This window comes from Prunus persica, chromosome G1 (assembly GCF_000346465.2).
Source record: "Prunus persica cultivar Lovell chromosome G1, Prunus_persica_NCBIv2, whole genome shotgun sequence".
NCBI lineage: Eukaryota > Viridiplantae > Streptophyta > Magnoliopsida > Rosales > Rosaceae > Prunus > Prunus persica.
The window spans coordinates 44,087,370-44,157,667 of record NC_034009.1 but is presented as its reverse complement, the minus strand read 5'-3'; the positions used below and the strand labels follow the sequence as shown (position 1 = coordinate 44,157,667).

The 70,298-nt window shown below is 35.8% G+C and overlaps 6 protein-coding genes, 1 long non-coding RNA gene and 3 pseudogenes across 11 annotated transcripts in view; 4 read left to right on the top strand and 6 right to left on the bottom strand.

Moving 5' to 3' along the window:
- On the top strand, positions 13,262 to 19,947 carry LOC18793239 (phosphoglycerate mutase-like protein 1). The gene is made up of 10 exons (XM_007222505.2): positions 13,262 to 13,553; positions 14,108 to 14,169; positions 14,258 to 14,365; positions 15,528 to 15,607; positions 16,852 to 17,014; positions 17,600 to 17,674; positions 17,811 to 17,899; positions 18,662 to 18,781; positions 19,411 to 19,455; positions 19,534 to 19,947. The coding sequence occupies exons 1-10, from the start codon at positions 13,409 to 13,411 to the stop codon at positions 19,646 to 19,648; spliced, it is 1,002 nt and encodes a 333-aa protein (XP_007222567.1). The 5' UTR covers positions 13,262 to 13,408; the 3' UTR covers positions 19,649 to 19,947.
- On the bottom strand, positions 21,898 to 27,667 carry LOC18789986 (protein odr-4 homolog). Its single transcript, XM_007222064.2, has 11 exons — positions 27,437 to 27,667; positions 27,130 to 27,345; positions 26,887 to 26,982; positions 26,198 to 26,286; positions 25,972 to 26,100; positions 25,333 to 25,453; positions 24,300 to 24,378; positions 24,076 to 24,185; positions 23,646 to 23,824; positions 22,694 to 22,790; positions 21,898 to 22,467 (listed from the first exon to the last, which is right to left on the bottom strand). Exons 1-11 carry the CDS (start codon positions 27,515 to 27,517, stop codon positions 22,171 to 22,173), a joined length of 1,494 nt encoding a protein of 497 aa, XP_007222126.1. The 5' UTR covers positions 27,518 to 27,667; the 3' UTR covers positions 21,898 to 22,170.
- Positions 30,763 to 33,319, top strand: LOC18788640. The gene is made up of 2 exons (XM_020570636.1): positions 30,763 to 32,585; positions 32,925 to 33,319. The coding sequence occupies exons 1-2, from the start codon at positions 31,109 to 31,111 to the stop codon at positions 32,930 to 32,932; spliced, it is 1,485 nt and encodes a 494-aa protein (XP_020426225.1). The 5' UTR covers positions 30,763 to 31,108; the 3' UTR covers positions 32,933 to 33,319.
- LOC18788976 lies at positions 36,596 to 42,181 on the bottom strand (annotated as a pseudogene).
- On the bottom strand, positions 43,528 to 45,028 carry LOC109950731. Its single transcript, XR_002273033.1, has 3 exons — positions 44,928 to 45,028; positions 43,931 to 44,090; positions 43,528 to 43,839 (listed from the first exon to the last, which is right to left on the bottom strand). It is a non-coding gene; the product is annotated as an uncharacterized LOC109950731 (long non-coding RNA).
- Positions 45,349 to 47,926, bottom strand: LOC18791143 (annotated as a pseudogene).
- On the bottom strand, positions 47,417 to 54,256 carry LOC18788114 (annotated as a pseudogene). Its single transcript, XR_002273031.1, has 6 exons — positions 52,538 to 54,256; positions 51,900 to 52,434; positions 50,414 to 51,500; positions 49,950 to 50,227; positions 48,835 to 49,821; positions 47,417 to 48,458 (listed from the first exon to the last, which is right to left on the bottom strand). The product of XR_002273031.1 is annotated as a TMV resistance protein N (transcript).
- Positions 58,591 to 63,434, top strand: LOC18788409 (CBL-interacting serine/threonine-protein kinase 8). Of its 2 annotated transcripts, none has more exons than XM_020566683.1 (14): positions 58,591 to 59,256; positions 59,477 to 59,539; positions 59,628 to 59,699; positions 59,798 to 59,905; positions 59,987 to 60,061; positions 60,148 to 60,201; positions 60,327 to 60,452; positions 60,917 to 61,006; positions 61,648 to 61,776; positions 61,857 to 61,979; positions 62,314 to 62,430; positions 62,620 to 62,676; positions 62,770 to 62,844; positions 62,995 to 63,434. In XM_020566683.1, the coding sequence occupies exons 1-14, from the start codon at positions 59,098 to 59,100 to the stop codon at positions 63,094 to 63,096; spliced, it is 1,350 nt and encodes a 449-aa protein (XP_020422272.1). In that variant the 5' UTR covers positions 58,591 to 59,097; the 3' UTR covers positions 63,097 to 63,434. The 2 variants fall into 2 exon arrangements, with proteins under 2 accessions (XP_020422272.1, XP_020422275.1); XM_020566686.1 differs by having other exon boundaries at positions 58,598 to 59,256; positions 61,860 to 61,979.
- LOC18794042 (pentatricopeptide repeat-containing protein At4g21065) lies at positions 63,868 to 67,167 on the bottom strand. The gene is made up of 2 exons (XM_007225047.2): positions 66,857 to 67,167; positions 63,868 to 66,560 (listed from the first exon to the last, which is right to left on the bottom strand). The coding sequence occupies exons 1-2, from the start codon at positions 66,947 to 66,949 to the stop codon at positions 64,368 to 64,370; spliced, it is 2,286 nt and encodes a 761-aa protein (XP_007225109.2). The 5' UTR covers positions 66,950 to 67,167; the 3' UTR covers positions 63,868 to 64,367.
- The window catches only part of LOC18791514 (serine hydroxymethyltransferase, mitochondrial), a 6,656-nt gene continuing 5,075 nt past the window's right edge, over positions 68,718 to 70,298 (top strand). For all 3 annotated transcript variants that reach the window (XM_020555318.1, XM_020555319.1, XM_007225657.2), the window contains exons 1-5: positions 68,718 to 69,131; positions 69,238 to 69,288; positions 69,378 to 69,464; positions 69,797 to 69,918; positions 70,170 to 70,246. In XM_020555318.1, coding sequence (XP_020410907.1) covers positions 69,045 to 69,131; positions 69,238 to 69,288; positions 69,378 to 69,464; positions 69,797 to 69,918; positions 70,170 to 70,246 — 424 coding nt within the window. In that variant the 5' untranslated portion in view covers positions 68,718 to 69,044. The remainder of the gene's footprint in view (positions 69,132 to 69,237; positions 69,289 to 69,377; positions 69,465 to 69,796; positions 69,919 to 70,169; positions 70,247 to 70,298) is intronic.

The window sequence follows — 70,298 nt, the reverse complement described above, 5'->3', positions numbered from 1 at the left end:
CTACTCCATCAATCGATTCAATGATCTAAATTCACAGTTTAACACGTTACGATGAAAATCAATCAAATTATTTGTCTAAATTCACAATCTAAATATTTTATGTTGTGAGGCACTCAATCCGGTAATAGAATCCTTCCCTATTTCATAAGGAAACTAGTCTTTTTAGCTATATGATTTTCATGCATTCATACATAAGAGTTGTCCATCATTTCTTAGCAGACTTATGATGTGGGACAAAATTTTATATTATCGAATTGTGAATCTAAACAACACATTTAGACAAATGATATCGCGACGATGGAAATCTAGATTAGGCTCTAGCTCATTACCATGTTTAATCCAAACCATGTGTGGCTATTTCTCAGTGGAGTGCTAGTAATTTTGCATATAGCTAGTACTGCGTAGAGTAGGCCATGCAGGGGTACATCTTGATCTTGTTGTTTTTATGGCATTATAAAAATATATAGCGTGCAAGTGGTTTGGAGTATTTATTCTCTCAGGCGAAGTCCTGAATTCGAATCCTAGCATTTGTGAAGTGTGTGTGAGTTTAGTATACTATCGCCGTCTAAGTATTTTGAAAGGAATTAGTTATATAAACAAGGGATAAGCCTATAAATCTAGTTGAACCCGCCCACTGCTGAGTTGTATGGAAATGAGAGCTAGCTAGCTAGCAACTAGAATTTATTCTGGTTTCTCTACCAAGGGCAGACAAATTCTTGTACCAGTGTTCCTAAACTAATTATGTTTGGAAAAAAGAAAGTTGATTAAACCAGCTCTCTATCTAATCAGACCATTTTGGTCTTTTAATGAAGTGATTATATATGAACCCAAAAAGCTATTAGGAACCTCAGTCACATGCTATTCATGAAACAAAACAAGCAATTGAACAGATCAATTCTAGACACGTGGGGAGGAGCCTAGGCTACCTATTTTCCTAGTGATTATGCACCTGGTGCATTAATTATGATTAGTTATGAAATTAAGAAGAAAAATGGGGAAGTAATTATCTTTGGAACCCTCTGGATTATATATAAAAATATTCAGGTGGACACGGTTTGTTTGTGATAGAAAAGGACAATAGAGAAAGAGGTTTTTTTTAAAATGTGTGTGTGGTAGTGTTGACTCTCCTGAATTCAATTTTCTAAGCAGCCTCGCGGCTATTCTATGTACCAAATGATGAAACATGCAACAAATGATGAAACTTGTTAGAAATTATGAACCATTTTCATCATGGTGAAAGGCAATTTATGCTTTAATATACGTTTTTGCACTCCATGTTTGCGAAATTCTGATCCTGGGTTCTTCTATTATATAATTGGATTGAAATGGTCAAAAGTAAAATGATGAAAATAAATTACTGTGTAAGGGCAACTGATCAAGGGTAATATGATGTGCAAAATGGAAGTTTCACTCTTAATGATAAATGTTGTAAAATTCAACAGTATTGGGCGTTTTTAAGTGTGATTTTATCTCAAAAGATCATAGTAAATTTATATTTAAGATTGGACAATCCTTTATCATATATGAGATAATTGTATTTGATTCATACAATTTCAAATCATTTCAACTGTTAAACAAGCGCTAAATCTCTAAAGTTTAAGATACTAAAACATGAGTGAAAATTAACGTATAATAATAAGTTAATACTTCTCTTCTTACGTCGCCAAATTACGTACATAAAGAGAAATACTATATATAAACAAGTGTGTGTAACCTAAATTAAAACATTAATAAGGAAGGAAAATAGAGATTTCGATTCACGACCTCTACACATTATGTTGGAAAACTAGTGAACTCCAAAAGAAATAAATTGTTATAGGAACTAAGCCTGAATTTTTTACCTATGATGAATTTTGTAAAAAAGTAAATATAAGTTAGATTAGTTGGCCAAATCAATGTACCTGTCCCCTTGCACTAAAGTTTAATCCTCATCCTCACACATTAAAGTAAGTTCCCGCGTTCAAGCACCGCGCCGCATAAGCATAAGCAAGTTACTTAAACACATGGTAATCTAGTTAGTGATAGATGGCATCTGAGCAGGTTCCCACGTGTCATGTGCATGGCAGCTCCTTAGAAATCGCGAGGTTGGAATATACTTTATGGTCCGTGTGCATTGGTTGATTTTCGGGCAAAACCAACAAATTTGATGTGCGGCTTTCAAAAACCGACCCAAATACCAACCCAACAAGAGCTGACTATTCACGCACCCCAACATAACACATGCATTAGAATTCAGATCTAGCTAATTTGTCTTATTTATGCTAATTATTAATTAACTAATTTGTTTTTTCTTGTTTTATGATAACTCGTGTACGGTTTGTTTGTTCAATAATATGTGTACCTTATATATATTTTGGTCGGGTCGGGCCTTTTATCTTCAAAAGCAAACAACTAGGGTTTGTACTAAACATTATTATATTCATGGGAGCTCTCAAAAAACTTAGTTACAAAAGAGATAGCAGCAGTGCTATCTCTAGTCAATTATACCATATTATGTGAAAGTATTATCACGTATATCATAAGGTTATTTATTAGGGATGACAAAATAGTGATATATCCCGTTTCATGAAAGTCTTTCTCTTTGAAATCAGGCTTGAAGTAAGCTATTTTTATAGCTAAAATAATAAACCCAATCATCTTTGTTTTTGTTTTTGTAGATAAATTAGTAATGAAGCTAAACCTCCCTAAATCTTCCACATTTTTTTTTCTCATCCAGAACTAAACGAGAATATTTTGACTTGCTGTTTCTTTCCCATAAGAAAACAAGAGTAAGGAAGGACCATGCAATCTGGGAAAGAGGAAAATTATATCTGTGAGACTGTACGTTTTGATGCAACCTTACATGTGTAAATTCTTGTCAGTCTTTCTGAACTTTTGGATGGTCCATATTTTATAGCACATGATTCATAATGTTCTAATTTAGTTTACCCATCGATCTCATCTGGCTAGGTACATATATTTGTTTTGTTTCGCTACACAACTTCTTTGTTCTTGATTATTTTTAAACTAATGGGATGTAACTTGATCAGTTGTGCTATAGTTCTATTTGATTCATGTTTAAAATAAAACAATTTTCTTTTTTTCCAATTTGGAGAAGAGTATACAAAAATAACATCTACGGAGATAAAATCCTTATGATGACATGTACACATCACCTATTTCGTATCAGGTGACACAAAAATATAATTACCTAATATACGTAATATCTATCACCAAAACTTTATCTTTTTTTCGAAGGACAACTTTTTCCTTACTTAAAGAGAAGATATTAATTACATCACCTTCAAGAGTCTTCAAGAAAATCAGTTGAAATATTCCAAAGAAGAAGAAAGAAAGAAACACTACCATTGCAACAGTAAAGATTTGATAAGGATGGACTTGTTGTAGTTTTACAGGCTGTTGTAATCACTTGACGCCATCTAGAAGAATATCTAATTGTATGTATTAGTTGTTGTCATTAGATATCGAAAAACTTTGGATGCGTATTGGACAAATAAAATAAAAAAAAGTTAAAAATCAAGGGAAGGGAATAGAAGGAAAGATTTGAGAGATTAATTAACAACAACTAGAGATCAAATTATAAGCTAATCAAACTATAAATGACAAGACTAGGGCGACCACGAGAGGTACAGGGCACCAAAGTTATCAAATTTTTGTGTCCCTATTGGATGGTGTGAGAGAAAACCGCGGCTTCTTCTCCCTACCACCCCGACACTAAGCGGTTTCTGAAAAGCTGTTTCATCTCTCTCAGTCTCTCTCTTAAGTCATATGCATAATGCATGCACACACAGAATGCAATAATACAGCTTTTGACAGCCCACAATATGGTGAGGGGGTTTTGAGGCGTCTCCAAAAACCACTTTTGACTCTCTCTCTCTCTCTCTCTCTATGAATCTAAGTTTGTCCTTTTATGGCTTGTTTGTTAATGGGTAGGGGTCCAAAGGAACAGAGACCAAAGCTCTACAGTGTTAGCTACTGCATAAAGCCTTTTCCTATAGAAGAGTAGTAAGTCGTCATTTTTTGCCTTTTTAAGACAGAAGCTGCTTCCTTGTGTTCATGTGTATGGCTGTATGTATATTTTTTTTTTCTTATTCGGATGTTGGTATGATATTATTATGCGGATGTTGTTGTAAACATAAAAAAAAAAGTAGAGAAAAATAGTAGAAAATATATAGCATTTGCACGATAATAACTGCCAACCATCAACATAAGGAGAATTTGTATATATAGGTAGTAGCACGTTAATACAAACTTTTACAATTATATGTATGTGTGTGTTAAAGTGAGGAAATCGTGTGGAAATGAGAGACTAAAATTATTGATGTTATTAGGGAAAAGAGTGTACTAGCTAGTACATGTGAGTTACAAACTTTTACAATTACATATAGACCCATGTGAAAGTGAGAGACTAGTGTTATCGATGTTACTAGGGAAAAGAGTGTTTGGTATGGGCTACCAATATATTTGCAACACTTAACACATTGTTGTTATTTGGTTGTAGCATGATAATATTTTATTAGTGTTTTCTCATACGATCAACAAAATTAACACTGATAATACATATTTATTGCAGATTGATATTCATTATCGGTCAATCATTACATCTATTATTATTGGTGAAATGATTGTTTGGTACTGTATATCAATTTTCAATTTCCGGTATTTGATATATCTACATTCGATCTCAACCAATCAGATTAGTATCATTATTTTTCTTTCAAAACATTATTACCATCATTGTTATAACATTGCAAAAGTTGCTGCACTGCAAAATAAAGCTTCTAATAGATATTTGGTTGGCCCTATAAAATTTTGTGTACGTCCATGGATAGCAAATCTATATCAAAAGGAGCCAGTCAGTCCCTCACGAGTCCTTTCCTGGCAAGAAAACTAGATGCATGGCAACCCCACCACACATATTCATGTTTGTAAAGATCCTTCACAGATTCACTCTTCATCATCAAAAGACGTGTCCATTCTCTCTCTCTCTCTCTCTCTCTCTCTCTCTCTCTCTCTCTCTCTCTCTCTCTCTCTCTCCCCGCTTATGTAATGTTAAGTTACATGCAATTTAATTCGATGGCCATAACCCAAAAAAAAAAAAAGGAAAAAGAAAACCATTAGTGATGCTTCTAAGCCCTCCCATATGTTAATTCTTCATTTGCTTGTGTGTAAAGTTCGTTTCTCGCAGCCCTAGTTTTAATTTATAGTGACATTCTCTTATGCCTCCTCTTTTGTTTTCTTTTTCCAACTTTTTTTTTGGTTGGTTAGAAAAGTATGTAAGTAGATAAAAAGGCAGTTTATTTTACACGATCCTTATGACCCACCACAACTGCGACTTTAAAAGTATACCTAGGTTTCAAAACACATGTTAACATTCTTGTTTGTCACCTAGTAAAAATTATTGACCCTGGTGTAGTAAAAGTTCGCAAATTTCACACCAGTCAAGGAAAAGATAGAGTAATATTGGGGTAAAATTGAACACTGTTTAAAGAACTTTTCAGTGCCCTGGCAAGAAAAAGAAAAAAACTTTTTCTGCAAATTTTCTTAGCAAACAAACAAAAACAAAACTTTATGCAATTTTAGTTTTGCCACCAGATCAATCTGAAGAGAAAAAAATGCTTCAACTTCGAATTTGGTAGAATCATGTGCATAATCGTTTGTTTCAGAAATGTGAAATTAAATAAACAAAATGAAGTCATGAAGAGCTGTTAAATTTACAGCAATAATGTCGTCTTTATCTATAATATTCAGTTTCCTCCCCTCTTTGTTAGATGCGGTTGGTATGATTGAATACAAAAATAAAGCATGCACAGTGCTAATATAAAATAATATGATCAGTAGAAAATATGCAATATGGTAAGATCAAACAATTTCCATGAAAATATCAGGAATATATATATATAACGCTACCGTGAACTTTTCGATACTCAAAAGAGAATGCTTGTAGGAACAAAAGCCATGGAATTTTAAGGATCAACTCATGAAAGATTAACAAAACCTATCTAGAAGTTGAAGGAAAAGAATTGAGCCCACAGACAGAAGAACAAATTCTGTGTGCCAAATTTTTGGTTTATATGATCATAATTTCTCACTCGCTGTCAACTCGGATATTGAATTGATCGAGTTTTTATTACATGTGACATTTTATTTTGTCAGATTGCTTCTTGAAAATTACTTGAAAACGATTACTACTCTTTCCAAACCACTCATTTCTCATGCACGAAATTGACTGATGCATTGTATGAGATGCGTTTTTAGTCTGCAAAGTTTACTCCATTGGAAATTATATAAATATATAATGGTCAATAATTTGAGATATGGGTATTGTTTAATATAATCCTACTAGTGAAAGACAGAAATAACATATAGATTTTGAATTGTGGGCTTGACATTTGAGTGATATACATGTCCTAGCTAGAGCTAGCTAGCTAGGTTAAGGAATATAAAAGATTGTGGGCAAAGATTTAGTTGTTGAAGCCCTTGAACTGAAATAGAATGCATGGTGTTGATTTAAGATAATCAAATCCCCCACTTGTGGCAACAAATTGAAAAATCATAAAGCTTTTGTTGAGGAATTCTTTAAGTAAGTTTATTTAAAAAATACTTTTATAGGGTCAATTTTACATTGTATTTCACTAATTCAAGTCGTCTATTTTGTATATATTCATTCAAATATTATCTCTAAAAAAAATCATTTAAATCCGATATCATTTGACAACTCATTTAAATTATTAAAATTTAAGTACTTTCTTAAAGCACCGTGTTCATTGATTTTTTTGTTGTTGTCTCAATTAGATACCTTAATAATTTTTAATTTGCATGAATTTTTACAAGGATGATCTCTAAATGAAGATGTGAAAAATAAATACTTTGGATCGTTTTAAAAAATTTCGTAAGGGACCTTAACGGGTGTCTCTCAAATAAAATTATTTGAAAAGTTATTCTCTCCCATTCGGATGTGCGCACGTTATTACCATGCGGATACCGTTGTAAATAGAGAGGAAAGTAGAGAGAGATAATAAAAAATACATAACATCCACACGATAATAACGTTCAAACGTCATAGAAGAAAATATCTATATATGTATATATTGCTTAGTTAACAACAGTGCTTATATATGCTCAGAACTCAGGTGTCTAGCTAGGTGTAAAAAAAAATCTGGGTCCAACAGATTAGTTGGCCAAATTATTAAACATAAACATCGGATGCGGAAGGAATTGTCAATGGCGGGGGCAGTCCTAAAGAAAATTAAAGTCCCGACATTTTTGGACTTAAATCCAACTGTCTTCTCTCAACATATCGATCTAACATGTACACCAAGTTCACGGAAGTTAAACGTAGACATATCGACAACAAGATCTCTCATCCTTCCTTAGTGGATCCAATTCAGCAGAGTATCCAGGTTGATCATTTAATGAAAATGTATATTTTTCTAAATAATGATTGGAGAAAACATATCCACATTTTCCTTATCGAGTTAACGTCATGTGTTTATCCATGAGGGTTCAAACTTGAAGTGCTTAATTTTATCCCACACTTACTCTTTTGCAATAGGACCACCAGATGATAATTGAAACTTACATTTCTTTTTCATTTGACAACTATAGCCGTAGGATTTAAACTTGGAAGATGTGCGTCATTAAGGGCTCGTTTGGTGCCTATGGTGATTGGATTGGATTGGATTGGAAAACTCACTACATTAATTTAAGGTATGTTGAAGGAGGAACTCAAGGAAGAGGTGGATGATTTTTCATTTTGAGTGGATTAGAAGAGATAAGTTATAAGGTGTTGATATCCTACCATTTTATGAGGATTAGATGAGATAAGTTTTCGTCATGAGTAATTCATTCTACCTTCAACTTGGACATAATTTCTTCGTTTCTTACGTGCCTTAAATTTAATGAGTTATCCAATGCAATTCCAATTCTAAACACCAAACTGTGAAACTAATTATGTATTTGAAGCAGTAAACATGAACTAATCCTTAATTAAGATCGATCATATATATATCTGTATGCTAATTAAAAACCTACCCAATCCTTGTTTTATTATCAAAAGGGTTTAGGTAACAACTGTTTGTGGGCTGCGGAAGGTTTGACAATGCCAGTCAAATGCTTGCCAACTCGAGTTTTGCTAATTACGCCTTGTGTACAGTGCAGGACATATATTAATTAGGTCATTTGGAATATATGTGGGTTTAAGACTTGTACATGTTTTTCTTTTCTTATTATTACTATTTTCCTCTTCTTTTTTTTTTGTTGTTGGTGAGAAGAAGACTTGTATATGTTCTTATTTTACTTGACGACTCTTTCATGTATTTTTTAAAAAACATATATAATATGTTAATTGGTTTTAACTCAATGGAAAATGGCCTTGACTTGCACACAAGAAGTCTCAAATTCGTATCTCTATGATATCTTGGCTGTGTGTGTGCGGACATCCGAACGTTATTATTGTATAGATGCCATGTATTTTCTACTATCATTCTCTGCTTTCCTTTATGTTTACAATGACATCTGCATAATAATAATGTGCACACATCTAAATAAGAGAATAGCTATATATATATATGGATGATATCCAGATGGATCCTCATTGAAAGTGATTAAAAACGATAATGGTTGGTTATTAAGATCATTCCACCATTGACTGCTGACCATAAAATCTTCCATTAGGCCAAAACTTGGTGGGTCCTAAGCTTAACATGCGTATTGCGTGATTGTGCATTGTCCAGCGGCCACCTCCATCTTGCTCCAATATTGAACTCCATTAATGTTCCACTTTGCTAGCTTCGTGGGTGGCGATAGTATATTTTATTAGTTTACACCCAAATGCACATAGATTATTATGACTCACATAACTTGGGAAACAATCATTAATAATTATAAACATGGATTAATTTCCTCCAGGTTCTTAAGCAATTAACAAAGAATGTTTTCTCATCTTAGCACCCCACAATTTGCATAATCTTAAATAGTCTTTCTTTCATGAGCTAAGATTCTCAGAAAGACTAGTACTAATATATATTGTGTTCTCCCAAAGATCAGAGAGAGAGAGAGAGAGAGAGAGAGAGAGAGCACCAACCAATTCAGGCCACCATATATATAAATGAACAACAATCTACGTCGCTATAAATCTTAATTTCCAAATCAAAAGGGTCTTCTCTCCATGAACAATCCTCCCAAATTGAGCGGTTGTCTGCTGGGTGGTCACACTACATTGTAATCTAACATTTTCTTTCAAAGATTGAGATGCATGTTATGTTATAAGATCAACTTACAAGAATAAAACCCTTTTTATTTATTTATTTCAAAGATGTACTATTATATCTATATACTGTACAGAAATAAAATAACGTATGCATTATACAGGTATAGAATTTTCTTTTTATGGTTCTCTTGTGAAACAGATTTTCTAAGAGATCTATCTGGAACTAGGACTGTTATCACCTTAAAAGCCTCTAAGTCACTAGCACAACTTCGGAATGTATGACAACAGTTGACAGGGTCAGAACAACTAGGGACAGCAACTCATCGATATCAGTGTTAGAACTGGCAGAGCTATTATCAAATCCCAAGTATCTTGGCCACAGAAGGCTCAGAACCTGAGAGAGCAAGCTAGGAAAAGAAGCAAGAGCTTTGAGTTCCTTGAAAAACCTGTATGCCTTGAAGAAGGGTTTAGGGTTGTATTGAGTTTATCGTTAACAAGTTGTGCGTATGATCCAGTGAACAATTGCCCTCTTATATAACCTTTGCCCTAGCTCATAAGTCCAAAATTAATTATGGCACGACGTACGTTAGGATCAAATCAGATCAATCAAGATCATTTACCCAACTACTCTGCCTTTGCCACTAAGCAATTTAGGATTTATCCTTGATTTTGGGTAATTACCAATTAATGAATAATTCCCTATTTAGAGTTACATTTGAAATATGGGCCGATAATTAAGAATGTCAATGGGTCGAATAGGTGGTGGGTATGCCATTCCCATCCCCATCCCTGCCTTCATATCCGCAATAATTCATATCAGGGATTCCTCACCCCCACCTTCATTGGGGAATGGGTTCCCCGACCTGCCCCATTAAGGAAGAAAATGGCATTTCTTGCATTAATTCATTCTAAGTGATATGATCCATCCTTTTCACACTCAACCATAATTTTGTCTCTTTTATGCCTTTAAAGCATCTTTGAGCTAGTATTAAGCAAACTGGTTTTCATCAGTCAAATTAATAGGTGGGGCCTTCTAAAAAATAAAACAAGAAAAATCCTTAATTATTAAGATTATTGGTTGATTAGGATCCACTTTGATGCTTAATAATATTACAAAAGTGTATATATATAATCCAACTTGGTCAGTTTTCCAAATAAACTTGTCGAAAAATTGCTACGCGTTTAATTACAAGGCTGACTATAATGGTGTATTTGTTGTTTGTTCAACATACATTGCCAGAAAACTACAACTTTATATACTTAATTAACTTATTAGCTGTCTAAACCCAATTACTTGGGAAATGTTAAATCATAGTAGTAGACTTAGCTGAAATACGTTGACCCATGACCCATTTTTGAGTAATGTGGTGGTTTTTGTTTTTCATTTGAAGACTAATAATATATAATTGGCCAAACTGTATAGCTGCATAGCATTTCAAAGGATCATCACAACTAAAAAAGTTTCCAAAAGACACGGTTTGGTTGTCAAGATAGAGAAAATTTGGCAAATTAATCAAATTGTTGAGACCCTAATCTTCTAAACCTATATGTATATATTAATCTCCTTACCATACGTGGAGTTATTAGTGACTGCCCATGAGTTTTTTTTTTCTCTCCTTCTTATGAATAATTGGATCAATTTGAACCAGTAGATCATAAAGCCCATAAATAATTATTACGTTATATTTGATAGACGTGACATGATTATGTCATATATTCAATATAAATTATACCACGTATTGCGTTTGACATCACAATTTAAAGTATAGATATTAATTTTATACATGTGTTCTAGTCAAGTAATTTTGATACAACACATAATCATCATGCCTCATGTTGTATCAAATACACATAATAATTTCTTATCGACATTTTTGTGTTAATATGTTACACATGCACAACTAAGTTGGTCATATAGAAGGTGACATAAGAACTGAAGCTTTATGAATGAGAAGCAGTAGCAACATCAGATGTGAGGCCGCCCTTTTTCTTCTAACCAAGTGGGGAATGGTGATCCTGTTTGCGTTGCCACCTTCGTTCTCTACTTGGTTAGAATAAGAATTATCCCAAAATGACCTAGATTTGGGTATGGGCTGGGTAGCCTACCAAAACTGTTTGGATTCAAACTTTTAGGAACCACAATATTCCACATACAGCCCAATAAATTCTACTCATATTGGGCTTCTATTTAAAATAAAAAAAGCCCACCTTCCAGCATAAATCTTTGTTCCCAAAAAACGTATGCATTGAATCATCCTCATATCCATGCATCAGTTGATGGTTCTATGTCTACTTCAGCGAGGGAAAAATTGAACTTGAGACATATACACTCATGTTTTCTAGATTTTTCTAGTTTTTACACAATATGTATTAATTTTTAACACTGCTCTTTAATGCACATTTATGTTACTCCGAACATGCTTTGTAACATTTCAAATCTACCGAAAGCTCTTGGTACTTGTCTGATCATTTACACTGGCCTAAGTGCTAATATGTGTAAGAACATGTATAGTCGCCAGTAAGAAAAACTGCCCTTCTCAGGGATGTGCTTTGGACGCCGTTGAGCAAGTTTAGCTATCTAAGGTATCTATTGAACCGTTGGAAGGAAGACATGTGTAACAAAAATAAATAAATGTCGATTCGGTTATAATGACTCTTGGAATTAGAACATCGTGAGCTGAACCAGTTCTCCTTGATTTGGTTCAAAACATCTATTTTTAATAATAAATAAAATTTTCTGGACAATTTGACCTAATTCAGTCGGTTTGATTGGTTGACCTATGTAAAGTCAAATAGGGGCTTAGCCCTTTTTTTTTCTTTTTTTTTTTTGGGGACGAATACTTTTGTAAAGTTTAGCCAGTTTAAATTAAAATAGTTTTGTAAAGTTTTGCTTTTAGAAGATGGCGTACTTACAAAAGAGATAGGCCTCAATAGGGTGGGCATCGAGACTGAAAAACCAAAACACATACCATATTGGATGAAAAAGACCGAAGAAAATCATGTTGATTAAAAAGTCAATAAATCGACACCAAATCAGACCAGTTCAAACTAGTTTCAATATCGATTTCGCACCTTACAAAATCTAACCGGACCAAATTCGATAAGATGTGTAATTTTTTTATTTTAAAAAAATTTATTTAAGCCAAATGCTAAATTTCTAATCCCGTAACTAATATTTTTCCTTAGTCTAACTTCAAAGCATCTCTCTTTTCTACCGAGAGGTGGGTGGGTGGTCAATGCCTTGTACTCTGAGCTAGGGCGAGTGCCTGTCCGATTCAGTGGTTGGTTGTGAAGGTCTACCCTAGTCGGCATATTTATGAGTGGGGTCATTATCCACGTGGTGTGATACTATTGGTTAATTTGGCTTGATTAGTCCCCTATGTGACTATGTCAACATGATTCATACATGATTATTGTTTTAATTGAGTTAAGTTAGGCCATCTCCAGGTGGGGAGGGCTATATTTAGTTATGGACTATATTTATCCCTCTAAAAAATAATTTTATAAGAAATAGTGTCAAGCTACATTTTAACTGTCTCCAAGAGCAAACGGTAAAATTTAATATTTTAATAGTTTTTAATATTTGATGTAAATTTATTAGTTAATTTAATTAAACTACTATTTATATTCTATTTAAAATATATTTTAAAAGAGAAAAAAATATTTTGGAATAGCTTATCTTTTTTTTGTAGTCCTTTATAGTCCACTCTTGAAGATGAATTTTGAGTATATAGCCTCACTTGGAGAAAAGCTTATAACTCAATCTAGACCGTTAAATGGAGAGATCACACGGTCTTCGTCTATATTGATTAGCTGGAAGCAAAAGCTGCAAGAGACGACGCAAGCAGAAGCCGTTGCATCATAACAAGCCAAGTATGGCTTGCTTCTGTCTCTGTCTCTGTCTCTGTCTCTCCCTCCGTGCTCTATTACTCAATAGGGTCCAAAAACAACGACCCTCCTCCATCCAACTTCCAAGTTCCAAGTTTTTGGTTTTTTTTTTTTTTTTTTTGGGGGATCAGAAAAATAAAATAACATAAATAAAACAAATCCGTGTACAATTACAACAAGACCTGGAACCTGAGACAGGCTTCAAATGCGCCATGTGCAATGGAAGATCGGACAATCGGCCTTCACGTATCTCTAGGCAGTCACAAGTTGACACATACGTACGTGTAGCTCTCACCCAAGCCATCAACCATGACCATTTCCATCTCTGCTATATATACCCCTCCCCTCTCTCAAAATCCCCTCCTTGTCCCCTCTCCCATTTCCAAGCTCCCAAGATTCTCACCACCGCGCTCTGCCATTCTTTGTTTCTCTTCCTCTCCTCCACCACCACCAGGTAGGGAACACCTATTTGCAGTTCTCTTCTTCATCTCTTATCTTCTGTAAATTCAATTATGCTTTGTTTTTTTTTCTTTTGCAAGTTTGCTTAATCTCTTTTACTTCTCGACCAAAAAAAAAAAAAAGATCTCTTTTACTTCATGCCTGCCTCTGCTCTGATCTGCCATCCATCTCTCTAATCAATCAATCAAACTGGGTTTTAAGTTTTGTATGATTTTGTTGTTGGTTATATATTTATTTATTTATTTATTGATGATTGAGTGGTGAACACAATTGGTTATCCGTTTATTCCTCCATAAGATCCTTTTACAGTCAAAAAAGGTGAAATCTTTTTAGCTGTAAAGCCAAATAATTGTATTTTATTCTGGTGTTGGGCCCTTTATTCTAGATTTCTGAACACGAATGTTAATTGTTAGGCCATATTCTTCTGAAGATGTGAAGGTCTCTTTCATCGTACTGTATTGATATATGCTTGCGTGCTCTACCCTGTTTAGGGTTTTTTTTTCTTCTTATTTATTTTTCTGTTTTTGGGGTGGGGGTTCATTGGTGCAGATATGGATGCCACTACAGGTCCAAGTCTCTACCCTCTGCACCGTTCTAAAACTCTTCACCTGGTTTGTTGCAAACTCTGGCCCTTCATTTTACTTAATACTGGTCGTAGAGTGCATTTGGGTATTTTTGACCAAGTGATGATATATACAGGTAAGGCATGCACAAGGGATTCACAATGTGGAAGGCGAAAAGGATCATAGTGCATACATGTCTTATGATCTTTTTGATGCACATCTGACCCCTCTTGGCTGGAATCAGGTAATCACTAATGAGAATGTTCAGTTGAACTTATGTTTGGTATGAGAGAATCAGAATATGTTAATTTTTTTTTGGAACTTTCTACACGTTCGTTTGGTATATGTCAAGCGGATTGTACCGATATACTACTCTATTGTTTTTTATATTGTTGTGAGTTTGTTGTTGAACTGAACCAAGAATCTGGTTATGTTGTACTGGGTTTGGTTTTGTACCCAATAGGAGGCCAAACTGAACTACAAATTTAATATTTTTACTGATTAATAAATTTTTTGGGATGAAAATTGATTGTTGGATGAGAAAAAATTATTGTACATTATGCAACCATGAATGAAAGTTAAGACAAGTACAAAACTTAGGTTCATATTCAGAAATCCATAATCATCTAATCAACATTAGCGAAAATACAAAATAGCTTGGTTAGTGGATAAAGTTTTTCTGAAATTTTGACAGCATCTGAAAAGAGAAAGCCAATATTAGATAGCCATCCCATCAAAAGTAACTATGAGTGTACAAATTGGATTATTGAAATTGTACTTATTATCAAACTGGATCCACTATCTTAATGTAAAGCCACCAGCATTACTTTGTCATGTCATTCCGTTTATGCACTGATAGGAACCCATGCAATAGTAGGTACATGTCCTGGAAAAACATCCATTTGTCCAATTGTTGCTGGTACAATGACCATTTCAACCTGAAACCCATCATTAAAGTTCATAATAAGTATTTATAATAATAAACAATAAACAATATGCTATTGGAAATACATTTTTTGTTAATGTGATGTTGAGATATATCAAAATGCATAGTCATTCTCACCAAGGAAAGGGTGCTGCGAGAAAAAAGGGAGCTTATGTGTTTCTTGTGCAACTTAGTCCTATGTGGAGTTTACTGATCTTAAGTTACCTGATTGTTTTAATCCGGTTGCTTAAGAGCCTGGAGTTCTACAAAACACTGAATTCAGACTGTTTAGTTTAATGGTGTTCCAAACATGGCATCAAAGAACTCTCTTTGTTTTTCACTGTAAGAACAATTTTACAAGGAGGATTTGCATTGGATTTCTCTCTCCTTTAAGTTCCTTATGTCGGGTGCTGTATGTCCTTTTTATTTTTTCCCAATAAATCAACAAATTCCATATAGTGATTTTGTGCCCTCATAACAGGTTGATAATCTACACAAGCATGTTCAAGCATGTGGACTTTCTAAGAGAGTTGAGTTAGTGATCACATCTCCTTTGTTAAGGTATCTCCTTCTCAGATACCATTTTTTTCTGAGTTTCTATGATCAACTGCTGCATGGATCCTAATCATAACTGTGAAATTATGTATTTCTCGGTGAATCATTTCCCCTTTATTTTGTTTTGTTTAGGTTTTTTCTTTTTTATTGTGAACTTGGATGATCCTTGGTATTTAGGATAGATGTTTTTAGATAAAATATATGCACTGATTATCTCATACACAAACTCAGACAAATACATTAGTTTTGTGAAATATGTAACTGATAGCAATATATGACTTATTTTATGAGAACTAGGGGACATTATCCATTAGTCTAATTTAAGAGGGAACAAACTACGCACCTTTATTCCTTTACTACTTGATTCTAAATGTCATCTTTGCTTCTACCTCAGATTCATAAAGGATTACTTCCTTTTCAGTTGATTGGAGGGCTGTTCCTTTAATATGCCAATAAGAGCTTTTTAATTTGTACTTGACAGTTATACGTTTTCCTTTATAATTTTTATTTTTTATATTATATATTATTTATATTTATTTTTAAGTGGGGTTCCATTAATTTTTATTTATTTTTGTGGGGAGGGGTGATAGGGTGGGGAGTGATTTGTCAAGGTGGTATTTAGTTTTGTTATGAACATTTGAAATCAGATATACCTTAAGATGATGAGGTGCTGTTGAAATAATTCAGAAACTTGAGGAGGTGAAGAACATGCATCCAAAGGAAATATACAAACAGTTAATTCTATCATATATGTCAGTTTTAACAATCTAGAATTGTGAGTTGGGACTTTTATAATAACTTCAGATGGGTAGGATGTGAGATCTGCTTCACTGCATACAGACTCAAGTCAATGCTATCCTTAATACAACTTTTCTTATGTAGGTGATTTGCATATGCCTGAATTTTGTGGCTGCTGAATATATGGTCCTGATTTTAGATGTATCTCTTTTCAAAAAGTGATAATTGCTAAGATAACTAGTCCCTTTCTAGAGAAATTAAATTTATTTGGTTCATGTAATAGAGTAAACTTTTATTTTTGCTTTAGGAGTTTTTATTTTAGTTATGTACATGAATAAGTGGATGTATGATTGCTTGGGTCTATGTTCCTTGAAAACATTTTCCGTTTTACAAGGCACTTTTATTTCTGGGAGACTGCACATTACATACCAGACAAAAAAGAGTGGATGTTTCACTTGGTGGAAATTGAAAAAAGAAAAAGCAACCTGTTTTGACCAATGATTGCCATGTAGGACCATGCAAACAGCAGTGGGTGTCTTCGGGGGTGGAGCATACTCAGACGGGATAGATGTACCTCCTCTAATGGTTGCAAATGCAGGGAACAGTAACCATCCTGCAATTTCAAGTCTAAACTGCCCACCATTTATAGCAGTTGAGCTTTGCCGTGAACATTTGGTACGTCATGTTCAAAGTTAAAACTAGTAACAGCTATGTAAATTTTGTGTAGAAGGTACACAAAAGCACACAGAGAGATAGAGCCTGGTTTGGGTATTGTTTCTCCCTCTGTGCGAAAAAACAAGGCTAAGGGGAAGGAAAATTGATAATCCTGATTTCAGTAGTTATTTTTTCTTTGCAAATGGTATAACTTTTTAACTGGGTGAAGGTCAAATATTTTGGATTGCCTTCAATCTATACCATGCCAATAAGGCTTCACTAACATGTACATATATTTTTCCTTTAGCAGTAAGTTATAAAACGAAATCCTTTTTGGTGTTATCTACATGTAGTCTATTTTATTTGGACCAGTCAGACGCTTGTCCTTCCTACTTTTAGATTTTATACAATTTTGATACCCAGATCAACACTACTATGTGTCTAAAGCCTCAGAGAAGGCCTCCCTTTTGCTCCTAAAATTACAAACCTCTTCTGAGTGTTTATTTTGAACATATTTTATTTATCTAGTTTCACATTAATCATTGAGTAAGAGGGGTTTTAACTGGACGTTGCACTCAAATGTGTGTGTTTTCTCTTGTGCTGCAGGGGGTTCATCCATGTGACAAGAGAAGAAGTGTTAGCGAGTACCGGCCTCTCTTTCCTGCAATTGATTTTTCACTGGCAAGTGATTTATTGTAACTTTTAAAAGTGGAGAAAAGCTATGCCTGCCATTTTTCTTGTCACTATTGTTTTTCGTTGCTGGTCAAATCTTCAACTTAGATTGATTGGAATATATTCTTGTTTATCGTTTGTTTAGATAGAGAATGAGGATGACATTCTGTGGACACCTGACATTAGAGAGAAGAATGAAGAAGTGGCATCTAGGGGACTGAAGTTTTTGAACTGGTGATTACCCTAATTCATTTCACTAAATTTCTGGTAACTGCATTCTTTATTATTCACGATCAGTATAAGAATCTTTGAGGAAAAGAAAAGGTGAAAAGAAGGCTATGTCACAGAGCACACTAGAATGATTTACAAGCTAACTCAAAATTGGGGTGAACAACATGAGCTCTTTTGTCCAAAGCCATAATATCTATATATTAGTATTACAGCATAATCTCTTCATGTCCCTTGTGCTGTGGGTATGCCACATGGATTTTAAGGAGGTGCTATCTGGCTGTAACTGTTGTTTTCTTACAAGTTCAGTTATAAGTATTATGATATTCTCATCACGCTGTTTTTTCACCTGAAGCACCTTGAATTGTTACACAAATTTATTTATAGTTGTTGGGAAATGTCCATTAGTTCATGTCTGCAGATGTTGAACCAAGTATTATTGCAACAAATTTTCTTAGCATGCCCTGCTTACTGTGGTTTCCTCTTGTAGATGAAATCATTTGGTTCTATCTTGCATAGCTTCTGAACATATAGCATACATTTTTTTCATTATCATTTTCAGAGTTCACCACTTTCTGGAATTGAAAAGGGAGATGATGGATTGTTTAGTTTTACAATGAATCAAATAGATCATACTATCTTGTGACCTTACATGTCAATGATTTGAATTATAGATTTCAGCCATCGACTCTTTTGACATTGGTTCTTATATTGGCATTATGGAAAGGTGTTCACTGAATTTTCTTTTCCCACTTTCAATTTGTCCAGGTTGTGGACACGTAAAGAGAAGGAGATTGCAATTGTTACCCACAGTGGATTCTTGTTTCATACCTTGAGTGCTTTTGGAAGTGATTGCCATCCATCGGTAAAGAGTGAAATATGCACACAGTAAGTGTTATGGTGGCTCTTTTATCCCTACTTTTAAGTCAACAGCATGAAATCTTTTATGATAATAATACACTACGAGAATAAATAACTGAGCTGCTCATTGCTGCATTTTCAAGCTCTGTTCTTGATTACATTCTGTATGGTGCCTGTATGTGTGAGAATTATTCAGAATGTTCTTGTACATTCTGAATATTCATGTTTGTTAATTCAATGATATTTACTTCAATCTATCAATAAACACACAATAATATTTGCTTCAATGTGTTTTGCGTTTTTCTTAATATTTGTTATTTAGAATAGCCACTCTATTCTTTTGTTTGATGCTTCATAGGTGGAACTGTATCCTTTATTTTCCTTTAGATGTAACTATTCCCTGCATATTGTGATGTCTAGATCTGGTCTGGTCGCCACTACTATTTTTGCTAACTAAACAGTTGCACACTTGCCCATCAGGCTACTAGTTCTATTACATTGTTCTGCACTGGAAATGTTTATAATCATATCAGTGTAAAAGCGTTCCTCATGTTTAGGATCGTTAGTTTTTACATGGAGGAGGATGAGTCCTTTTCTTTTCTCTTTGTGTTTTTTGGATGAATACTAAGCTTAAGAGTGGAATTCTGTTTATGCAGCTTTGCCAATTGTGAGCTTCGCTCGGTGATAATTGTTGATAGGAGGTGAGCTTGTAGTAAACAAAACCTCGAGAACATATATTAGCTTATGCAGAATTTTAATCTTTTGTCTCCTCTATGCAGTTTGATGGGGTCTGATTCTTCGACAACTAATTATCCTGGAAAAATTCCTCAGGGACCTGACCTTCCTAGTGACATTGCAGATGAGAAGCAATCAGAGAAGGGTGCTTCCAAGTAAATATAGCCCCTGATGATGGACATTCTCACACACTTGATATGATTATTCTGAAGCCTTAATTTTTCAGGGGCTGGTGGACATTCATGTTTTTCTTGGTTATTTTTATAGGGGAGACAGAAATTTAGTCTTTTTAAGGTTGCTTAGCTCTGTTAGGCAATTTGAAGATTCTTGTTTTTGGAGCCTTATAGATACATTGGGTTAACCTGAATATCATCGATGGTTTTAGAAGTTCCATGTATTTTTTTCAAAGATAAACATCTTTTATTAATACCATCTCCAACACTCTACGACTTCTCTCCCCTTTTCCTTCTCTTATTGTTTGGGCTTCAGTGTGAAATGTCGTCTTCTACATCTGACAGATAATCTGGGTTTTGTTAGACTTTGATCAACTTATACATTTATAAGGTTTTCGTCTGCACAGGCCGGCATAGACTTCTCTTGACGAAATTTATTTCTGCCAACGAAATTTTGTTAGGAGAGGTTTTTTTAAAAATAAATATAAACTTTGTATCTTTAAGTTAATAATTTTTTCTAAAACTTTAATTTTCAGTATTTAAGTAATATCTATTTAAAGGGTTTAGCCGCGCGGCTATATTTAAAAATATTCTATTTTTGGAGTATAGCCTTCCGGCTATAGTATAAACTAATTCGATTTATTGGGTGTAGCCGAACGGCTTTACTGTCAAAATATCCTATTTATCGAGTACAGCCTTGCGGCGATACTTCTAAAATACACTATTTATAAGGGTATAGCATAGAGTATACGATACTAATTCGATTTATGGAGTATAGCTATACGATACTAATTCTATTTATAGAGTATTGCCGTGCGGCTGTACTGTAAAAATATTCCATTTTAAAAGTATAGCCGTGCTTTACAGTTAAAATATTCTAATTTATACCTGAATCTATCAAAATGTAAAAGAAAGACAACTTTTTTGTCAAAAAAAGAAAAAAGAAAAAAAGAAGAAAAACTTAAAAGCCGCGTGAACGCGCTTGCAGTTGGGATCTCCAACAGTCGGAAAATCTTGTGCTGTTAGTTGCTTGGGGCCAAAGCTACTAAAACTCTAATCTGAAATTTGAATCACACACAGATACGATGAAGTGAAGTGAGCGAGTGCCCTTTGTCAGTTGGGTTTAAACACCGCCTTATATATTTCCCTCCGTTCACAATTTGGAAACTTATTCGCTCTCTCTCTCTGTCTGCGTGTGAAAGTGAAAACCCAGTTGACTCAAAGAAGGTTTTTGCCACATGCTTCTCATGATTCTGTCCAAAGTGTAAGTTGTATGAATATGAAAAGGAAGAGGCTTTCTTCTCATTCTGGGAGTGATCATCAAGACTACAACAATGAAGCATTAGTGCAAAAGAAACAAAAGCTGGTTCATGTGCAAAGTAGTGCAGATTTGAAGTTACCATCATCACCGAAACCAAAGATGCCTCAAGACATGAAAAACATGATTAGTCGCAGTGGTGGTGGAGACCTCAAATTGGTAATCGAGAAGGAACTTTTTGATACTGATGTGGCTGACAATAGCTAACAGTTTTCCATACCGATGAAGAAGGTTAAAGAGGATTTTCTTAGCGAAAAGGATCAGACTGAGTTGAAGCTACGTTCTGGTCACAATGAGAGAGTGCAGCTCTGGTCAATGAGTCGTAAATCCCAACTTCGCTTTGCGCTTGTTAAGGTTTGCACGACAAAACCAGAAGTTCAGCAATGTGGACATGGTGCAAGCACCTGTAGCAGCAGCCAAAGTGGACAAACGGGCTCCTCCATTTCTTGTATTAGCCAAGACTGTCTGTCAGTGTATACATATAATAAGTAGGGTCTTTTATTTTCAACATATTCTTTTGGTTTCTTGCCTGTGAAACCAATTCTTTGATTCGTTACACTGCAAATCCCTTTCTTTAATTCAATTGTCTTGTTCTTTATGCAAGATTGGCTATACTGTTGTAATCTCTTCAATGGAATGATTAGAATTTTGAAATAATTTTAGATGTGGAAGTTACAGCCAAGGCAGCGACTTTCTTTTTTATTCTTTTAGATAGTTGTCATTTCTCATTTCAGGGGATGGTTGAGAATAGTCTTTTTAGGCAATTAAGATTCATCTTTTCGGAGTCCTATAAATGTGAAGCCAGTGAAAATGGCTATGAAGAAGCATTTTAAAGATGCTAAATATCACAACTTTCATCAACACGTATCTCAATCACTTGGTCTTCTTCCCCTTTTATATCTTCTCTTATTGTTTGGGATGAAAAAAGAAAAATCTTCCGGACTCAGCCAGTTATCATATTAATGTTCATCCTCAATGTAACTTTTAAGGCATTCAAGTTTAGATACATCCATATCAAAAATGTAAAAATGCATACTGTACAAGTATTTGTGAAACTATAACCTCATTACAACTGATTCAACTGCATATTTTTTGCCCAAAACGGAGAGGGGAAAATCCAGAAAACAGTTTATTGATTTTATAGGACCACAAATGTTTACCCAGATTGGACAACCGAGGCTTCATTTGAACTATGATCTCCTGACAAATATGAGAACGTATCCTACAATGATAGAGAGGAGAAGGAATATAACAGCAGCCATGATGTTGACATTAGAGGACTCTATAGATTTTCGGCTACTTTCTCCCCTCAACGTGTCGAGTCCACTCTTCTCCAAACAGGACCTAGATGCCGAGGAAAAAGGCACCGCCACATCCCAAAAAGATTTGGTGACTGTAGATGGGGCTTCTATTTCAGGTTCCAAGATTGCTGAGTCATCTGTTGGAGCTTCCATAGACAACAACTCGACACATCGATCTTTAAGAACCTAAGGGAGGATGGAAAGCACAAGGTCAGAGCAAGTAAGACATTGAACTGAAAAGAGATTAAGTGAAAAGCTCATGTTGCTCAAAATCTAGTCCAATGCAGAGCTATTCAGAACCACATACAAAAAGGGTGCAACACCCTTGCATTTTCCAATTTTCTGTTTGTAGGTGTTTTTTTTTTCTTTTATTAGAAGTAGAAACCTCAGTTATCAAGTAATAAGTACAAACCTCAAATGTCTCAGATGGTTGTAGGTAGTCGCACACAAATGTACCTGCCAACCAAGGAACAAAGACTCTTCGGGGAAGTGAAAGACTGCATGTTTCTCTGTTTTAAGATGCATAACAAATGTGGTCAGTGTGCCAACTTATGTTTCCGCAATGTGACATAATAAATCACCGATGTTTAACAGAATTTTGGTCATAAATCATGATTCAGATTTCACCCTTCTGCTTGATGAAAAGAAATATAAACCCGCTAACAATATAGAATAAGCTGATGGTGCAAGAAACAATTAGTAGCAGCTTGCAGGGAATATTAATATATAATCTTGAAAGATAGTAATTCTTAATTTATACAATTTTATCTCCAACAGGAGATTCATAAAATTTTGCAGTAAAGGTGGCAGATTTCAAGAAAAGATTAGTTGGTAGCCTAAAGGGCCTCACAGAAAACTTTAAAGTAGCTACCGGTGAAACTACCCACATAATGAAAGGGGAGGGGGAAAAGAGGGGAGAGACGGGAAATGGGAAAGGGGGTGGTCAGCATATCTCTTGAGTACAGGTTACTAGTATCATGATATCAATCAATGATCAAGCTGCAGCTGATGAAATGAAACACATTGTGCAACACCATAATATTTACATAATCATTCCGATATACAAAAAAGTTTGTGAAGTTAATCACCAAATTGCTTTAGTTATTCACTCAAAGAAAATATATTCAACCAAATTGCTGAAATGTAATCAAATTTGAAACACGCTTATCTAAACCACCAAATTTGAAACATGCTTATCTAAACCACCACACAACATGCCTTAACAACATGGATTATAACAAAAGGAAAAGTACAATGGAAACGCACAGATCAGCATATAATCAATCAGCATTCATCATATTCATAGCAAACCCCTAGTTTTATTAAAACATTAGAAAAATAGTAACTTAGCAGGCATAATAGACCTGAACGATTGAAGAACAATTTGAAAAACAGGAGTTCCACTGGATATCCCATCTCTTGCTTCCTGGCTACCAGTATCATCTCTTGCTTGCTGGCCACCGGTTTCAGTTGGACCTGTCTCTCCATCTGCTTCATCACAGATGATATCTAGTCTACTCTGCAGACTTGTGATAATGTCATCCTACAAACATAAAATCAATTCATGATTTTACAGAAAATAAGCACACTAAGGAATTAAGCTAGTAAACACAATAGCATGAAAATATCTAAAAACAAGGCATGAAAAAAGCATGCACACCCTATGACGCCCAATGACAATGAAGTACAGTCAATTAGTGATAAATGTGAATTCAAATAGCCTTTAGAAACTAAACTAATAATTAGTTTTCGGTCTAAGATACGGAGGATTAAAAGTGATTATCTATTGTATACCTTTATATCAGCAACAGCTTGTGAAATTGGTTCTTTAGGATTTAAGAAGGCAAAGGAACACACAGAACCACTCAAAGCAAGAACACCAACGGCTTCTTTTTGGCTGCAGGCTTTACACAATAGATGAATGTTAGAATATAAACTAAAAATGGAAGAAGCAATTCAAGAAAAGAAAAGAACAAATGAACAAAATATTCCCAAAATTAAATGATGCATAAACACACCTTCAGTATCTTTCATAAATGGTAGAAGCAGTTCGACTTCATGCAGACCGTCTGATGTGCATAGATCATTGTTAAAAACCTAAAGTTGTATTCAAGACAGAGAAAACCGTATGAGAACTTGAGGTTAAAAGAGTCAACCTAGAAACCATGCTTATTGATTGTGGAAAATAAAGGGGAAAAACAAAATTCAACATTTGGTTTAAAAGAAGTTGGATCTATGGCTTAAAGTACACCATTACACCTGACAAAGATCAAGGCTTTTAGCTAAATATTTGCTTACAGCTAGCAAATGGTTACATTTCCTCATATTTATGTCTTCACAAAGGTAAGCAGTAAAATTGATACCCAAAAAAAAAAAAACTTTGAAAACAATAACGTGGGTTAGAACCATCAGCTATCAAAGTTTCAAAGACAACAAAATCTTGTGAACAAGTAACTGACTGCATATGACTCAACAGCATGACCGTCAACATAACTGCACTAACACGCATCAGAATTTTTTTTATTCAAGAAGTGCTAAAAGGTTTACTGATGAGTAAGTTTATCTGTTGATAGATGCAAATAGTGATTATAACCTGGCTTTAAAAAATGACTCAGAGAAGCACAAACCAAACAATCCTTGTCATATGACGCGCTGTATCAACTTTCTACACCTAAAATTACTTAATATGATAAAAAGCGGCACTTACAGTCTTCAGATATTATAAGTAACTTTCTACAGCACACTCCTGATATCAGCTACATAGAATTAGTATACTTCTATCAACTTGCAAAGAAGACATCATAGTTGAAAAGAACAAGTTGCATATGCAACAGAGACTCAAAAAACTATTTTGGACTTTAAGAGATATGTTTAGCCATTGTAGCGCCAGAGACATCAACATATCATATAACAAACTCAAGGTCATCCAGAACACTAACAAGACTCGAGGTCATCCGGAGCATTAACAGGCACGAGCAGGTATGACGCTTTTGCATATTCGTAAAAGGTGTACAGTAATTTTAAAAACCAACAACTCAATGAGCTACTTACCAAATTTCCATCATACATAGCTTTTGCACTTTTAAGATCTTTTGCATGAACTGAAATTCCCAGACGAAGAGCTTCACTAAAAGTTTGAACATTTGATAAATTCTTGTGAAATATGGGCAATCTGGGAAAGAATAACTACCATGAGACAACCTAAATACTATTATGTGCTAGTACTGGGATAAAGTATACTATTATTAAATTGGATATGACCTTCAGTACTATGAGAGCATAATATTCTATTACGTGGCCCAGTTAGAACCTCAAAATAAGCCAAAAAAATAAAAGTGCAGCAGACAGGCAGAAAGAAACGGGGATCAACTTCAGTGTTGTCTTTGGACATGACGTAATAAGGGATAAGAGATAAACTAAATGATAAATAAGGAATGTAGCTTAGTTTATAAGGTTCAAGAGGGCTCCAGTATCATCATTGTTAGATATTGATATGCTTAATAGTTGAATCATCAGATCATTGTTTGCTTTCGTTTGGACTGAGCTCATTATTTACTTTAACTTCAATTCAAACAGAATGATGGGTCCTAAATTCTAGTGCATGTGAAAGTCACATGAAATTATATTTAAAAAGTTCTAAGATATCAATTTCCTTTTTTCTTTTTTCTTACTAAGAAAAGCAGACAGTACCTGATATCAAAATTGTACATGCACCTAAATCTTTGAAGGGAATTTAGGACCCTTCCCATTTTAAAATCACAAGGCCTTAGGCTGCTAGATGTAATATTTGAAGCAACCGCACAATTTCGACATGTCCACCTACAGAAATAGCCTCTTAGTCATATACCCTTTGACAATAACTAAGAGAGCATAATTGGGACAATAAACAATTATCGAATTCAGGTAGGGAAGTTACCTCCTTGGACTATAACAGATGTGAATAAGCAGTCTCTCATCCCAATCATTCTCTGAGAGGGGCGCTGCTTTGGCAACTCCCATTACAGTCTGCAAGAGGCCTTTTCCATTAATATGTATTAAAAGTCATTTTTTCCCAGTATACGCATAGGATAACTTTAAAGTTTAAAATGAACATAATCAGTCCCATATTTTCATAGCTGACCCATTCTTTGCAAGTAAACTAGCCAAGAATACTTTTTCTGTTAGATTTATGATAATTATAAAGTTTCATTACAGAGAACCTGACCAGGTTCTCCTTGGTTAATGCAAATTAACATGGCCATGAGGGCTATATTATATTAGGTTTTTTAAAGTGAAAAGGGCGCATCAACTAAAGCCAATGGTCGTATTAGACCTAATTTCATGATTTGATAGGCCTTATAGAATGTATCAAAATCCAGCAGTCAAAAGCTAAAAATGGATATCCTGCATTTACCAATTTATCTCTTATTTTTTTTCCTTTCTATATATTTTCTCTGTCACTAAGCGGAGCACTGCCCGCTTAAAGCTATCCATCCTTCTCGACACAAGCAAGCTCATAAAGCCACAGTCCCAAAATAGCATGCTATACAGCAATCAAAATCAAACTCTGCTAAAAAACATGGATATACCAAACAAGATTAATCCAATTCAGGGCCAAAAGAGTACCTGGCAAAGCGTAATGTTGGAATTCTTAAATGCACTTTCACTTGCCCAGATGTAAATGCCAACCACCTTCATGCCACCCACTAACATTCTAGACACCTAAAATATCATAAAATGCATACACAAGCACAATGAACAAGACCCAGAAACCATATCAAAATTCGATTTTATAGATACAAACAATATAAAGTAGGAATATACAAATATAAATATGCATATATAGGAACATTTTTATATGTAATTGACCTGGCGAGCATGTTCTGCGACCCAATCCTTGTCAATGGAGAGAGAAGAGGAATCGGAGGACTGAGATTTGGGCTTGGTTCCCTTTCTCTTGTCGTCCTTGGTGGGCTCGACAAGGGAACAAGCAGGCGCTCCGGCGTCGTTTAGTGGGGTTGGGACGATATCGAAGACGAAGCCTCGGTCTAGAGAAGAGCTGAGCTTGCCTATGAGAAGACCCACCTGAACTTGCATAGCAAACAAAAACCGTAAAACTCAGAATCAGCCATGTTTCTCTCTTTGTGAGAGAGAGAGAGAGAGAGAGAGAGAGAACCTGGGCAGGCGTAGAGGATTGCTCGAGGCGATCCTCAGCTAACTTGAGCTGGGTTTCTTCTCCGACCACTGCTTTCACCATTGCTGTACGGACTCTATGTTTTTCTCTTTGTGGTTCGATCGATGAGCTTCTTCGGAGTGAGTGGAAGTCGTTTCTGAGTTTAACGGACGAAATCGTCCATGTCCCAGGCGGGGCCTGGAAGACCCGCCCATGAGAACATGGTGCTGGGTTGGCCCATCTAAACATGAAACATGTAATTATTAAAGATTTTCTTGAGTTAAACTTATATTTTCTTTACTAAAATATGTGTTCATGCTTTCAATTCGTATAATCCAAATATCAAGGAACTCCTAAAGTCAAACTGAATTGAAGTTTAAGTCGATGCTAAAGTCGCTTAATTCCCAAGGTTTTTTTGTGTTAAATTTGCGACCTAGATGCTATATTTAATTGAGATTTTGATTTAATTTTTTTTCCTCTTCACATAATATGATCAAGTTTAGCTATTTTTGACCCAACATTGGCCTCAACTTTCACTAATACCCACATCAAGTGTAAGAAAATAAATCACTAGAAAATCCAAAAGAATTTACAAAAGTATATTCAAATTCATTTTATGATAAAAGTTTAACAAACTCCATTAAAATCCATTGACTTTGCATAAGTTTATAACTCTTTAAAATCCATTAAAATTTCAGTGGAATACACAAGTCGATTCCTTCAGTTGTTCATGTTACCTTTTTGACTGATTTGGATGAAATTGGCTAAAAACTAAAGGCAATAGCTAAATTGGCGATTAAATTTAGTACGAAGGCTCAATTGATTGAAAACATAATTGAGGATGTTGAATTCGACAAGCGTGACAAATCATGGTAGTATTCGACAGTATATTCCTTCTAAAATGACTAAAAGCGTTTTTTGAAAATATTTGACAACCAAAGAGTATGACATGAGTCCGACCCGATTAATTAAGGCCCGACGTAACACAACCTCTATCTTTGGGCAGGTCCGACTAGAAGAGTCTCATTGTTAGTTGCATGGAAGAGATCAAATTACATGGAACATAGCATTGGATAAACTAAGGCCCCATTTGGTTCACGGAATGAATTTAAGGAGAAATCATTTCTCATGTCATTTCCCACGTTTGATAATGTTGAGAAAGTAATCGAGAGATAACACTTTATTTCATTTCCCATGTTTGTTTTGAGTATGAATGGAAAACAAAGTTTGTATAAATTTTCAATTATACCCATATTATATTAAATAAAAAAGAGAATGCATTTAATGATATATTGTAATTCTAAATTGTTAATGGGGACAAAATGGTCATGAAAAATGTGTATTTAATGTTGCTTCATTTTCCCAAACTTTCCCATGAGGAGGGAAAACAAAACCCAAATTCAGAGAATGATTTCACTTTCCCCATACTTTCCCATCCTTAAGTCTCATTTCCCATGAATCAAACGGGGCCTAAGAGAAATATGCTTGTGGATTTTATGCACATATTGGAATAGTTATTGAGAAAGCTCTTCTAGTTATTGATTTATTGGGCTTTCCATATAGAGATATTTAGTGATATACTCATTTCTAGCACTAATATTATAAATAAACCCTACACAATTGAATTTCTATAAACAAACCCAAAAAAAAACTCAAAAAATGACAGCTGGCCTTATTGAATTTAATATTAATTATTAAATTACTTTGATGCCCTATTAAGAGTTTTGGGTATTTTTATGAGATTTTGGGGTTGGGCTTGTTTTAAGAAATTGATGTCAGTTTTGTAATTTATAAGAAGTTAAAAGCTTTTTTGTTATGTTGTAAATGAGCTTTTGGTGTGTTTCTAAAGTCCATTTCATATGAGATATTTTTATAATTTGGGCCCCCATATATATGCATAATTTGATCCAACAAATGAGACAAGAAGTTGTCCGCTGAGTTTTGATTCATACCTATGACTAGAGGTATCCAACAGGCCGTTTAAAATTGGCCCAGTAGTCTACGGATTATTGAATGGGCTCAATTTTCCCAACAGGCCGACTCATTTAAATTTAAATTATTAAATTATATTTATTTGAGAAAAAAATAATACATATATATATATATATTTTTTTTTTTTGAGAAAAAATATAGAATTTTTTTAAACCTCAACAATAGTCTAGCACTTTTCTATTTAAATATACTTCAAATTAAGGCATAGACCTCTTTTTTCAACAATTAATAAATCTTGTTAGTATATACATAATTGTAAAAAAAAATTGAAATAAAATTGTAAAAATAAATAATAATAAAATGAAATACATAAGTCGACCTTGGCGTGGGCTTATATATGCTCGTTTAGTGGCTCAACACGAGCTCGACCCAGTCCAATATATGCTAGGGTTGTGGGCCCAACCTAACTTAATAATTTTTATTCATGGATGAACCCGACTTGATCCATTTATTAAATGGGCCTACTCTAAATGTTTGTCGGAATTGTTTGACACCTCTGCATAGTATATAAACACTTGAACATAATAAATTTATTTTTTGAGTACAAGTGATAATCTAAACTACATGAGAGGGGGTTTCTCACACACACACACACAAAACTATGATGTAGTGTGGATTCAAATTTGAGACTTATGGTGTGCAAGTTAAGACCCTTATTCAACTAGGCTATACCTATTGTCTGAATTTAATAAAATTTAATGTGCCTATAAAGTGCTTCTAGAAAAGCAATATTGCATAAAAAATTATTTTGCCCATTATCTTTTTGATACAGACGGTATTCTATTTTAATCTAACCTAAACTAATGAAATTTTGTCCACCACTTGTCAAACAGAAAAACGTCTATTGATTGATCCTTAGTCTTCCTTGATTATCCATTAAAAGTTTCCATGATTTCATTTAATCATAAAAGACATGATTTCATAATGTCACCCCTTTTCCTTATCTTTATTTATTTTTTCCTTTTGATTTATGCAATTTTGTAAAACCCAAACAACAACAAATTAGAATTTGCTTTGCAGGGGTTGTGAACTAATGCAAATTGGTTTAAGATGAGAGGTTGAGTGGGCGGCGGCGACGACAGGGTGGGGTGGACCATGGGTAATGACGCCGAGAGACAGTGCAGAAAGAGAGAAGAAGGGAGGGGTTTTTTTTTCACTTGTTTTAAAATAAAAAACTTTATTGTTATTATTATTTTAATTTTATAATTTTTAATGTATAAAATTACCAATTTATCCTTATATTTAACGGCAAATTAAATAAAATTTTGATGATTTAGACAACGTGGGAGATTGTTGTAAAAATAAAGTTAATATCCTTAATTTTCTTAAAAAACAGAAAGGAGTCCATTGAAAATTAAGTATAAATTTAGAGCATAAATCATCATTTAGCCTTAAAAATAAAAAATAATCCAGAGAATTTTCCCTTTTTTTTTTGGGTGGTTGGAGAGAATTTTCCTTCTAGAAAGTTTAGAAACTGATGCCAAAGCATTATAAATAAATAAATATAAAAAAATCCCACCCGACTAAACATTTTCGTGTAAAACCAAAATCACACCCAAAATATTTCCATTTTCTCCCATCTCCCACCGAATCCAAGATCACCAAAACCCTGGTCATTTCCCATGGCTCCCAAATTCCAACCCTAATCTTCACTCCTCGTCGTCTTCCTCCTCCTTTTCTCCAATGGAGAACTACTCCTACCCGGACTCCCGCGAGTCCTCTCCTCGCTCCCGCGAAATCGACTGCGAAACTGCCTCCTGGGCCGACGACCAACCACCGTCCGCCACGTCCACCTACAAGGTCAAGTTCATGTGCAGCTACGGGGGCAAAATCCAGCCCCGCCCGCATGACCACCAGCTCGCCTACGTTGGCGGCGACACCAAAATCCTCGCCGTAGATCGCAACATCAAGCTCTCCGCTTTCGCCTCCAAGCTCGCCTCCCTCTGCGACACACCCAACGACGTCGTCTGCTTCAAGTACCAGCTCCCCGGCGAAGATCTCGACGCCCTCATATCCGTCACGAACGACGAGGACCTCGAACACATGATGATCGAGTACGACCGCCTCTACCGCGCTTCCGCTAAACCCGCAAGGCTCAGGCTTTTCCTCTTCCCTCTCGGCAACAACCCTTCCGCTAGCTTCGGCTCCAACGAGAGTAAGTCGGAGCGGCAGTGGTTCGTCGACGCTCTGAATTCGGTTCAGATTGGCTCTCCCGATGGTTCTTCTCCGACGGCTCCGGTCACGGCGTCGCCGGCGAACCCGGATTTCTTGTTCGGGTTCGATAAGGGGTACTCGGCTGTACCGGTTCAGAAATTTCCCGAAACGGTTACTCCTCCGACGGTTCCCGATTCGCTTGTGAAAAGCCCTCTGGTTGGATCGGAGGATCGGCAGGTGGTCGGAGAACAGGTGATGTCTCAGGTGGAGATTCAGAGGCAGATCCAGGAGTTGCAGAGGATGCAAATCGCCGCTGGTCATGAGCCGACGACGATCTATCATCGGAAAAGCGATGAAATCGGAAATCCTAGGGCTTATACCCCCGATTACTACTCTCAGAAACTTCCAGAAAACCTAGCACCAGTGCAAGGATCTTCTCCGGTGGCAATGCCGACACCTGTGCAAATGCCTACTGCCTATATGCCGGAGAGGCACATGAACACTGGGGGTTATCCGGTGGCGGCTGGTCAGTCTGGACCGGAGCAGCCAGTTTACCTCATTTCAACGCCGACCGGTGTGTACCAGGCGCCGGCTCATAGACCCGCGACTGGACCGGTTGGTCAGGCGTACTATGGAGTACCGCAGAGGATGGTACCGGAGGTGTACCGGGACGCTCAGGCATACAATACTGCAGTGGCAGCACAGCAAGCTCAGCAAGTACAGCAAGTGCAGCAAGCTCAGCAAGTGCAGCAAGCTCAGCAAGTACAGCAAGCTCAGCAAGCTCAGCAAGCTCAGCAAGTACAGCACGCTCAACAAGCACAGCAGGCTCAGCAGGCAAAGGTTGGAGCTTATAGTGAAGGGTTTGCACAGGTTGGATACGAAGCGGTTGGGAGGCAGGTGTACTACACAACAGCTGGAGGTGTCGTTTCCTCATATCAAACGGTGGCCCCGGTGGCAGTAGACGGAAGACAAGGTGGTGTTGGTGCGTTGAATCAAATTCAAGACGGTAAGGTTGTTGTTTCCATGGCTTCCCAGGCCTCTGCCATGTGACAAATATAAACAAATAAATTCATAGATAATGTTTTTTAATTTTTGTTTCTATATGGTTTTATAGTTTAAATAAGAAGAATGAAGAATTTAATTATATGGATTGTGGTGGATATTTCTGGTTGTGTGGTGGTAAGACAATGGACATTATTTCTTGTGTATTTGAGGAATTGTTTTTGTGCAAATTATTGGGTCTCTTTTGTTTTGTTGGTTTTGAATTGATAGTAGTAAAAAACTAATTGACATAGATGCTGTGATTGAACCCTCTGAGTAATATTTTACTGTTTTGGTTACCCAGACAAGTGACAAGAACCAAGATAAAGATATTGGCAATATGTTAACATTTGGGCCTGATATGTAGCTGCTTTGGTTATCCAGAAAGTTGATCCCTGCATCGATACAAGTATTTTATTCAAAACCTTGTGACTTTTGGTATCTATTCAGTATTAATCTGCGGGTGTGGTGGAAATTATTTGGTCTATTTTTTTATGTTGGTCTTTGGATTGGGTTGCAAGTAGTAAAAGAGTAAAAACGAGTAACATGTCGCTGCTTTGGCATCTATTCATGAGGAAATGCCTATTGCAATCAAATGAGCCTCCTCTTTTTTGAACTTTTTTATTTAATGAAATGTCTGTTGCAATCAAATGCCGCTATTTATACTTTATATAGATTAAATAATTGTTGTTGATTCTTCTTTTCCAGCCTGGTTTTGTTAGACGATCCCTTGATTCTTTCAGCCATGATTATTGAAGTAGACTATTATTATTATTATTATGTTAATTATTCTATAGAGAATGGGTTTTGGCGCATAAACAGGCTTTCTAATGCTTTCAACCGAAAAAACAATCTTTCTAATGCTCATTGGGCATCTGCCTCCAAAAGTTGGTCAAGATAGAAGGGAATAATATGAGAAAATATGTCATCAGAATGGTGGTGGAGTAAAGCATAAGGAAAGAATATATGAAATAAAAATCTTTTTGTTGTATTTCTTTAAATCATTGTTTTTATATGGTTGTGTATAGTTCAGTTATAAAAATGACTAGTCTTGAATTTGGAAACCTTTTTGGTTTTGTTGGTGGTATATGATAATTGACTTTGTTTTTTGTGTATGGAGGGATTGTTTGAGTGTAAATTATTGGGTCTCTTTTGTTCTGCTGGTCTTGAATTGATAGTTAAAAATTAAAAACACTTGACATGGATGTTGTGTTTGAACCTTTTGAGTAACAAATAGTGCTTTGGCTACCAAGAAAGGTTACAAGAACCAGGATAAAGATAGTGTCATTATGTTAGCGTTACGTTGAATGCTCGTTTCATAGCTCAATTATAATACCATATATGCGCTGCTGTTGCGGTCGATATTTTATTCGAAGCCTTTGTGTAAGAGATTTGGTATAATTTTTTATTAAAATTTTTTATGTTGATCTCTGAATAGAAAGAGTAGCAAAAGACTAAAATATCATTAAGTGTTGTGATTGAGTTCTCCGAGCAACATGTTGCTAACTTGCTGCTTTGTTTTACCAAGAAAGATGACAAGATGAAGATAATGGCAATAGGTTAGTGTCAAGTTGAGTATTATATAAGCTCAATTATGAAGTGCAATTGGGCAAATTTAGATAAGCTTTGCTGCGTTTGTGATGGGATCTGCATCGATATAACTATTTTATTCAAAGCTTGCAGTTTTGGCATATCTTATTCATGAGCAATTTGACAAGAAGAATGCTCCAGCTCTCGTTTTCTTAAAAAAGAAATATAAACTTATTTATTTGGTGAAAGGGAGTTTATACTTTATGTGTAGATTAAAAGATTGTTAATTCTTCTGTTTCCAGATGGGTTTTGGTGGATAATTCCTTGATTCTGATTCTCTGTGCTATTCTTATCCAAGTGGGTTATTTTTATTATTTAATGTTGAATGGATTCTAGTGTATAAACACTCATTGTATTCTTTGCAAAAGTTAGTCAAGGTACAAGAATGTGAGAATATGGGGAAGGAAAAAAATCATTAGAATAGTGGAGGTAATCATATATGGGAAATATCTTGTGTTCTTGTATTGCATCTATATATATATACACACACAAGAAATTTCAATTGAGATATTCTTTAAATAAGTTTATTTAAGGAATACTTTTGTAGAGTTCATTCTTTATTGTATTTCACTAATTCAAACAGTCTATTTTGTAGGTATTCATTTAAGGATCACTTGAATTCGATATCATTTGACCACTCAATTGAATTATTGAAATTTTAGTACTTTATTAAAGTATCGTGTTAATTGATTTTGTAGGCCTCAATTTGATGTCGAATCGGTTTCCGATTTGTATAGTTTTTTGCAAAGATGATCTATGAATGTAGACTTAAAAAATAGACAGTTTGGATTGTTGAAAAAAAAAAAATCGTAGAGAACTCTAAAGGGTCCTTAAATAAAATTATTTGAGAAATTTCTCAATAGAAAGGGAATATATATATATATATATAGACAAATAATTCATCAAAAAAAGAGATTAAGAAATCAAAAATTGATGTATGGTCCTAGACCATCAAATGAAGAGAAACTCTCATGTAATGGGGATATAGCTTTTTGCTATCTCGGTTAATAATGTAGTGGCACGTAGGATAATTTTTTCACTTGTCGTTGTGTTATTGGCCGGGAATAGTAAAAACGTGCCATCCCCATCATAGGTGAGTATTTTTTCTTTGAATTAATCGTTTTATTAGTCCCTGAATTTAGACCCGATTTGCATTTGAATACCTCAATTTTCAAAATGATTTTCGTGGTCCTTTAACTTTAGTTTCATTAAGATAAATGGTCATGCCGTCAATTTTGTTAACTTTTCTGTTAAGTACAAGGACAAAATGGTATTTTTGTATAAGAATTGATTAAATATGAATACAAAATTTAAAAAACTAATAAATTAAAATTAAACTCTCTCTTTCCCCGTCTATCCCGATTTCTCCTCTCCTAAAACTTGAATTTTCCTTTTTTTTTTGGTTGGTTTTTTATTTGATTTTCATTATTATTTTAAAGATATAATTTTTTATTCATTTTTTTTTGTTTGAATATAAAAAAACCATTTTGCCCTTGCATTTAACAGAAAAAGTTAACAAATTTGACGACAAGACCATTTGTCCAAATGAAACTAAAGTTAAAGGACCGCTGAAACCATTTTGGAAATTGAGATACTCAAATGCAAATCGGGTCAAAGTTCAAGAACTAATAAAACAATTAACCTTTTTTTCTTTTTTGCATCAAATGACACTCAATTATCAACAGGGGGTCAATTTGCTACCTACTTCAAAAATCCATAATATATATATATTAAATTTAATACCAATTAAGTTTATAATATTTTTTTTTCGGTGTGATGTTGAAATTTTCACAAGATTCGTCTCGAATTCCGAAGAATTCGGGACAAGTTCTGTCAATACCTCCAATGTTTTAAGGAGGAGGAGGAGGATGGGAATGTAGAGGAGGAGGCGTCATCTCTTTTCCTAGCAGCCATTGGTTGCTTGTTCATTTCTTTGCCTCTATCACATAATGATATTTAAGGCTATCTAATGATTATATACAGAAGTGTATCGAGATAGATGCCTTGATCGGACAAGCTGTGCAAGTCAACACGTTCCAGCACCATGTAATCAATGTATATACATTCGTAAAGAAACAATTATTGCCCAAATATCAAGGGCTGGAAGTGTGAAGATTTGTTTGTTTGTTTGTTTATTTTTTTTTTAAATTTACTTTGGAAGTCTTTGCCCATGTGGTTTTTATAATTGGTATCAAAAGTGGAGGTCTTTTTATAATCCGCATGAGGATCGCACATCAAGCTGTTTTGGATTTGTTTGAACAGAAAATTAGTCAAGTCGTCGGAACATTAAGCCTTCAATATCAAGTGGTACATTGCAACACAAAGCAAAGTCTGAACGCAATATTGCCACAAGAGTAGGGAAGTGATAATTTGACCCAACAAGAGTGAGAATCCACACTGCCCTATTTTTTCATACAAGAGAGCTCAAATTTTAATAAACATACATAATCATCAATCAAGATAATTCACATATGATCAGCTGAAAAACAACATAAACCGAAGCTGTGATTTCTTTTTATTGCAAGCACTCCAGTACTACATTACACCATATTCTAGTGGTCTCTGCAGAACCACAATCCAACGGCTGAAAACGAAAGTCTTTGAACTTTGGCTGCAGCAATATTTCATTTTTCTTTACCATAGCATTTAATGCTATCAAGCCTTTGGTGTTGTAATCTCCGTATAAAAGGGATGTGCTTGCAATTGTATGTTGTTTTTCATTCCATTCCAGCACAAGTATTCAGCCAAGTAGAGTTAAACAGACGAAGCAAATAACACGTTTCATGCCTCAAGAGAAAAAAAAAAAATCCCCTCTTCCTCCAAGTCATCATCTAAAACAGAACCCATACCTGTTTCGGATAGAAATTTCGCGATGGTGGGTCTTCCTCTTCAGCTTGGGTGATTGGAACGGGTTAAAAGATTGAAACAATCAGAGTCGTAAGATTTCATTAAAACTAATCCAATGGCTGAGCGCCCTCAAATAGTGTTTGAGGATCCCTCAACTGAAGGGAACTCTGGATACTTTTACAATACAGGCTTTCACATGAAAAGTCCCAATCCAAATAAGAAGAAGGGTTGCAGCAAAGTTCGAATTAAGGACTCTGGATATTTGCTATCAATCTGATCAGTCCAGTTTCTTTCTTTCTTTTTCTTTTCCAAAACAGCACACCAGTGTAACAAGGAAGTTCAAACAGAACCACAATGTGTAAAAGAAACACCAAGGCCCGCATGCTACCAATCCAGCCACAGTAGCTGCTGGGATAGCAGCTACCAATCTTTTTTGCTTTTGCTGCTCGTTCATTTTACTTCGGTCCAATGCTAGGATCAAGCCTCATTTTTTTGGAGGTGTGATGGCTTGGTCCGGCCTCATCATCATCATCATCATCATCATCATCATCACTTTCATCATCATCATCATCACCATCATCATCACCTTCATCATCATCATCGGTTGAAATTCTTCTTTTGCCCTGCAAGTATGGGACGAAGAATTGTATGCCGTCAAATGACTTTTCATTGATAAATTTGTCATAGACTAGACGGATCCCTATTTTCTTCACCCTGAAATTGAATCCTGGAATTTCTGCAACAACATGGACGGAATCGCCCCCTTCCAAATTCAACTCATAGTTTGATAAATGTCCAACCCAAAGAAAATCTTCACCGAAAGTTTCGAGGAAGTAATCCGATCTGGCTATAAAACTAGCCCGCTTGGTATGATTAATAACACAAAAAGAAGCAGGATAATCGGATTTTTTATCACAAGAAGAATAAACCTTGCACATAGCCAACGATGTTGGACTACAACCAAGAGGCACTTCAAAATGAACTTGGCCACCTTCCCCAACATGCTTGAACCACTTGGGAATATCACTTCCAGCTAGATCAAGTTCAGCTCTCCCATTCCATCCCTATACCATGTTGAGGAAGATTTGCTTAAGCCATAAGTATAACGCATATTTTGCATAAGCAATAAATGTATAAGTGCTGCAAATTCTTACTGAAGAAGCACTTCTAAAGGAATTACTTAATATATATGTGTGGTGCTTCAGACAGAGAGAGAGAGAGAGAGAGAGAGAGAGAGAGAGAGAGAGAGAGACCTGTAGCATGCTCTCCTCAAGAAGGATATCACTGATATTATTGCGTGTTTTCATCGACAATGACATGCCCGAGTTTAACGCCTTATGCAAGCCAGGAAACTCAATGAGTTTGGGGCAATTATTTATTTCCACATATTCCGGTGACATTTCTGAAAAATTTGGCATTCTTTCCAATGCAGTGCAATGACTGGCGCATAGAAGTTCCAAACTTGTTGGTAAATCTTTGATTAAACCAAGATTTGTGCAATGATCCAAATACAGAGCTTCAAGCTTGGGAAGGCCACTCAGGCTTGGAAGGGTATGGAAATGATTGTTTTGAAGCCTTAACTGGCTTAAAGAAGATAGACTCCCAAGATTCACAGAATCAATCGCATCATCAGTTAAATTGCATTCATCCAATGATAGAATTAGAAGGTTGGAAAGGCCACTGAGGTTTGGAAGGCTATGGAAACTATTTTCCGAAAGATCTAATCTTTCTAAAGAGAATAGACTCCCAAGATCCTTTGGAAGTGCACTTAAATTGCAGTTTTTAAGAGATAACTGTGTTAAAGAGTACAAACCCCGTAACGAAGGAGGTAGCTGCAAAGGCCGTTTTAGGTCACATAGAGACAATTGTTCAAGCTTCTTCAGCCGTACTATGGCAGATGGTACTTTTGTTATGGCTGTCTTATTTGCAAGTAAAGTTGTCAACGATACCAGCTTCCCTAACTTCTCATCCAAGATTTCAAATCTAGAACAACCATTAAGAACAAGAGTTTCTACAGATTTTAACCTATAGAAACTCTTCGGGAGCCTCTCAGCTTTCGGCAGTCTTTCAAATTTACTGAAGTAAGATTTTTGAGATCTCCAACGGATTTGTGAACCTTGGACAAATTCTTACAACCTTTGAGTATCAACTTCTCAAGATTTGGGAGTTTTGAAAAGTCTGGTGATTGCGTTAGGTAAAGGGAATGACTGAGATTTAGAATCTTCAATTTCTCCAGCGTCTGTTAGACAAAACCAAAGTGATGAAAACAAAAATTAAAGTCCAAAAAGAAGAGATAGAAAGCACATGATGCATGGGATGTAGAATACCAGAGGCAAAGAATTGATGATTTCACGTGCTGAGGCTACATTGTACTTACCTCAGAATCGTTGCAAAGAACTTGTCTGAGGTTGCTATATCGCATGTCGATAGCAACTATGTTTGGCTGACACAAGTTCTTTGGTATGAACTCTAGAGGAAATCCACGCCAACATAGCCATCTTAAATTTTCAGAAAGATATTTGAATCCTCCAGTGAGCCGCACATAGTTGAGTTTGAGCAATCTCAGTCTCTTCATATTTGAAAATGCTTCTGTACTGAAACTAGTCTCTTCAAGACTTGGCAAATTTAAAACGAGTCCTTCAATTTCTTCAGTTCCCTGTTGAAGAAAAACAACAAGAAGACGCTTTAAATAAGATGAGGGTCATTTGCATGCGAATAAATCAGTTTTCCTTTGTTCTCTCTTAGACTTTCCTTTCCATATTCTATTTCTCTGTTCATTCAACCTATAATATGGATTTTACTAATAAATGCATTGTAGTTAATTAGTTTATATAGTTTCTTGGTACAAAACACTATATACAGTGATATGGATAATGAAACCGAATGCTTTACATATATATACACACACACACACACACATTGAGAGCATACAATTTATTGCATATGCTTCTCTTGTAATACATGCACTTAGCAAAAAACTAGATTGAGAGAGTGCTTACAGATTTGGTCATCAATACAGCTTTTACATTTTCAGGATGCCACAATCTGCTTCGTTTTCCAGGGTACTTAGGAGACTTTGCACGCTCGATTTCTCTGCCCATGTCTCGAAGCAAATCATGCATCATCAGCTTGTTTTTTTCATCAACGAATACAAGGCAACGTTCAAGCAGGACCTTGATTCCTATTTCCGCAAAAAAGCCACAACCATCCAATATTTGTGTGACATAGTTCTTGTCCATTCCAATAAAGAAACAAGCTATATCACGGAATATATCCCTCTCGTAGTCATCACTTAGCCCATCATAGCTTATTTTGAGCTGATTATGAATTTCATGACAAGGAATTTTTTTCAATTTACCCAATGTACTTTCCCATTCTCCTATGCTTCTTGTACCCAAAAAACAACCTAAAACTTGAAGAGCCAGTGGCAATCCTCCACAGTAATCAACAACTTCTCTTGCGAGCTTGAAATATCCTTGATTAGGAGAACCATTTTTAAAGGCATGCCAGCTAAGTAGCTCAAGAGCTTCTTCTTCTTCCATTGGTTGCACTCGATATATCTGGTCAACTTCAAGTTTATTTAGCAAATGTTCATCTCTTGTTGTTATAATAATCCTACTCCCTTGGGCAAATGTGTCACGTTTTATAGCTAATGCATGTAGCTGCTCCATGCTGTCTATATCGTCGATTATGACAAGTACCTTTAAGCTTCCAAGCCTTTTTCCTATCACATTGATCCCTTCAGCAACACTACTTACCTTTATCTTGGTTGGTTTCAAGATATCAGAAAGAAGTTGTTTTTGCAGGCCAACCAGTTGCTTTTCCCTCACCTTTTCAAGGAAACTTTTACCCTCAAACCTATCATAAAATTCGTTATAAATGGCTTTTGCAACTGTTGTTTTACCCATTCCGCCCATACCCGAAATTCCAATTATGCGAACATCATCGAATCCAACACCCAAACATTCACCGATAGCTTGCACGTGAGAATCTATTCCAACTTGGTAGGGGGCTACATGTAAGTAGGTGTTGTTCAATAGTCTAGTGATCTCCACAATTATATTCCTTATAATCTCTGCTTCACGCCTGATATTATTTAAGTTAAAATTAAAGCAAAACTAGAATTATCATACAACACAAGAGCACATTAAATTTAAAAAAAAAATTTCATCACTGAATTGATAAATTCAATTATTTCACAGATTCTAACATTACCATATATAAATTTAAATAATTACTTCTAATTTCTAAACCTCCCAACATGAAGTTAATTCCAAATGTTAGGTTCTAGTGGGTGGAGACAAACTCACATATGTAAGGGAAATATGAAAAGAAAAAATTGTGGGCTGATAAGATATAAGTGACCCAATTACCTAACAGTTTAAGCTTTATTATAATAATCATATAAGTAGAGACCTAAGAAAACCAATTCATGTACATGATGTTGGCAATTAAGTTTTGAAAAGGGAATTAAAGAAAGAATTAATAGTTGTGTGTAAAAACTTGGTCTCAAGAAAAAAGAGAAATGAAAAGCCAGAGTACTCATGCTTTAGGGAAAAAAAGAAGTAGATTTTTCCAAGGAAATTTAGTAGTTACCCATCCAAAGTGTTTGTAAGATCCCAGCCAGATAAGTTTCCAGATCCAAGAAGAGCATCTCTCCACCTCAGCACCTTATTGTGATCTGTATCTTTGTGTTTAAGAAATGCCTCTGCAAAACTACGAGTCTGTTTCCTAACATCTGAAGGGTCAACATCATAGAATATTGGCAAAACTATTTGCCCAAGTGTTCTTTTACACTCCATGATCTTAACCAGCTCCTCAAGACACCATGTGGAATCCGCATACCACTTAGAGAAGACGATGACAGAGATCCTAGACCCTTGGATTGCCCGCACAAGTTCGGCTCCTATATCTTGCCCTTTTCTTAGCTCTTCATTGTCAATAAACACGTTGATTCCAGCCTCTTTTAGTGCCATGCAGAGGTGGCTCGTGAAGGTTTTGCGTGTGTCTTCACCTCTAAAGCTTATGAACACGTCATACCTCCAACGTTTTAAGGAGGAGGAGGAGGAGGATGGGAATGTAGAGGAGGAGGCTTCATCTCTTTTCCTGGCAGCCATTGGTTGCTTATTCATTTCTTTGCCTCTATCACATAATGATATTTAAGGCTGTCTAATGATTATATACTGAAGTGTATCGAGATAGATGCCTTGATCGGACAAGCTGTGGAAGTCAACACGTTCCAGCACCATGTAATCAATGTATATATATTCATAAAGAAACAATTATTGCCCAAATATCAAGGGCTAGCTGGAAGTGTGAAAGATTTGTTTGTTTTTCTTATTTTTATTTTTAAATTTACTTGGAAGTCTTTGCCCATGTGGTTTTTATAATTGGTGTCAAAAGTGGAGGTCTTTTTATAATCCGCATGAGGATCACACATCAAGCTGTTTTGGATTTGTTTGAATGGAAAATGAGTCTTAAGTCCTCGGAACATTAACCCTTCGATATCAGGTGGTACATTGCAACACAAAGCAAAGTCTGAACACAACATTGCCACAAGAGTAGGGAAGCGATAATTTGACCTAACAAGAGTAAGAATCCACCGTCCTAATTTTTTTCATACAAGAGAGCTCAAATTTTAATAACACATACATAATCATCAATCAAGATAATTCACATATGATTAGCTGAAAAACAATTTAAACCGAAGTTATGATTTCTTTTTAGGCTTATTATCACAAAACGTCCTTAAGGTTTACAAAACTATCAGATTGTATCCTTAATTTTTTTTTTGGTCATTTGTGGCGCTTAAGGTTAGTATATGTGATCACAAATAGTCATTGCCGTTAGGTTCCGTTCAAAACTCCATTAGTTTGCTGACGTAACATATACATATAGCACAAAATATCCCTGAGATTCACGCACCTATCAGAAATGGTCCCTACGAAATTTTTAAAATTTAAAATTTAAAATTCATAACATTTTGGTTTTCTTTTTAAAATTTTATGAATGTTAAATTATTTAAAAATATATATTATATTTAAAATACATGTGACACTATATTATTCTAGATGTGAGCTCCATACATATGCCACATCAACAAACTAATGAAGTTTTTAAAAAATAATTTAAAATTCATAAAATTTAAAAATAAAAATACTAAGGGCTGGAAGTGTGAAGATTTGTTTGTTTTTTATTTTATTTTTAAATTTACTTGGAATTCTTTGCCCATGTGCTTTTATAATTCGTATCAAAAGTGGAGGTCTTTTAATAATCCGCATGAGGATCACACATCAAGCTGTTTTGGATTTGTTTTAATTGAAAATTAGTCTCAAGTCCTTGGAACATTCAGCCTTCAACATCAGGTGGGTACATTGCAACACAAAGCAAAGTTTGAATGCAACATTGCCACATTTGTTTTTTTCTAGGCGGTAAATGCACACATCCTCTGGTCCTAGTCGTATTTGTGCACAATTCCCTATAATTAAATATAGGTTTTTTTTCTTCATAAAGTAGGAAGGTCTCAAGTTTAAGACGTCCATTCTTGTTAAAAATAAAACACATACGACATGTTAAGCACTCAAAAATTGAACATTGGACACTGTAAACTATCCATATTGACTTCATTCTCATATGCACACCCTCTGTGGCCGTTTTTACAACTTCATGGCCTTTCTCAACGACCTCTTCACTGAGGCAGTGAACTGGTTGCCTCTTTTTCCTTCCTCCTTGCACTTATCAATAGGTTCCTTTGAATCATTCTCCGTTAATTCCTTTTGCTTCTATACATTCGTAAGGAAAACCATACACATCACATAACAACAATCATGAATTTTCTGTGGATCTTTGCATTGTATAAATCAAAATTATTACCTCCTATGAAGCCAAATTTGAAATTGAGCAAAGCCACAGCTTTTCCGTCTGAGGACTCAGTGAACGTACAGTTCAAAAGATATCATGAAGTTTGTTCCATTTTCTGCTAAGAGCAGCTTTTGGTTTCATACTCCAGTTTTCTGCCTGGAAGTATAATTACCTGGACCAAGAGTATACATAAGAGTTGATAATTCACCATGCATCAAACAGATAAAATGTTGAGTGCAGAATTGCAGGATTTTAAAAATGGCACATAATAACCTACATTCTGTGAATAATACATATTTTTATTATCAAAATGTGATCTTCTTTATCAAATTTATTTGCCAGGTGAAAGAACCAGTCACCGTTCATTAAAGACCAACTGGTTCCAATGAACTCAGCTAGCTCATGGGTTGCACCTGATGGAGTCATCCTAATTACCTTTTCTGGGGAGACAATTGTTTCTTCTTTCTGCTACCATCAACTCCTTGTGATGCACATCAAACAGATAAAAAATTTGAATGCAGAATTGCAGGATCCTAATTATGGCTCACTACCATCAATGCTCCCTGAATAATAAATATTTTTAAGATCAGGGAGAAGAAGAAAAGCAACATAGCTCTTGTACCAATCTCAGAAGCCCCTTATACCAGATAACTCATTCATGATTTTATGTGTGTGAGAAAGATAGAGCAATGTAGAGGTACACTTCGGTCTAGAAGTTCTTGGATTTCCAAAATTAACGTGACTGAATGACTATAGGTATTGCCAGTAACATTTGGCTTGAGGTCTTATCTTGTCAATGAGTACAACAAGTTGTCATGATTCTACATTCGAATTGTTCATTAATTTGAAAAGTTTTAATTGAGAGCATAAATGGCTATTTTTCACGACTCTTGAACTACATTTGCATGCTAAAAGTGACATGGTGAAAACACAACCTCGAATCTGAATTCCATAATTCCTGTAAGGAACTGCAAAGTACTTGGAAATCAAATTTATATGCTTGAGTTACCTCATTTGGATGCTCATAAGCTCATTATCGGCCTCATCAACAAAACATGTCCAGCTTTTAGCATTTTGAAACCTTCCAGAGAGTGAAAGGAAACAAGACTTTGATAATGGACGTGTACAAACCATGTGCAGTACATATGACGAAAAAATCACAGTAGTCAAAGAGAGAGCAATGCGTAGGATGGGCTTTGATCCAACAACTGCAGAATTTGCCATCAACTCAAACCACTTCTCTACTTGCAGTTTAGAAACTGGACTGAGGAGGTCCTCTAGAGTGATGGTTGAACTTTTTAATAGTATAGGAGTCTTTGATATTGACAAAATCGAAGAAGAATAGGATATAAGTTCAAATAGCATATGTCCAGTAGGTTCGCATTGAAAACAAGAAACCATTTCCTCTGATTCAGAAGAAATGTTTATCCTTCTCCTGGTATTAAAGAACAGGTCTGGCTGTTTCTTACTAAAGGAGACAAAGAGGCTGCCTTTATGCCCGACTGGTAAATCTTTGACCGCCACAATCAGCACCAACCTGAATATGAATCAGGAAGAAAAAAAGGGTTAAAACATTGATACACCAACATTTACTGGTAGAAGCACCAAGGCTAGAACCAGTGTCTATTTCTTGCAATCCAAGTAAAAATAAAAAAGTGTGGGAGATGAAGACGTTGAAATCCTGTTAGGAAGCTGAATGATATCTTGGTACAATCAGATACAACTACCTTCTTTCTCACTGCTTGTGATTGCAGTTGGCTGAGACTGATGGTGAGAGGAGATGGAGCACCGCCTCGGTACATTGCTCCTGCTCTCCAGTACCTTGTGCCAAAGGTCTCTTCCCATTGCTTGGTTATCTCAGAAAACCCAACATCTAGCTTTTGACCCTTGGTTCTGTCAGAATCTGTGTCATCATTATTGCCACAAGATCATTATGGTAAGAAGCAGGATGCAATTGGTGAGAGTGACAGATGAGGTCAATGTCATAAGTTGGAACACAAGTGCTTAATAGACCTATCTCTGTTTCTTTTGATCATACGCAAAAAACCTTTATATCCGGCAACAGCTCCCTTGAGCAAGAGGTTGTCATTCACATAAGATCTAAATACCTGTTAGGATTGTTGTACATGCATTAGATAATTAACTTGGCAAATATACGAGACATTGTTAACAGAAGGAGAAAAGAGGAAGTTTCTAGTATGAGACATTATACTGAGCATATTTCAGAATCTTGCAATATGCATTTCATAAATAAATCCTTGGAGCAGAATAAGAAATTTAATGGCCACTTGTACCGCTTGATATGTATTCCACTAATTATGAATCAGATACACTGATAGTTGAAATGATTACCTAACAACAGAGCGGGATTTGCCTTCTGACAGCTGAAACTAGCATACTTGGTGCTTTCTGAAGCTGCATCTTTCGTATACTTGGTGCTTTCATATCGAGTTCATATGGCTCATGAGGAGGCAGTATGTTCCAAATTTCTTCTGTTTTCGTTTTGCAAGTTCTCTGAGTTGAAGATACAACATTCTTGTTGTCCAGGATTCTCCTGTAGGGACTTGCATAATCAGTCGCACAACGCACCTGGAAAACCGACAAAGTAAATGCAGATCAGTATAGTTGTGACCAAACTAGGAGAATTTAGTGTTATGACAGCAGATCATGTGCCTATTCATGCACACACACCCAAGAAAGTGTGAATTCTAATCAGAGAAATCTACCGGGTTGAGCCTATGACAATGCCAAATCCATTCACAATCAAGAGGCACGACTAGAGGACCTTCTGAAACCTGAGATTCAGCATGTTTGGCAAGTAGAGGAAGCCAGCAATATTTGTACCTGAAATTCGCCGAGGAAACAATTCACAACAAATCTTGAATTGTTTTTATTTAATGGATCAGAAGGAAAAGAAAAAAAAAGAATATATCCTACAGACATTTGATGAACTAGAAGATTCTGAAAGTTTATTTTCTTTTCTTAAATCGGTAATTTTATTTTTCTTTGGACCATAAGGTTGTTCAGATGGGATTGCTCCCAAGACAAACAAAGACAAAATGGCTGCAAAAACAAGGTGCTAGGAGTAGTGAGCATGAAGTAAATTTAAGCTATGAAAATTCATGTACTGTAAGTAACACCACAGCAATAGCAACAAAATCACTTTTTAATCTGCATACCGGTTAATGGCCTTGTACAAAGCAGGGCTGTCATAGAGATGCCGGTTTCGATCAACAACGGCAAGAAATTGCAGCTGCTGTTTAGCTGCAGCCACAAGGTCTCGGCTTATCACAATCTTCTGCGCTTCAGACCACTCTAGTTCTTGCTTCCTCTCCATTCCTCCCTAAAAAAGGAAAGTACTGACCAAACAAGAAAAGCATAATATATGTTGGTTCAGTTCAGGCATTCGACTATAACATCACATAAGAAAATATGGTGCTCACGAGTTGTATGTGAGGTCCATAAGGATTGTTTTTTGAGTACAAGCGATGGTCTAAATGAAAACCAATAAAAAATGTGTATTTTCTATATATACAATACAAGCCTTCACATGCAGGTTCACATGGATAAATTGTGGGGATTGTTCTGTGCCTCAATTTAGATAGGGGGAAGGGATACAGCAAAGTTCGAATTAATAAGGACTTTGGATTGTGCTATCAATTTGATCAATCGAGTTTCTTTCTTTAAAAAAATAAAAATAAAAGAAAATTCAAATGCATTAATAAGAAAGAATGACAATTACAACACCAGTGTAAAAAAGTAATTTCAAACACCATGCTACCATTCCAGCCACACTAGCTGATGGGAGCTATCAATCTCAAAATATAACTTCAAAACGTCTTTTTGTTTTAGGCATTTGGCCCCTCCATGCACGAAAAGTGGAATGGTCTACCTTTTCTCTTTACCCAGGTCCAATACTAGGATCAAACCTTATTTTTTGGAGGTGTGCTGTCTTGGTCCTCATCATCGTCGTCGTCGTCGTCATCATCATCATCCTTATCCTCATCCTCATCCTCGTCGTCATCGTCATCATCATCATCACTCTCATTGTCCTCGTTGTCCTTGTTGTCGTCGTCATCATCAACATCGACAGAAAATCTTCTTTGGGGACTCAAGTATGGGATGGAATAACATATATCAAACGAATCCTTTTCATTGATAAATTTGTCATTGACTAGACGGATCCCTATTTTTTCTTCACCCAGAAACCTGGAATTTCTGCAAGAACATCCACGGAGTCGCCCCCTTCCAAATTCAACTCATAGTTTGATAAATGTCCAAGCCAAAGAAAATCTTCACTGGAAGCTACTAAGAAGTTTATTTTGGCTACGAAACTAGCACACTTGGTATGATTAATAACACAAAAGGAAGCAGTAGTTAACTTGGCATCACAAGAACAATAAACCATGCATATAGCCAATGATGTTAAACTACAACCAAGAGGCACTTCAAAATGGACTTGGCCACCTTCCCCAACATGCTTGAACCACTGGGGAATATCACTTCCACCTAGAATAAGTTGAGTAGGTCCATTCCATCCCTATACAATGTTGAGAAAGATTTGCATGAGCAATAAATATAACACATATTGTGCATAAGCAATAGATATACACACATGTTGTAAGCGTTGCAAAACAATACATATATATCACATCTTACTGAGAAAGCACTTAGAAGCGCTTCTGAGGAATTATTTGATATGTGCTTCTTGAGAAAGCACTAAAAAATGCTTTTAGAACTCATTAACACTAGTAACTATTTCTGTCAAACAGTTCCAATTAAGCACTTTTAGTTGTCTGAAAACACTTCACGTTGTCAGTTAAGATTTTAAAGATAACATCAGTTATACATACATAAATATATATATATATATATATATAGAGAGAGAGAGAGAGAGAGAGAGAGAGAGAGAGAACCTGTAGCATGCTCTCCTCAAGAAGGATATCACTGATATTATTGCGCCTTTTCATTGATAATGACATGCCCAAGTTTAACGCCTTATCCAAGCCTGGAAACTCAATGAGTTTGGGGGAATTGTCTATTTCCACATTTTCCGGTGGCATTTCTGAAAATTTTGGGATTCTTTCCAATGCAGTGCAATGACTGGCGAATAGGTTTTCCATACCTGTTGGTAAATCTTTGATTTCACGAAGGTTTGTGCAATGATCCAAATACAAATTTTCAAGCTTGGCAAGGCCACTCAGGCTTGGAAGGGTATGAAAATGACTGTATCGAAGGCCTAAGTTGCACAAAGAAGATAGACTCCCAAGATTCATAGAATCAATTGCATCATCAGTTAAATTACAGTCATCCAATGATAGCGTTGTAAGGTTGGGAAGGCCACTGAGGTTTGGAAGGCTATGAAAACTATTTTGAGATAGATATAATCTTTTTAATGAGAATATACTCCCAAGATCCTTAGGAAGTGCATTTAAATTGCAGTTGCTAAGAGATAAATGCGTTAAAGAGCACAAACCCTGTAACGAAGGAGGTAGCTGCAAAGACCGTTTCAGTTCACATAGAGACAATTGTTCAAGCTTCTTCAGACGTACTATGGAAGATGGTACGCTTGTTATAGCTGTCTTATCTGCAAGAAAAGTTGTCAATGATACCAGCTTCCCTAACTTCTCATCCAAGATTTCAAATCGTGAACAACCATTAAGAACAAGAGTTCTAACAGATTTCAACTTATAGAAACTCTTTGGGAGACCCTTAAGCATTTGGCAGTCTTTCAAATTTACCAAAGTAAGATTTTTGAGATCCCCAATGGACTTGTGAACCTTGGACAAACTCTTACAATCTTTGAGTATCAAGTTCTCAAGATTTGGGAGTTTTGAAAAGTCTGGTGATTGTCTTAAGTAATGAGAATGACTGAGATTTAGAATCTTCAACTTCTCAAGCAGCTGTTAGACAAAACCAAAATAATTAAAACATAAATCAAAATCCAAGAAGAAGAGAAAGAGAACATGATGCTATGTACAATAGCAGAAGGAAGGAATTGATGATTTCATTGAGGCCACATTGCACATACCTCCGAATCCGTACAAAGAACTTGTCTGAGGCTGGTATATTGCATGTCAATAGCAACTATGTTTGTCTGACACAAGTCCTTTGGTATGAACTCTAGAGGAAATCCTACCAGCAGAGCCATCTCAAATTTTTGGAAAGATATTTGTATTCTCCAGTGAGCTGCACGTAGTTGAGTTTGAGCAATCTCAGTCGCTTCATATTTGTAAATGCTTCTGTACTGAAACTAGTCTCTTCAATACTTGGCAAATTTAAAGCAAGTCCTTCAATTTCTTCAGTTCCCTGTTAAATGAAAAAAAAAAATACTCTAAATAAGAACGATACACTACAAATTAAATCACTTTTCCTTTGTTCTCTCTTAGACTATACAGTCATATGGATAATGAAATCGACTTGTTTACATACACATTGAGAGCATACAATTTATTGGATGTCTCATGCATAAAATTTGATTGAGAGAGTACTTACAGATTTGTTTATCAATACTGATTTTACATCTTCAGGATGCCACAATCTACTCCGTTTTCCAGGATACTTAGGAGACTCTGCACGCTCGATTTCTCTGCCCATGTCTCGAAGCAAATCATGCATCATCAACTTGTTTTTTTCATCAACGAATACAAGGCAACGTTCAAGCAGGACCTTGATTCCTATTTCCGCAAAAAAGCCACAACCATCCAATATTTGTGTGACATAGTTTTTGTCCATTCCAATAAAGAAACAAGCTATATCACGGAATATATCCCTCTCGTAGTCATCACTTAGCCCATCATAGCTTATTTTGAGCTGATTATGAATTTCATGACAAGGAATTTTTTCCAATTTACCCAATGTACTTTCCCATTCTCCTATGCTTCTTGTACCCAAAAAACAACCTAAAACTTGAAGAGCCAGTGGCAATCCTCCACAGTAATCAACAACTTCTCTTGCGAGCTTGAAATATCCTTGATTAGGAGAACCATTTTTAAAGGCATGCCAGCTAAGTAGCTCAAGAGCTTCTTCTTCTTCCATTGGTTGCACTCGATATATCTGGTCAACTTCAAGTGTATTTAGCAAATGTTCATCTCTTGTTGTTATAATAATTCTACTCCCTTGACCAAAGGTGTCATGTTTTATAGCTAAAGCATCTAGCTGCTCCACACTATCTATATCGTCAACTATGAGAAGTACCTTTAAGCTTCCAAGCCTTTTTCCTATCACATTGATCCCTTCAGCAACACTACTTACCTTTATCTTGGTTGGTTTCAAGATATCAGAAAGAAGTTGTTTTTGCAGGCCAACCAGTTGCTTTTCCCTCACCCTTTCAAGGAAACTTTTACCATCAAACCTATCGTAAAATTCGTTATATATGGCTTTTGCAACTGTTGTTTTACCCATTCCGCCCATACCAGAAATTCCTATTATGCGAACATCATCGAATCCAACGCCCAAACATTCACTGATAGCTTGCACGCGAAAATCTATTCCAACTTGGTAGGGGGCTACATGTAAGTAGGTGTTGTTAAATCGTCTAGTGATCTCCTTAATGATATTCCTTATAAAATTTGCTTCATGCCTGGTATTATGTAAGTTCAAATTAAAGCAAAACTAGAATTGTTAAACTACAAGAGCAAATTAAACTAATACCTTATTCATCGAATTGACATACATCAAAATCTTCGAGTTCTGTTAAACTTCGTAATAATATAACACTTGTTGACCCACTTTCTAATAACTTAAGTTATTGGAGCATTTACATGTAGACCTAACAGTTTAAGCTTTATTATTATAATCATTCAAGGCATCACATATAAATAGAGGCCTAAGAAAACCAATTCAAGTACATGATGTTGGCAATTAAATTTTTAAAAACAGAATTTAAGAGAAGAACTCATATCTGTGTGTAAGAACTTGGTCAAGGAAAAGAAACAAAAAGAATTAAAATTAAAATTGTCTAAGGAAATTTAGTAGTTACCCATCCAGAGTGTTTCTAAGATCCCAGCCAGATAAATTTGCAGCTTCATGAAGAGCAGCTCTCCACCTCTGTACCTTATTATGATCTGTATCTCTGTGTTTATGAAATGATTGTGCAAAACTACCAGTCTGTTTCCTGACATCTGAGGGATCAACATCATAGAATATTGGCAAAACTATTTGCCCAAGTGTTCTTTTACACTCCATGATCTTAACCAGCTCCTCAAGACACCATCCAGAATCCGCATACCGGCTGGAGAAGATGATGACAGAGATCCTAGACCCTTGGATTGCCCGCACAAGTTCGGCTCCTATATCTTCCCCTCTTCTTAACTCATCATCATCAATAAACGTGTTGATTCCAGCCTCTTTTAGTGCCACGTAGAGGTGGCCTGTGAAGTTTTTGCGTGTGTCTTCGCCTCTAAAGCTTATGAACACGTCGTACCTCCAACGTTTTGAGGAGGAGGATGATGAGGATGAAGAGGAGGCTTCATCGGTTTTTCTGGTACGCATTGGTTGCATAGAAGAACACTAAGCTACCACATGTCAATAATAGTGAACATCAATTGAATTTGAAATGTAAAAAAACACAATCATATAAACATATCTATGCACAAATTAGTAACACAAACTCTATACCTTCTACCTAGTTTCTCTATTGCACGGCCCAAAGAGAAGAATGAAAAGATTTAGAGCAGTAGAGCAGGTTGTCTTCTTTGAGGCATTTTGTCAAACAACTTGCTCCCATTCCATACAAAATTTCATGAAAACTTGACACCTTCATAGGTAAAGGAACATAATTGCCTTCACTCATATGTCATTGACTCTATACAGAGGTGTAGGGTTGGGTGATGCGCCTATGCCTATGGCTAATGAATGATAGGAATCAAGATGTACCAAACTCTGTTGTTTGATACAGAAATATATATATATATATATATGGGAAACTCTGCTAGCTGTTTAATAGTATAAATTCCATTCAATGAAAAAAAACAAATGTTCGATGCATAAAGAGGCAGTTGTTGTCCAAAGCAAGGACTGAAGTGTGAAAGATTTGTCCTTTTTTTTCTTTTTTCTTTTTGACTTGGAAGTCTTTGTTAACGTGTTTTTATAAGACTTATTTACACCCCGAAATTATGTTCAAATCTCATCTTTGTTTCACCAAGTTTGGTGATTCACTTTGTACCTTATCGTCAATTTCATTCGTACACGTAGATTATTATCCATCAATTAGATGGATGATGTGGCAAGTGGAGCCGCCTCCACATAGATAAAAACATAATTAAATATTTTAATATTTAAAAATAACTAAAAATTCAAATAAATCAGAAAAAAAAATTGAAATAATTAAAAATCCTCCATGATTATCATCTCTACAGCACCATCTCTACAACCACATCATCATCTCTACAGTACCAACAACACCATCTCTACAACGTCATCCCTCCATCATCATCTCTGCAGCACCAACAACACCATCCCACCAGCCCATAAACCCACAAATTACCTTGCTGGACCGGAGGATCAGAGAGATAGAAAACCCAAAAAAAAAAAAAAAAAAAACTCAGTGGTTTCTAAATGATATCCCTGGAGCTCTACTTTTTGGTGTTTGCTTTTGTCTAAAACTGGAAAGGAGGTTCCAACTTCAAACCATGGGGAGCTTCCTCCATCCAACACTGAGCTTGGTTTTTTTATATAAAAGGAAAACCAAGATCGATGCTCAAAAAAGAAAGAAAAAAAAAAAGAGAATTATGGGATTGATGCCAGAACCCACGACCCCCACCCCCCACTCCCCACCCTCCCACTTTGACCATGAGACTGCGGTCAAAAACCTCACACGTCGACCTCGCTCATGTCTCTGTTCTTGGCGAGTTGCAAGAGAGATGACGATGAGGAAAAGATGCCAACTTTGGCTTCTGAGAAGAGGAACAGAGCCAATGGTGGAAAAGCGCTGGTGGGTTTTGTCGATTGGGTTTGTGGGTGTGTTATGGTTTAGGTTGATTTTTTTGGTTGAGCTTGTGTTGAGGTGCTTGATTTTTGGGGTTTGGAGAAGGGGGTTTCAAATAGATTGGGGGGATTATGTTTGGGAGTTGGGGGATTTAGGGTTTGGAGATTGGGTTATTAGGGACGAATGATGATGGAGGTTTTTTAATTATTTTTTTAATTATTTTAATTTTTAGTTATTTTTAACTATTAATTATATTTTTATATACAACCCTTGGACATTGGACATTGGACATTGGAAACTCTAAATGATGCACAGTGAACCAGAAGATTATGTTTCTATATACAACCCTTCCTGATTCGATCGGACAACAACCATAGATATAAAAATTGTGAGACAGTGAATAAATTAGAAATTAAGGTATCTATAATCTAATTAATAAATTACATTTGCAAATATAATGTATGAGGAAAATCATCATAAATGGACACATGGACAGAAGTGTGTGAAGAGGCGGTGAAAGAGGAACACTGGTCACAACATGATTTGGCTATAGAGAGAAAAGCCCTTGAAAAATTCCATTGAAGAGATTACAACCGTAAAACTCAATCTTTCAGAGAGAGATATATATATATAAAGTGATTTACAGTATAATGAACCAAAGAATTGGTTTCAGGGGCAAGAAACCAAAAGAATATCTGAAAAGTAAAAGACTTTACTCATTATATGTATGTGCTAATTAACAGTCATGGCTGATACATGAAACGGAGGAGCCCGTTTGCCCATTTTGGCAACTGCTACAAGTGCTTGCACCGTGTCTACATTGTTGAACCTCCACCTTGGTCTTGCTAACCTTAACAAGTGCAAAGCGAAACTGGGATTTACACTTGATCGACCAACACTGCACTGTGTCATCAGATGTCTTCAGTGAATTTACTTTGGCAGTTGAGAGAGTGTGACTGTTTGTCCCATTTTGGCTACTGGTTCTTGCACCAGGTCCACTTTGATCAACCTCCATTGTTGTGGTGCTAACTTTAACAAGTGCAAAGCCAAGCTTGTTGGAGTCATCTCGGAATGACCATAGCTGCAGTGTATCACCGGTCTTCAATTTGTTTGCCTTGGCAATTTCTCTCCAACCTGAAACCAGATTGTACACAATACTACCTCCCATGGTCCATTTCTTGAGGCGTAAAGTGTACTCCTTTAGAGATGGATCCAACACTTTAACAGGTATACCAACAAGATGCTTCTGATTGTGACCATTACGTAGCTTCAACTCAGTCTGATCCTTTTCGCTAAGAAAATCCTCTTTAACTTGTTTCATCGGTATGGAAAACCGTTGGTTATTGTCGGCGACATCAGTATCAAAAAGTTCCTTCTCGATCACCAATTTGAGGTCTCCACCACCAATGCTACTAATCCTGTTTTTCATGTCTTGAGGCATCTCTCGTTTCAGTGATGATGGTGACTTTACATCTGCAGTACTTTTGACATGAACCAGCTTTTGTTTCTTTTGCACTAGTGCTTCATTGTTGTTGTCTTCATGACCATGATCACTCCCAGAATGAGCAGAAAGCCTCTTCCTTTTCATATTCATACAACTTATACTTAGGACAGAATCATGAGAAGCATGTGGCAAAAACCTTCTTTGAGTCCTCTTCATACTTGACCTTTTCTTCTTGGGTACGTTAATGTCACTGAAGTGGAATGTTTTGAACTCTGACCTTTTCTTTTTAGCACAGAAACTGATGAATTCTGCAAGAACAGCTTTTTCGTCAAAAACCCACTTGGTTGTGAGTCCATTCCCATTCCCCAACTCCATCAATTGTTGGGTTGCAACTTCAGCCAACATATCCAAGGAAGAAGAAGAAGAAGATGATGATGAGAAAACCCTTTTGTTTTGCTTGACCATGGCCTTCTGAGGAATCAAACACCCATCAAATCCATATCCATGAAGTGGGTTGCAGCAGCAACTTCTCACAGCCATGGCCATGGCCTTCTCAACATCATCTTCATCCCAATCTTTAACAACAACAGAAACCTCAGAGAGAAGATTCAACGAATTTGAATCAGACCCAAATTGAAAATCACCCTTCATTCCCATAACCAAAATGCAAAAACAGAACTTTCACCTAAAAGATTAAGAACACGGAAATAAACCCAACTCAGAAAAGAAAGAGACAAATTCAAAAAGGATCAGAATGAGACAATGGGGTTAGGGTTTCAACTCGACAGAGACAGAGAGAAAGAGAAAGCGAACAAGTTTGCAAATTGTGATCAGAGATTAATAATAGTTGGGAAGATTCACTTTAAGGCGGTTTTTAAACCCAACGCTCAAGTGCACTCTCTCACTTCACTTTGTAGCTGTGTGTGTGTGTAATTCCATATCAGATTAGGATTGTAGTTGCTTTGGCCCCAATTAATTAACAACCCAAAGATTTTCCGACCGTTGGAGATAATACCTGAGAGCGCGTTAACGCGGTTTTCTTCAAATTAAAGCTGCCACAAAAGCACCAGTTTTCTCTTTCTTTTCCCCATTCTATTTGTATTTGTCATTTCCTGACCGAAAAAAGAAATTTGTATTTGTTATTTGTGCCTGCTTACCACTTGAATGATAAATTGCCCCATCCACATATTTATTTTAGATTTTGTACACTTCAGCATTTCAGCCTTTTCCTTTTCTTTTGTTTTTGTTTTTGCTATTTTCCTTCATTTTATTCAATGATACAATTTTTCAATTTTTGTTTTTGTTTTTGTTTTTTTTTAAAGAGGTAAATTTTATAGCTAGTTTCATATAAGGAGTTTAATGCCAAAAAAGAGAGTATATTCATCTATGGTCTTGTGTAGAGTTATTTACGCTAACACCTTTGTGATTTTTGGGTTTTTCACAAAACTGCTTGTGGTTTTAGAAATTACTTTAACACTCCTTGAGGTTTTAAATTATTTTCACAAACCCCCTTTTCGTTGATTAGTCCAAAAATTGATGATTTTATTTTAAAAAAATTTTACAAAATGACAAAGTTAGCCTCAATGAATGCATGTGCAATCTAATCTTAAAGGATAACTTGGCATTTTGAGAAACTTTTTATATATATAAAATCATCAATATTTTGACTAAAAATCAACAAAAAGGGTTTTTGTAAAAATAATTTAAAATCTTAGGAGGTGTTCGTATAATTTTTGAAACCTGAAGGGGTTTTGTAAATACACAAAAACAAACAAACAAACAAACAAACAAACAAACAAAAAAAAAAAGGTGCATAGAGTGTTAGTATAAATAACTCGTCTTGTGAATTAAATGTTTTTTCACCATGTGCATATTTTTTTTTCACAGTATTTTTATTTTATATGTATATGACAAACAAAATATATACATGTAGGCAGAGCCCTCAAATGGAAAAATGTTCAAAAATCCATAAAATACCATGCTTGCTTGTAAATGTCTAGTGTAGTTTTTGTTTTTATATTTACTTATAAAAACCCAATTAGAGTATTTATGTAGAATCAAATTGTGGCATGTCTTCTGTTATAGATTGCAAGCTTATCAAACCACACAAACTTGCCATGCAGGTTTTAAACCTTTTCAATCCCAGCAAAGTGTTTTGCCCGTGTTTTAGGGGAAACAGAGAAAAATTGTTCATATCTTTTAGTCCACTTGATTTCCTCTTCTTTTTTTTCGCTTCCCTTTTTTTTTTTAAATTTATATTTTTTATAAAACTTTAATAACCAAAATTAGTTTCGTAGCCAGTTTAAGGTACGGAGCAGGAGGTGATGAGTTAACCATGGAGGAAGCAAGTACAAAACAAGTCAAACATGTCTGATAGTGAAATTGACCAAAATAGCCTGCATCAAATTTGTGCAGGGATTAACTTCCTTTGAAATTCCTTGGCAAAAGTACAAGAATGTGGTCTGCACTGGCAAGTCCACCAATAATGGGAAACCAAAAATGTATACATAAATGAAACAAGTTAAAGTTAGTGGAAAGTGGGGCTAACCTACTTTTGCTTGTGAGAAGATTGGACGTTTTTTTTTCAAAGATTAGGTGCTAAATTCCTGTCATTGCATTATTAAGGAAAGCGATTATCAACAAATCTTATCCCAATGATAACTGGATGCCTGCTTTGAGCTCGTCATATCAATTTTTTTTTTCCAAATTCAATCCCTCTCTTATGTCCTGCAAAAATCAAATGGAACTTAAGCAAAAGCAAGAATCACATCCCCAAAAATTTGTTTGTAGGTAAAAAAAATAAACAAACATACATGAGAGAGGAAAGCATGGAAGAGGAACGTTGAATGCACGAGTTACTTTTTATGAATTTTTAATTTTTAATTGAGACATGTACAAATATATCTTGTGTAAATACAAAGTACAAAACATTTTGGCTTTTTTTCTTTTGAAAAGTCAAAACCTTTTTATATTGTTTGAAGGCACTTTTACTAGTCTTAAATGGCCGGCTCTTAGCATTACTTATTTATTAATCTATTGTAATAGTTTCCATCTAATAAAAAAAATTAATGAATGAATGATATCACATTTCAAAGAGGTATCCAAACTGCTTACCATGTTAGAGGAGTTTAATTAATTCTTTATTTTATTTTTTAATGAAATGTTAATCACACAAAAACCATCAACTTCAAACAATTCATTATTCATTGTATTTTCTCAACAAAGAAAACAGTTCATTGCAATTTATTATATAATAATTCTGGCCAAGCAAGAAAAAAGGAAAAGCAGCTTATGTATTAAATATAATTAATTGTAAAAATTTTCCAAATTTTGGTATCAAAAAGCACGAAATCCAGGGCGGGGAATCATGGCCGCTGTCCTGAGGAGGACAAAGCGTAAAGATCCCAGAGACAAATGTGTCCAAGAGAAAGAGCGTCAGTCGTAAGCAGCAAAAGAGTCAGCCGCTATACCCATAAGCCACACACTGACCCATCTTTGAGAAAATTCATAGACTTTTAAACCCATCTTTGAGAAAATTTTAAGGCTCTCATCGTTTTCACCGGCTTTTAATTGCGTATTTTGCCGCAATTTTATGCTGTCTTATCAGAAATCAGAAAGATAATTAAAACCCATTTAAATATTCGGCAGAAAGTGTTTGTATTCTGCTTTGTCGTTGAAAAATTGAAACCATCGCTGGTGCGTTTGCTTTTTTTCTCTTCTCTGAGAGACTCGGAGAGAGTGCAATGCTCCCAAGCTGAGATTATCAACAGAAAGATTGAGTTGAGAAGTTGAGAGAGAGAGAGAAAGATGGTGGTGAGGAAAGTGGGTAAGTATGAGGTCGGGAGGACGATCGGAGAAGGGACATTCGCCAAGGTGAAGTTTGCGCAGAACACTGAGACGGGTGAGAGTGTCGCCATGAAAGTGCTGGATCGCACTACCATCATCAAGCACAAGATGGTCGACCAGGTACTCAAAATTTCCCCTAATTTGTACCCTCCAAGATGCTCAATTTACTTGCTTTGCATGCTAATTGTGAATTTTAATGGGTTCTTAAATTTACACACTTTCTGATTTAGCATGGTTTTGGTTTGGTATTGCCCTAATTACCTGTAATCTAGGACTTCAGGATGACCCAGTTTCCATTTTGGGTTTTTTTCTTAATAAAAATTTGATCTTTGTGATGCAGATCAAGAGAGAAATATCTATAATGAAGCTTGTCAGGCATCCCTATGTTGTTCGTCTGCATGAGGTATGTGATATCTTTAATCTTATCTGCAAAAACTTTCTACAAATTGTTAGTTTTGCTGTCACTGACTTTATGATGTTGTTTTCTGTAGGTTCTAGCTAGCCGTACTAAGATTTATATAATTTTAGAGTTCATTACCGGTGGGGAATTGTTCGATAAGATTGTGAGTAGTAGTCTAACTTCAAATCCCACTGCTTAATTTGGACAATTAATTTATCTGAGGAAGCAGTTATGTTAACTGTTAAAACAATGATTGTTCAGGTTCATCACGGACGTCTTAGTGAAGGTGAAGCCAGGCGATACTTCCACCAGCTAATTGATGGGGTCGATTATTGCCACAGCAAGGGAGTATATCACAGAGACTTAAAGGTCTTCCTTTTGTAGCATCTAGCAAGTTATTGTGATTGTTTCTTTTTCTTTCATGAAATTCTTATCGTTGTTTTTGTGCAGCCGGAAAATCTGTTGCTTGATTCTCTAGGAAATTTAAAAATTTCAGATTTTGGTCTGAGTGCATTGCCAGAACAAGTAAGATTCTTGTCTCATTTTGGACATTATTACAGTTGAGAGATTTAGTATTTGTAGGGATATCAATTTATGATGTTTGCACGTAGGGAGTCAGCCTCCTTCGAACGACCTGTGGGACCCCGAACTATGTAGCACCTGAGGTACGGACAAAATTAGTCAGCTTCTGAGTTAAATTTGACCGTTTCTCGACTACGAATAGTGTTTATTTCATGCATCTGCTTTGTTATATATATATATTTTTTATTGTTTTCATTTACTGCTCTAGGTACTTAGTCACAAGGGGTATGATGGTGCCGTGGCAGACGTTTGGTCCTGTGGGGTCATCCTTTATGTTCTGATGGCAGGTTATCTTCCATTTGACGAGCTTGACCTCACCACACTATATAGTAAGGCATGAACCTCTTTCATGTTTACTATTTTGGGATTATTGGCTTTGAACAGAAGATTTCTTAATTGATATTTTGGATCTATTTGTGTAAATGTGAAAAATAGTATCCTTAGTGAACGAACCTTTTAATAGCTTTTCATAAAAAATAAGAAAAAAATTTAATAGCTCAATTACTGCTTCTTAATTGATAATATAATATTGAAAGGGTGATCAGGCTGTCATTTAGACTTCTGTATTTGGTTGTGAAGTAAAGTGAAAATGCTGTCTCTGTTCTTTCAATGCCAGACCCCTCTTGACGCTATTTTTAGGTGCAGTTTCTAGTGGATCCTGGGCTTGATTGTTGGTTGTCTAGTTTTACCCCTGCCTCAATATTTTACTTCGTCTGATGTCTACTTTTCAGTAAGAATGTTAAGGTGTGATATAAAGATCATTGTTAATATTAAGTCATTATCATTTATTTTCTGCAGATTGAGAAAGCAGAGTTCTCATGCCCATCTTGGTTTCCAGTGGGAGCAAAATCCTTGATTCATAGAATTCTAGATCCGAACCCTGAAACTGTAAGTATTTGCTAGGTTGGAAGACATTGCTCATTTATATGCATAAAGTGCACATTCTCTGGCTTCAATATCAATAACAAGGGCACAATCAGAAAAGTCGATGCCATGTTTTTATTATTTCATATTAAACTTGGGATGGAATGACGTGTAACCATCCAACATGAGGAGGAGGTGCTTCACAAAAAAAATGTCAAAAAGAGTAGATATTTTCTTTATAAGTACCAAGGCTTGTGCTTTCTGTAATTGGAAACCTGACTCGAGGTCTGTTTGGTAATTGACCCAACCTTTAAACCTCTGCTGAGAATTTGAAATTTCTCTTTGAGTTTGTCACCTTTTTCATTTCTATATCTTTTTCCCTACCCTTATTCAGTGTATTTGTCACATGGAAGGAGAGAGGTACTTTTAATTGAAGTCTAACACATGGAAGGAGAGAGGTACTTTTAATTGAAGTCTAAGGTTGTGATATTTGTTTAAAACTTAAGTGCTTGTTTTGAGTTACTACAGGGAAGCTAAGCCTATGCAGGGGAGACTGTCAGATTTCAGATGGAATCACCTTTAGGAATCTGCCTCTCATTCTTTGTTCTCTGATTCATTCAAATATTTTGGTTATGGTTGTTTCTGAAAAGTTTCTTTGCGTGCAGCGTATTACAATTGAGCAGATCAGAGATCATGAGTGGTTTCAGAAAAATTATGTGCCTGTCAGATCGTTTGAATATGAAGATGTAAATCTGGATGATGTAAATGCTGTTTTTGATGATGCCGACTCTGAGGTTGGTAGGGCTTTGAGAAGCTACATTTATTTTTTTAGATTGACAACACAATTAACTTACCTGTTATCTATGAATTATAGCAGGAACAAAGGGTTAGTGAGCACCGTGGCAATGAAGACATGGGTCCTTTAGTTCTGAATGCATTTGACTTAATAATTCTATCTCAAGGCTTAAACCTAGCAACAATGTTTGACCGTGGCAAGGTAAGACAGTAACTTATTAATTATTCTCCCGTTATCTTTATCCTTTAGCTATTCATTAAACCATATTAATAGTTTTATATTTTGGACATTAATGGTAATATTAAAGGTGCCCTAACACTCTAAAAGCTGCTTATCTTATACTCTTTTATCTCCTTTTCCCTTCATTCTGTCAGAAAAGCATCACGATCGAACTTTTAATTGATAATTCAGTATTTGAACACCATGCCCTTCACTGCATTTTTGTAAATATAAGTTTGCCTGAGGTAGCATACTTATGTTATTTCCATTTCCTACTAAGTACTTCTATTATGTGTTAATTTCTTTCCCTCAATAGGATTCGATGAAGTATCAGACACGCTTTGTTTCACAAAAGCCAGCAAAGGTTGTATTATCCAGTATGGAGGTTGTTGCTCAATCAATGGGTTTCAAGACACACATTCGCAACTATAAGGTAATGGGATCCGTAGTAGTCTATACTTTTGGTGCTTATCATCATATATACAAGTCTTTACTTTCATTTTATTTGCTATTTAATATGTGTGCGCAAGCACATACGTGTGATATTCATTTTGGGTGGAGGATGGTCCTGGATAGCAGTACTTGAAAACTCAACAACTAAACAGATGTATTTTCTATTCAGATGAGAGTGGAGGGTCTTTCAGCAAATAAGACTTCTCATTTCTCCATCATTCTTGAAGTAAGCTTTCACTCCTCATGCCTCACTGAACTGAAGCCACCCCCTGAGTATTTTATTAAACTGATTATTTTTTAATATTTTTATTGGCTGAAGATTTTTGAAGTTGCACCGACCTATTACATGGTAGACATTCAGAAAGCTGCTGGAGATGCTAGTGAATTCCTCAAGGTTAGTTTTCAGTTTGCTTCTAACAATTTTTGCTTAATATCATGACATGGTAGCTTGTGTCTGTTTTATGTAGAAGGGTATGGTTTGTTTTTCCCTTTCCCATTTGCCCTTTTAGTTTCTGATTCGAATGAATGTGCTACTGTTCTACAGTTTTACAAGAACTTCTGTAGCAATCTTGAGGATATCATCTGGAAACCGCCTACTGAGTCTAGCAAATCAAGGGTCAGCAAGAGTAAAAGTAAAAAGCGTTGATCTCGTTCACGTACGTCATCTGCTTTCGGTCCAGTGTCGGTGCTTGACATGTAGTTTGCAACGGTTTTGACCTTTGAGGGCATGGGGTGTGAAAGTTCTAGTCGCAGTTTACCTAATCCCTCCTGGAATCTCCTTCCCTATGACACTGCTGCCCCTGAAAGAGGGAAAGAAAGAATCCAGAAGGAAAAATAATATTAGATAGATGTATTTATTTTTGTTTGTAGTGTGTAAAGTTTTACTGTGTTAATATTTTCTCCTTGCTTTGTTTAGTAAACTCGCGTTTTGTATATTCTGCACCCTGAAATTGTTGCTTTTATATCACCTATAGTTATGGCTGGAAATGTGGATGTCATCAAGGATACAGTGGGAATTCTTGCCAGGAAAGAGACGAATTGGTGACGTTCGAGTTTCATGGAATTTAGGACAAGAACATTTTCGGTAACTAGGTCCAGACTCTAGTTAGCATAAATATTTAACTAGGTCCATTGCAAGCAAAGTGGAATTTATGAAGCTCAAGTCGTGAGTATATCCTGCTGTAGGGGAAAGTCAGGACTTTTTTCAGAGCGCCGATATCAAAAGTTGTACAAGAAGTCAATTACGAAGTAATGTAGTTAGGAAACTGAGACGGAAGAATGCATGATGGCTTTTCTAGATTATCAATAACATAATAGATTCTAAAATGGTTTATAGATTGAATTCAAGCAGTGTTTGTAAAAATAAAAACATAAAAAATAAGGAAAGAGAGATAAAATATCGAAAAGCAGAACCCTGTAAAATCAAATGTGTTTGATGAATCTTCCTCTTGCAGATATTCTGTACACATGAATATTCAAGTTATTTGTTTTTGTTTGCTCAAAATGGTGTGCTCTCATCTAATTTATCCAGCATTTTTTGATCTACAACAAATAAGATTAGCTCACATCTACAAGCCTCATACATTACATAAAAAAATTTGGTGAGTATTGACCAACAGAAAACATATAAATTCAGTCAAATCCTTCAAAGTGTCTCACAACTACCAACTGGGATTGTGACTATATTCAAGGATCACTTGAACGGCCAGCTCTTACAGCCTGCCATATAAGTGACTTCACTCACCAAAAGCACCAAGTTTTAGCCCGAAGTTGCTCCCATTCCAAACGGGTTATGCGAGGTTTAACTGTGCTATGAAGATCCTCCCATTCCAATGATGGATCAAACTAGCATGAACTTTTCAACCTAAACCGATTGAAGAATTCGGGACTTTTTCCCACTTTTTCATATGAAAGATATCAAAGATGACCTCCAAAATCCCCACATGAACATGTTCCGTTCACAAATTTGTGGAGGCGCTTGCTGTCTCGAATGACTATTTCCCTACCAGTCAGTGTCGATAGAAACTTCACAAAATTGTGGCAATCTCTGCACATAATGAGACTTTTGACGACCCGAATTGGCGCAGCATTTGGTGCGTTCAACAATCCAAAAGCAATTGCCAACCTTTCACTGTGATAAGCAGTATAAGACAACGTCTGTTCTTCATCCTCATCGATTACTTCCAAACTTTCTAGTGACTCATATCCAAGGCTCTTGACTTGATCAATCAAACTTTCTACGAATTTGTGTGTATCTGCACTGTAAGGATGAGATTTATCATTGGGTTTAAATGAAAAGACCTTGTCTTTAATGCTAATCCAGCTCCAGTCCCTTAGTTTCCCAAGCTTCTCCTCTTTCATCATTTTTCTCACCTTAGAAACATCCTTCCATCTTCCTGCAGAGAGGTACATATTCAACAACAAGACATAAGTCTCAGTATCTTTTGGTTTGAGCTCGAGCAACTTTTCAGCAGCATAAAATCCCAATTCAAAATTCCCATGACTTCTACACCCTGCAACCAAGATGGACCATATAAACTCATTTGGTGCAGGATCCATTTTCTTGACAAGAGCAAAGGCTTCTTCTAACCGACCCAACCTCACGTACATATCAATCAGGCAGGCAAAATGGTCCAACACAGGCTTAATCCTATAGTCCTTTTTCATCATCTCAAAGAAACCAAGTGCTTCATTGACCATCCCAGCCTGGCTACAAGCCGAGAGAACACTCACAAAAGTAACCTGATTTGGTCTAACTCCTGCAATTCTCATATCCTCAAAGAGCTGCAGTGCTTGCTGAGTCTTCCCATGCTGTGCAAAACCTGCGATCATAGTAGTCCATGATATCAAAGTTCTGGTAGACATTTCCACGAAAGCTTTGCTTGCTTTTTCGATGCTTCCACATTTATTGTACATATTGACTAAGGCAGTTCCTACTACCCTATCTGAAAGAAACCCAGATTTAATGGTCTGAGCATGAATCTGTTCTCCCTGTTGTAAGGCCACTAAACCACTACATATAGTCAAGATACTTGAGAAGGTGAATAAATCCGGTTTCAAGCCTGAGCGGTTCAATTTCAAGAAAATGTTAAGTGCCTCAGTTCCACTTTGGTATGCTGAGAGATCATCCTCTGCAAGATCCATAATTTGTGCTTGGCCTGCAATCATTGCATTCCAGGTAACCAAGCTGATAGCTCCCATTCCATTAAACAATTCTCGAGCCTCATTAATCAATCCACATTTGAGGTACAAATACATGATAGAGTTTCTTATTGGCAAGTTCAATTCATAGCCAAGTTTAATGCTTAACGAATGAACCTGCGTCCCCACATCCAAAGACAGCATTAAACAACACAAGCTCAAGACACTGGTTAGGGTGTACTCATTAGGCTCAATGCCCTCAAAGAGCATTTCAGTGAAAAATTTCAAACCCCTTACAGCTTCGCCATTATCACCACAAGCAGATATGGTTGCAGTCCATGATATCACATTTTTTTCTTCAATTTTCTTAAATGCTTTAACAGCGGATTCCAAGCTTCCGCATTTCGAGTATAAACTGCAAAGAGAGTTGCCGATACTAGTGTCAAAGTCAATCTGGTACTTGATACTGTAGGCATGCAATTGCTTCCCTAAGTTAACGGATTGCAAAGAAGAACAAGCATTTAAAACAATTCCTAGAGTGTAATTCGTAGGATAAGCCCCAGCTTCTAACATTTCTTGGAAAACATGAATGGCAACTTCTGGCTGCGAACTGTGAACATAACCTGTCATCAAACTTGTCCACGAAATAACGTTTCTCTTTGGCAAATTGTCGAAAACTTTACGAGCATTTTCCATGTTTCCACATTTTGCATAAACATTGACAAGGAACGTTGAGACAAACAAATCTTGGTGGGCTCCGGTCTTTATGATATGGGCATGAACAATTTTCGCTTCTGAAGCCGAATTCTTGTCTATACATTGTTGCAAAACAGGGACATAGTAAGTTGACTCAACATTTTCACCCTCTCTAATCATCGAAAGCGCTTCTCGGAAGTCCAGAGACTTGGGTTCTGAACTTCCATTCAAAGTGGTGACTGTGTGACTTTTCTGATACGACACGTTTGTGCTCTGAGATACCAGATGCAGGTTTAGAAGCAGTAAACCAACAAAAAAAACAAAGTACTTAATTGGGAAAGCTTTAAATTAGTTGCATGGAATGAAAGCCTTGAATTTAAAGTTGCTCTGCTACTTCTCACAAATCAACTCTTTTCAAATACTGCAGTGATTTAGCTTTAATCCTAGAAACTACAAGTACCCATCAAAATTCTGTTCACAAAAAAGATAGTAGCTTAAACAAAATATACAAACTAACAGAAGCCCAGAATTGGTTGTCAAAAAGTGAAGAGAGAAAAGATTATGATTACCCTTTCTGAAGGAAGAAAACTTGTGGGGTGTTTTCTGAATTCTTGGTCAAGCTTGAGATTGCCATTGACAGCAACTGAAGGCAAAGAAGCCATAATGGAGGCCTGGAGGTTTTCTTCAAAGGAATTGCATGCTGAGGGGAGTTGGGGAGGGAGGGGGTGTTTATCCGCTCCTCTATCTGTTTCAGATAAATTTTGTGGAGGGAAGGAATGCTCCCGTTCACTCAATTAACCACTCTCCTAGTTCCAGAATGTAATCAAATTACACTATTAGCCTTTCAATCCAGTAAAAGAATTATTCTTTTCTTTTCTTTTTGGCTAATTCAAATTGGAAATGGGTGAATGAAATCCCAATGGGAGAATAATGGTAAAAGGGAAGTCTTTTATCCCCTCATTTTGCCTAGAATGTCTTTTTTTTAAGGGAAAAAGAAGTAGCCTAGAATGTCATTTGTTTCTCTCACTGTTGACATTTTACATTTAGAACAAATAGTAAAATATAAATTGTGTTAATAATTTTCCAAATTATGTTAACAAGACTTTCATTTTAGCAATGGACTTGTGGCTCAAGTAGTGTGGGTTGTGAGTTTTTAAATTTTGACATTTTAAATTTTTTTATTATACAAGTGATAGTCTAAATTACTTTAAATTCGTTTAATTTACAGGAAGGGATTTAAACTTAGATTGGATGCAAAGGAGGTAGGCTCACTACCTGACAAACTATCAATATAATTTATTTTATTTTATTTACACGTACATTGTGAAAAAGTTCATTTATAATTATTTTTAGGACCTTTCTTATTATTGAGAGAGGCGATAACATACTAAACATACACAAACAAGATATGATTATTTTTAAGACCCTTCCTATTATTTTTTGGACCTTTCCCAGCCAAGGTATGCCAGATTTTGTGCATGCAGTACCTTTTCCCTTTATACACCCATACACAGGCATCACTTAAATATTATGTATTCATCCCAACTAGAATGCCAGCCTTATCTCATGGATAACGTCAAATTATGGCTTCTTGAATTAGATTGATGGTGTGGTTTGGATTTTTACTTCTAAGGTCTTAAAAAAGTTTTTTGTTTTTCATGATAGACACAATAAATTGATATAGTACTTGCTGATTATTGAGCTTGTCTCATACGTGGTAAAGGTTACTCAATATATTTTATCATTTACCTTGCTGCTTGTTGGACATTAGCATGATCATGGAGCATGCAATGGTGAATTTTGCAAAACAATAAATCAGTGCTTTTTCATCACCCCAAGGATTGCATAGAGCGACCTTATTACTTTGATCGTTTTGAGCATGTGTCAATTGGTTTTCTTTTTTATTTTTTATTTTATTTTTAGAATTAAGAAAAGATAACATGGGTAGTTATGTTCCATAAAAGTATGACCTATTATCTGACTTTGTTTTTAATTTTAATTTTTTTAATATGAAAAAAAAGTGAATTTACCATATTATCTTCATTTAATTAATAATTTTAATTTTTAATGTTTGAATTAACCAATGACATTTTCTGATATTTTGAATGTTTCATCATTCGCTGCCTTTTGTTTTATATATATAGATGATTGAAATGCTTTGTTGTTTGTAACTGAAGATACATTAGATGACGAAGAAGGATGCCCTTGCCCATCATTCCACAAATATGAGTCAGTTTGTTATGCGGTGGATTTTTTTCGAAATCATTTGCTTTGTGGTGTTTGATGCCACAACCAATCCTCAAGTTGGAGTTTTTGTTTAAGACTTTCTTAGGGGTGCTTTTCTAGTTTTAAGAATTTCTCAATAGGCTGTTATATTAATATTTAAAAAGTATAGCCGCTCGGCTATACTCTAGAAATGTATACTAATATTTTAAAAGTATCGCCGTACGGCTATACTATATATATATATATTCGAATATTTAAAAGTATCGTCCTGAACGCCACCGTTTCGGTGACATCTCCTAATATTTTGGCTCGTGACGTTGATTTACTGACACTGTGACACAAGTTCCGGTTTCCAATTCGCGGGACCCACATTCTTGCAATCAACCTCAGCACCAACCAACCCAACCCCACCCACCAATAAAAAAAACTTAAATAAATAAATAATAAAAAACCAACCCCCCCCACCGCACTCTCCCACTCACTACACCACTCGGAAAAAAACACGAACAACAAAATACAGAGATCACAGCCATGGCGGCAATGGCGCTTCGCAGGCTCTCAAGCTCCATTAACAAGCCACGTCAACCTTTTGTCAATGGCGGCTCCATATATCACATGGTAATGATATCTTCAAACCCAATCTCACACCAACCGCCATAGCTTTAACATTCTGTTCTGCTACATTTCTATTGGTTTTCAAATTCGTCTTCGTTTTGATTTGCAGTCCTCTCTGTCCAGCCAAGCAGCTCAGGATAAAGAGAAAGCTCGTGCTACTGTATGTATTCATATATGATTTGGGTTATGTCGGATCTGTGTTTGTGCTATGTTTATTTGTATTGATTATTTTGAATCATTTGAATTCAGTGGATAAAGCAACTGAATGAGCCGCTGGAGGTTGTCGATCCCGAGATTTCCAATATCATAGAACTTGAAAAATCTCGGCAATGGAAGGTATTGTTGATTTATTATCACGCAAGCAGGATCATTTTCATTTTGGTTTTTATTAGGCTACTTTCAATGTTTTAAATTTGGGATTTTGATTGTAATATACAATAAATGGAATGGAAAATGTTCTCTTGCGAGACTATGAATGGGATAGGCCTTTGATGAGGTTATTTTTCTTGAATGTGGGGTTCAGTCTGGAGACATAAAATAAGTCTGGCAAGAAAACATTGCCCATGATGCAATACTGAGTGTTCAAGTTTAGTTAATGGTAGGGGTGTTATTATTATTATTATTATTAATTTTTGAAATTTGGTATTAATTTTTTTTTTTTATGTCAGGGGCTTGAGCTTATACCTTCAGAAAACTTCACATCACTTTCTGTCATGCAAGCTGTTGGGTCTGTCATGACCAACAAGTACAGTGAAGGGTATCCCGGTGCTAGATACTATGGAGGAAATGAGTAAGTAGGTCTACAGTGAATATATTTTTGATCATTTTTGCAATCCTGTATGTGACTATTAAGTGAAAAAGGCAATTCTGCTTCTTCTTTTTTCTTTTCTAAATTTTTTTGTGAGGGGCGGGGGGAAGGCTGATGTTGGAGAAAACCCATTGCAGTGATTAAAACTGATGAGAAAGTGGCACCTATCTAGTTTTGAACTAAAGACTAAATTATCATTCCACTTGATTGATATTTTTTGTTAATAAATGTAGATACATCGACATGGCTGAGTCCCTGTGTCAGAAACGTGCATTAGAAGCCTTTCAGTTGGATCCTGCAAAATGGGGAGGTAATAAAACTAAACATATTTATACATGTGGCATTGCGAACTTTTTTCTTTC

Coding starts and splice junctions, on each gene's coding strand:
- LOC18793239 (XM_007222505.2), top strand. CDS start 13,409: ATGACCATTTCCATCTCTGCTATATATACCCCTCCCCTCTCTCAAAAT. Junction 17,900..18,661: donor GGACTGAAGTTTTTGAACTG/GTGATTACCCTA, acceptor CAATTTGTCCAG/GTTGTGGACACGTAAAGAGA. Junction 18,782..19,410: donor AAGAGTGAAATATGCACACA/GTAAGTGTTATG, acceptor CTGTTTATGCAG/CTTTGCCAATTGTGAGCTTC.
- LOC18789986 (XM_007222064.2), bottom strand. CDS start 27,517: ATGGTGAAAGCAGTGGTCGGAGAAGAAACCCAGCTCAAGTTAGCTGAG. Junction 26,287..26,886: donor CCAACATTACGCTTTGCCAG/GTACTCTTTTGG, acceptor GGCCTCTTGCAG/ACTGTAATGGGAGTTGCCAA. Junction 24,186..24,299: donor ATTTATGAAAGATACTGAAG/GTGTGTTTATGC, acceptor TATTGTGTAAAG/CCTGCAGCCAAAAAGAAGCC.
- LOC18788640 (XM_020570636.1), top strand. CDS start 31,109: ATGGAGAACTACTCCTACCCGGACTCCCGCGAGTCCTCTCCTCGCTCC.
- LOC18788409 (XM_020566683.1), top strand. CDS start 59,098: ATGGTGGTGAGGAAAGTGGGTAAGTATGAGGTCGGGAGGACGATCGGA. Junction 60,202..60,326: donor CGAACTATGTAGCACCTGAG/GTACGGACAAAA, acceptor TTACTGCTCTAG/GTACTTAGTCACAAGGGGTA. Junction 62,677..62,769: donor ATTTCTCCATCATTCTTGAA/GTAAGCTTTCAC, acceptor TATTGGCTGAAG/ATTTTTGAAGTTGCACCGAC.
- LOC18794042 (XM_007225047.2), bottom strand. CDS start 66,949: ATGGCTTCTTTGCCTTCAGTTGCTGTCAATGGCAATCTCAAGCTTGAC. Junction 66,561..66,856: donor GTTTTCTTCCTTCAGAAAGG/GTAATCATAATC, acceptor CTGGTATCTCAG/AGCACAAACGTGTCGTATCA.